General features: G+C 35.8%; 1 long non-coding RNA gene across 2 annotated transcripts; it reads left to right on the top strand.

Moving 5' to 3' along the window:
• The first annotated feature begins 28154 nt into the window (after nucleotides 1-28154).
• Nucleotides 28155-62872, top strand: LOC138693732 (uncharacterized). Of its 2 annotated transcripts, none has more exons than XR_011330420.1 (2): nucleotides 28155-29264; nucleotides 62562-62872. It is a non-coding gene; the product is annotated as an uncharacterized lncRNA (long non-coding RNA). The 2 variants fall into 2 exon arrangements; XR_011330421.1 differs by lacking the exon at nucleotides 62562-62872 and adding an exon at nucleotides 31843-36237.
• The last annotated feature ends 9217 nt before the right edge of the window (nucleotides 62873-72089 follow it).

Genomic DNA, 72089 nt, shown 5'->3' with positions numbered 1-72089 from the left:
TTGATGCCTGCTATGTTCAGTAGTGTAAAGAACAGAGTTAGAGGCCAGCGGTTACTGGTTCTTGCAACTGAATACCTAGCCTTGTACTCGTCCACCATGTCCACCCCTCCTTTCGCTGAATTATGAAACGTCAACATGTAAGATTTTCTAGATTCTTCAGAGTCTGGATCAATTTCATCGGTATGATGCATGGTGGATAACAGCAACACCACCTTCTTCTTTTTCGGACAGTAGGACAGAAGGGTCTTGTCCTTGGTGAACCCGAAAACACTGCTTTTTTCCATTGAATGACTTTGCAAAAATAAAGGGGGCACCTCCCTCTTATTTTTTCTCAGCGTTCCAACTAATGTTAACTTGTGAGTTAGAACTTAGATAACTTAGAAGTTCATCAGCAAGCGGCACCGAAGTGAACCAGTTGTCAGTGGTGACGTTTCTCCTGGATCCACTGATTGGCTGCACCATCCTGTTCACAACACATTTAGCAGAGTTATCAACTTGGTAGGGCCCTTCAGGCTGCTTACCAGCGTAGACTTCCATATTCAGTGTATAAAAGGTTTTTGCACATGCCAGAGAGAATACCTTTATTCCATATCTTGCCGGTTTTGTTTTTATGAATTGTTTGAAACTGCACCTTCCCCTAAAAGATTCCAACATCTCGTCGATAGTGACGTATTCGCTAACAGTAAAATTCTCGGAGCAATTTTGAACAATTTGCTCAAAGAGAGATCGAATAGTAGCAAGCTTATCAACACTTCTGCGCTCTTGTCGAGTATTTGAATCATCAAATCTTAAAACTGTCACCAGGAACTTGAATTGCATCCGGCTCATACAAGTTCTGAAATAAGGAACACCTGTCCCATCAGCAGACCAAAGGTCGAACAGGTTCAGATGAGAAGCTCTCAAAACTCCAGCCATATAAAGAAGTCCTATAAAAGCTTCCATTTCAGTTCTCGTTGTATTGTGTGCATCTCTTGGGCGGCTGTAATTTGGACGCACTTTTCAATTTTTTCATTTGTATGTCTAACAATTTCATCAATGATAGTGTCAGTAAAAAATAACTACCAACACTGGAATGGAGTCGATGCGCTCCTTGCTACCTGTTTTACACCAGGTATAAACCTTACTATATTACGTTCGCCAACACGTCTGTTACGTGGTGGACAGTGCATTTCCCATGTTGTTACTCCATCTTTCCCTGTATAAATTGGACCTGGAACAAGGTCTACTTCCTCATCTGCTGATTGAGCAGAGTCTGTGTTGTGATCGATTTCTTCAACCATATCTTCTTCAACGTCCGATTCAATGCTATCAATTGGTCTGATAATTTCTTCTTCAGGGAAAAATTGTCTTCTGACTGCACCAGCTTCCCTTCCTGTTTCTTCTTCCCGGGCCATTTCCTTTTCTATACTATCAATAAGGTTCCTTATCCTTTCTCCCTCTTCATCCATATTTCTACACGGCAATGTACGGGGATCAGTAGTGAAAATAAAGTATTACACTGACAAAAACGTACATATATGTGAAAAGTTATAAATACAAGAAAAAACTACATTATACTTATACACCAAGTGAAACAATACGAAGTTGCGTAATGACTTGCACACGGTTGAAACGACCAGGTCTGTATAACAACAGTTTCAAATCAAATTGACCAATAGCAAAGTGCATGACAACAATCACATCTTATTCTGGAAGAGTCGAATGAAAGGTACTGAAGGGGTGAACGGCAGAACTCAAGTGACCTTGAAGCAGAAGCTGAACATTTATCACACCCGGTCGAAAAGACCGTGCGCGAGCTCTCAAGGGTTAATTATTTCTTCCATTACCATAATAAAAAGTAAAGGACTCAGTGAGTCTCCCTGATGAACACCTTTGTTAACACCTATTGCATTTGTTAGGTGATCGTTTACTTTGATCCTTACTGTATTGTCTGAATATATATTTAAAATAAGAACAATCAGCCCATCTGGTACATTGTTTTTAGTTAACATTTTTAAAATGGTATTTAACTGCAAAGAGTCAAATGCTTTTTCTAAATCGATAAAACATAAAAATGCTGGTTTGTTGAACTCCAAGGCCTTTTCGGTAATCTGTCGGACTATAAAAATGGCATCAGTGCATGATCGGCCTACACGAAATCCCTGTTGCTCATCACTTAGTGTGATAAGTTCTGATAGCTTACTGTGTATAATTTTAGTCGTTATTTTTAGAACTGTATTTAGGAGGTTGATTCCTCTATAATTATCAGGTATTTGTTTATTACCTTTTTTAAATATAGGTATCAAAATACTTGTTTTCCATTCTTGAGGTATACTTGAATTTGTAAAAATCTGTTTCTGTAGCTTCACAATTTCTTTATGCAGGGTTTCTCCTCCATATTTTAGCATTTCGTTCGTTATTTCGTCGGGACCAGCAGATTTTCGATTTTTCAGTTTTTTAATTACACTGATCACATCTTCTTCTCTAGGTTCTACAATAGTTGTGCATGTCTCTTCTAATGATGGTTCCTTTTCATCTGATGAAAATAAATCTGTAAAGTATTTTACCCATACCTCGTCCTCTATTTTAGTACAATTAATATATTCAAGTGATTCTTTCCGTTGGTTACGTATCATTCTCCAAATTCTTTTTTGTGCTCTGTAAAAATCTCTTTGCATGTCACTAGTATATGCCTGCCAATACTCTTGCTTATTTCTCTGATTCGACTATTACATTCATTTCTAATTTTCTTATATATATATATCGTAAGCTGATTTTGTATTTTGAGATCTAGCTCTTAAGTAGGCCTCTTTCTTCTTCTGGGCTATGTCTTTAATTTCTTCGCAGAACCATGGAGTATCCCTCTTCTTTGTATTGGATATTCCTACTTTCCTACGTCCTAAAACTTCTTCTGCTACTTTTATAATGTTTTCTTTCAAGATTTTCCAATTGTCGTCTATTGTGTTCTCTTCTGATATTCCATTTTCTTTAATGGAATTTTCTAATCTTCTTTGAAAAAGATCTTGGATACTGGGATCTTCAAGAAGTTCTCTGTTAAGTTTCATTACAAAATTATTACGTTTCATCTTCTGCTTTTGAATGCATAAACGTATTTTGCAGAGAACTAACTTATGATCACTCCCAATATTAGCAGAATTCAAAGTTCTTACATCCAATATTTGTGAGGGGTGTATACTTCTATTGGATCTTGAAAGCAAGAAACTAAATCTAGAACTTTACTACTTCTTCAACATTAATCGTAAATTACTTTACAGGACAGATAAAGGAAAGAGAAGGAAGAAGCAGTGGTACATCTGAAGGCTTCGCAAGCTAAACCAGGCTTCGGTATGAAAGATAAATTTGCTGCTACTGAAGTTCAGATGAACTTCGGATGAAGCATCAGCACAGCTTACGCAAGAGTTGCGGACACTGAAAGAATATTTCAAAGTCATTGAAGAAGACGAAGGTAGGTTGGCTGGAAAATTGGCAGTGTTAGAGTCACATGTAAATGACTTGAAGAAAGAAAATCAAGTTCTTACAAAACAAAAAAAGCAATTAAAACAGGATTTGTGTGGCAGTAAACAGGAAGAAGCTGCACTGAAGAACAATATCATTGATTTGGAAGGAAATCTTTACATACTGGGAGACATCAGGGATCAGAGAGACAAACTACTGCGTGAAAATATTGGTCTTAAACAGAGTCTCAGTGGGACATATGACGAAATAAAAAGGGAGTTGAAAACTACTAGAGAATTGTAAAGGAATTAGAAGAGAAAGAACAGTTACTGTGCAAAATTTAAGGTTGGAAGTTGAAGACCTAAGAAAAAAATTGCAATTGTACAGTGGCATAGAAGATAATTTGATTGCATTGACACAAAAGGCTGATGCGGCCGACAGATTAAGAAAAGAACTGGACAATTTTCATGGTCGTGGTGCTATGCCATTAAATTTCTGTTCCCTTTCTCCTAACTAATAGGCCATCTCTCTCTCTAACACATTCGGTCATATAAATTCTCGACTTATTTCAAAAGTCCATATTCATTTCCCATCTAATAGCAAAATTAAAATCTAATCCTTACACAACTTAGCCTACATATATTCCTCTTACCATTGTCATCAACAATAACAACTCCGCATTATGTCAAACTAGCTATATTGGGAATTACGTCTCTGCACGATGTCTGCTAAACTGCCTACATCCACAATTACATCTTCACACTATGTCTGCCAAGCTGCCCACATCGGCAATTACATCTCCATACGTTTCTGCCAAACTGCCTACATCGGCAATTACATCTCCATACGTTTCTGCCAAACTGCCCACATCGGCAATTACATCTCCATACGTTTCTGCCAAACTGCCTACATCGGCAATTACATCTCAGCACTTTTCTGCCAAACTGCCTACATCCAAAATTACATCTCCACACTTTTCTGCCAAACTGCCTACATCGAGAATTACCTCTCTGCACTTTTTTGCCAAACTGCCTACATCCAAAATTACATCTCCACACTTTTTTGCCAAACAGCCTACATGGGGAATTACATCTCCGCACTTTTTTGCCAAACTGCCTACATCCAAAATTACATCTCCGCACTTTTCTGCCAAACTGCTTACATCGAGAATTACCTCTCCGCACTTTTTTGCCAAACTGCCTACATCCAAAATTACATCTCCACACTTTTTTGCCAAACAGCCTACATGGGGAATTACATCTCCACACTTTTTTGCCAAACTGCCTTCATCGGGAATTACATCTCAGCACTTTTCTGCCAAACTGCCCACATCGGGAATTACAGCTCTGTATTATGTCGTGGAATGCTGCCTCCATCCACTGTTGTGACTGCATGCTGTCTTCTGATGATGTCTTGCTGCATGACAATGGCAGCCTGCAATCTGCTACATCAACTAAAAACTTCTTCAGTGATTTTAATAGGAAGTGTTTGATCCCTTCAGAAGTGGTTGGGGGAATAGCATTTTCACTCCAATGAGGAGTTTTGGGACACCATGCAGACTTGGCTCCACGGATAGATGAGAACTTTTTTTGCAGAAGGTGTTGAAAAGCTGGTGCATCGGTATGACAAATGTTTCAATCTTCATGGTAATTATGTTGAAAAGTAGGTTAAAGGTGTACTCAACTTTTGTCAATAAAATTATTTTGCTAGTCACTCTGGTTTTCATTTCATGCCGTATCAAAGGTTTAAAAAAAATAGCCCTCGTATATTGCTTACCTTTTAGATATATGTCGCACACCATGGAAAAATGTGTAAACTCCACTATAGTTACACGCTTAATATTGCAATGTTTTGGTTTAGGAGGATACCGATGGCCTAGGTCTAATACCATATGATTTTTTTCAAAATTTTCAGGAGAGACTTAAAACTATTTATTATTTATACATTCTATCTACCGTATTGGCCCGAAAATAAGTCGTCCACAGATATAAGCTGCACTATTAATATTCGAAGAGGAAAAAGAAAAAAAAAAGTTTATTCACGAATATAAGCTGCACTTGGATTAAGGGAAGAAACATTTATTTTCTTGTACTTACATGTAAACATTTTTCCTAACAAATGGTACAGCACACTCGCACCTAACACATTACCTTTATTGTCGTATTCACTGTCAGTATTCACTTCATCACTCTCATTCTCACTATTTTCTTCAGTTGGATTATTTCTCGTGTGATAGACATTCCATCTTTCCTCTTATTTTGCACATAGGAAAGAATTCTAGCTTCAAGTTCCGGATATTTGCCACATTTTGATCTCCTGAACGATTTTCTCGTTGAAACTGCTTTTTTCCATTTTTCTTCTGAAGCAACCCAACGTCGCACATTAGATTCGTCCAATCCATACTTTCTTCCGGTCTTTCTGTTAGTTGTGGTTTTGGCATAACGCACAACTGCAAGTTTGAACTTGCATCGTAGCTATGCCGAATTCCTTGGTATGATGATGCTTTTCGCTCCAAATGATCATTCATATCAGCTTTCTTACCAGTACCCAACTTTTTACTGAAACTGAGCTGAAATATACAAGCTTATGAAACAATAATTAAACACAATTTTAACGCTAGGTAGAATTTCGCATTGTTGCGTCATACCATAATTTTTAAACAGCACATGGTATGTAAAAGTGTATGTAGCGAAAGTGTATGATTTTTTGCAGTTGAAAATTGGCTAAATAGTGAGGCTTATGTTCAGGTCAATACGGTATATGAAACTTGAAAAAGCACAACAATCAGTAAGAATGTAATATTCTTACTGATTATTGTGTTATTCAGAGGTTCAAATAGATAAAATGTATAAATAATAAACTGTTTTAAGTCTCTCCTAAAAATTTTGGAAAAATCATATACATGGTACCATATTAGATCTAGCCCATCGATATACCATTTGTCGACCCATGTTCAAAACTAAAATTCACACTGGGATAGAGTGAAAATAAACTTTAATTGAAACTGCTGCGGAATTAGTTGAGTCTCCCCTATAACAACACGGTTTTTCATATTTGCCCAGGGTTGCCAGATGTCCTGATTTGGCGGGACATGTCTCGATTTTCATATAAAATCCCGAGTCCCGCTTCGATTCCAGGTGGGACGCAAAAAGTCCCGCCATTAGAAAATTAACGTCAGTTGTATAATTTTATCGTTACCTAGTAACTATTTTCTACTCAGTCTAAATAATAATTACATTAAATTTAAATTAATTTTTTTAACAATATAGGTTTGCACATTAGAAAAAAAAATCTATTTTGGCAACTGTAAGGTTTGTGACAACAAATTCAGTTGTGAATATAATATTCCTGAAAATTTAAAAAGAGATATTCATCAGAAATGCATGGCACAGATAATGGAAAAATAATTTGTTGAAAATGCTAAAGTACAGTGATAAATATGTATATAAGCTCTGAAAAAGTATACCGGTACTGTATGTTAAATGATGGGTTTAGAGCGGTATATGTTAAGTCACAAAATAATTATGAATCTAGCTATCAATAAATTTTATGTCATTGTAATCAATGAAAAACATTGAAATTTAAATATTTTGTCATCTCATATGTGATGCTATCTTATGGAATATGTGCTAATAATAAACAGCTGGGGAAATCTATGAGACAGAACTACAATTAAGCCATTGAATTAATAATAATTTGACATGACATATTATTGTCACAAGCCCTTCAGAAAGATGCCAGTTGTGTAACTTACAGCCAGATAAATATTGTTTTGTGCTTGGAAACCTGTACCTACAATATTTATTTTATTAAAATTGCAATTTTGATATTCATATTATTAGTTTCTTTAACTGCATACAAAGAGATTATTTTTAATAATTTTTTGCAGTCACGAAAATGTCAACTCTGCCCACATTCATTTCACTCTTCCTTTAAGACAAAACATAAGTACTGTATGTGATGGAAGAAGGATGTCCCTCCTTGATAGATCTAAAATCTGGCAACCCTGTATTTGCCACTTGATTTGTGGTCTATATACCAAGTGTCAAATTCTTCTTTGGTTCATATCTGTTCATATTAGGAACAGAAACTACAACAGGGTACCATATTTTGAAAGAATTTTAAAATCAAATTATTAATCCAGTCAAGATATCTAAAACTACAAGTACCTATAAAATACAGTGATGAATGTCTTCGCATCATACAAGTGCCATTGTAAGTGCAGTGGAGTGTCTACAATGTCATTTTACTCATCAGCAAAGCTCGGAACTTGGGGACTTGCGTGTCGTGCGCTTGAGTAAGGTTACAGGTACAACATTCACAAAGCTCACGCTGCAAGAGCTCAGGGACAGTCGTGTGTACTAAGAAAGTGGTCACATCGAATGGCAAGAAGACGAACGAAGAAACTGTGTCATGTCGAAGCCAATGACATTAAGACAATTACAGGTAAATGGTCTCTTTGAGAAATTAAAAAAATGTATTTTCAAACTTCTATAATACCTATTCGAATAACAGGTATTTTCTAATTTTAGGTACAGTATTTAGTGGAGGAATTCGAAGGAGATGCATTATTTTCTTCGAATGGAGAGTTTATAATTTGTAAGTTGTGTCACACACAAACTAGAGGTTGAAAACGGGAATTCATTGAAAGACATTGGAGTCCTTTAAATTGATGGAAAATTTGACCATAGCCATGGATCAAATCATAGAGGACCTGCCTTAGTAGTGATACACAAATTGAAAACTATTTTCGAGAAAAATTTAGGATATACTTATCTTTCTCAGATACCAGATCAGCTAGCAACTCTTGAAAATCGAATGGAAAACAGTGATAGTCAAATCATTCAGTATTTTAAGTTTGCTCCCGTCACTTCATGTGATGTGGAAATAAGTGTTTCTCGTTTCAAATCATGTTTAACTAACAGGCGAAGAAGTTATGGGTTCGAAAATCTTCGAATGTCGAGTGGACATATACTGTAATAAAATGTACAGAGTAGAACAGTAAATTTTATATATTGCTCATGTTTACTTACTTACTGGCTTTTAAGGAGCCTGGAGGTTCATTGCCGCCCTCACATAAGCCCGCCATTGGTCCCTATCCTGAGCAAGATTAATCCAGTCTGTACCATCATATCCCACCTCCCTCAAATCCATTTTAATATTATCTTCCCATCTACATGTCGGCCTCCCCAAAGGTCTTTTTCCCTCCGGCCTCCCAACTAACATTCTATATGCATTTCTGGATTCGCCCATACGTGCTACATGCCCTGCCCATCTCAAATGTCCGGATTTAATGTTCCTAATTATGTCAGGTGAAGAATACCTATATATGCTATAAAATTATGTACCTACCATAATACTTTCAATATGTTGTTCCAGCCAGAAATCACTTTTCTAGCAGACCTGGCAGTACCTCCGTGCTGGAAGAGGGAGTTTGTTGACATTGAAGTCCAGTCGTTTAGCCACGTGCAGACACAAGTCCCCAAGTTCCGAGCTTTGCTCATCAGAGACCTCTGGTACAAGATTTTGAATAATAAACAGTAATCCAACATGCAAAATTAATCAGATTATCAAATACATACCATTGGAGAAAGTACAATGCTTTACCACCTAAATTATTTACATAGGAAGGGTTCATTCAAAAAGTGCATAAAGTTAAAAATCACCTCAACTTTCCCAATCATATAGAAAAGTTTAAAATAAAAAGGAATCCATTAGAATTTGTTAATATCAACTCTGAAATCAGCCTTATGAAGAATTTAAGAAAGGAGATATTAATTTCAGTAGAAGCAAAACAACTAGCACTAGAAACAATTCATAATAATTTATTCTTCTGAAACCTGGCTTCATATTAAACGTACACTGATGGCTATTTTCAGGAGCGGGAGGCATATGTATCGGTAACTTTTTTCATTTTATGAAGCAGTTGGGAAGGGTACTACAAATAATTGATTAATTGGCGATTTTACTTGTGTTAATTATGTAAGCATGTGCGGCTTACAGCTGTTTCGGTGCTTTCGACACCATCCTCAGAGTCTACTAGATCTCGGCGCTATCTCAACTTTGCTGCCTGTTGTGTGGGTGCGTTGATGTGATGAAGAGTTGTATCAAATAGTGTGTGTGTTCTGAAATTGATCTGTGTGTTGAGAATTTGATTAGGGTGTGTTTTAGTGTGTCTGTATATTTCGTATTGTTCTAGTGTGTTGAGTTTTTGGTTTTTCGGTTGTATGTGTAGGATTTCCATGTCTGTATTTATGTTATTGTATGTGTGGTTAGCATTAGTTATGTGTTCGGCATATGTAGATGTATTGTGTCCTCTGGTTATTGCTTTAATGTGTTCTTTGTATCGAGTTTGGAATGATCTGCCTGTCTGTCCACTGTAGAAACTGTCGCAACTATTGCATGTGAGTTTGTATACGCCTGTGTGGTTGTATTTATTTGTTTGTGTTGTTTGTGTGTTGAGATGTCTTTGTAGTGTGTTTTCTGTTCTGAATGCTATGTTGTATTTCTGTTTTCTGAATGAGGATGCGATCTTGTGTGTGTTTTTGTTTTCGTATGTTAGTGTGATGTGTTCTTGTGTTTATGTTGTGTTTCGTGTGTTTTTGTGTTTGTTCAGTTTTTGTTTTGTCTTCCTTATGTTTGGGTTGTAACCATTTTCTTGTGCTATGTATTTGATTGTGTTCACTTCTTCATTGTAGTGTTGTTGGCTCATGGGTATGTTGAGTAAGCTGTGTACCATTGTCCTGAATGCAGCATATTTGTGTTGTGTGGGGTGATTAGATGTGTTGTGTATGTGTGTGGTGGTGGTGGTGGTTGGTTTTCTGTATATTTTGAAACAGCTGTAAGCCGCACATGCTTACATAATTAACACGAGTAAGATCGTCATTTAATCAATTATTTATATTCAAATGTTAAAAGTAGTGTACGAAAGATTCAACTTTGATGGGGATGTGGGAGTCATAGACACTGTTCTTAAAAACATAGTTCGAACAATCAAAACATTCTCCAGTGCTGTTATTTTTACTGAGTCCAAAGCCGCTATCCAGGCAATAGTCAATAATGATTCACTTCAAATATTCAAAGCATACCGGTATTAATGTAGTTACATGATGAAACAGCTCCAAAATCATAATAAGAAAATAGTTTTACAATGGATTCCAGCTCACTGTGGAATTGAAGGCAATGAATCAGCAGACCAGCTTGCTAAGAAAGTTATTCCCAACTACAACATCATATTACAACCCAACCTTACATTTACAGTGAAGGAATTATCTAAAGATCGTGCATGGTAGCAATTTCTCCTCAATCCCAATCTCATACCAGATAATCCTAAGTTAAGGAATTCTGATGTAGGAGCCTTTTCGTCTCCTGAGTGTACATGATTGCCTGGTGAAACACCTGTATAAGATTGGCACTATTCAATCACGAAATTGTGTTTTTTGTGGAAGGGATGAAGCCATGGACAGAAACCATCTAGTTAACTGCAAGTTTCTCCTGAACATTCATAAGATTACGCAAATACTGGACTGCAAGACAGCTGATGGCTTCATTGCTAAGGAGCATTGGATAACAACAACAGCAACAGCAATGCCAATACCAACACACTATCATCGTTTTTTTAAATCTGCTTAAGAATATGCCTGTCAAACTGCAGCATGAGTTTCACTTAGCACTTCATTACTGAAATCGAATCTTTTTTTCTGATAAAGTATTTTACTTACCTAGGCTATATGGCTGCTATAAGCAGTAGAAGACAAGCTTGATATGCCTGTAGCAACAGAAAATGTTTCCTTGTTTGCATGTCCTTGATCCATATTTAAAATGTGTTCACAATAAACTTCAAATATGACCTTGCTACTTTCACCGGTGCACATACAAGTACTGGGTGCAATTTCTTTCATATTACATTTATCAGCACCTTTCTTCTGGAGAAAAAGGTGGAGGAACTCTCTGTAGAATATTTTATAGGAGGTGGGGAGATGATTACTGTTCAGTTCATGGGAATTTTGTCGTTTTTAACCTTCCTTTTCCTCCATCTAAAACAGTGGTCCCCAACTCAGAGCACTGTGTTGTCATCAAGCCTTGCCCGCTCGCTCGCTGGGCAAGGGAAAGTCGTAGCAGGGCAGGTAAGACGTTCAGCGGCGGGACCACAATATGAATTTACTGCATAGGTTTATGATTGTTTTCTGATGAAAAAAGATACGGGCTGAATGGAAATATCTAAATAAACTATCTTAAGCAATTTGAAAAAAAAAAAACATTGTAGCCTATTTTCAACAAAGTTAGAAGTTAATAAGTTTATAATTACTTTCAGAAATATAATACACATTTCGTGTTAATTATTCGGGCAATGCATGGCAATTACTGTAAATGTATAAACTGCTTCTGTTAAAGAAAATGTTGAACAAAACACATAAAAACCCTAGGAATAGTAATGCAGAAATTTAACTCCATTCAGGCCACTCAACATGGCATTAGCACTGATTTTTCGGGATTTGTTTAAGTCTCTTTCCCCTCAGCAATTTCTCAACGTTTGGAACTATTGTTTGTATAGTGCAAAATGTGACAGCACATTTTAAGTTGTGATCTGATACTTGGCTTCCATGACATGGCTTGTTTATCTTCATCATAGGAAAAAATTACTGTTCCCACAGATATGTGAATCCGAAAATGTATGTCTGTACAATCGGGGAAATCTAACACATGGAAAGTTCATATAAAAGTCAAACAACTTCTTTTGTTTTGATATTTGTCCTTCAATTCACTATCGTAAAGTAAATCAATAAGTTCCAATTATGAATAATAATCGAAAATCAAATCGAAAATTTTCCTAGTCTTTAAATCTCGAATCAAATTCCTGGCGCAGATTGCATGATGTGTGAATGTATTCTTCGAAATCCAAAGTCTAAAGAAACTAGTATGCCTATATCGTTGTTAATTTTGAAAAATGTGATGTAACTTATCCTTTCAGTTAAGCTAAGGTTCCATAATTAGAGATGGGTTCATATTAAACGCCTTCACTGTCATAGAACTTTGTAATAATCTTGTTCTTACCTTGTAGAAAACACTTTAAAGCATTCAGGTAATTCCATTAAGAAGGCAAATTCACAAATCCATTTTTTCATTTTTCACTTATGATACAGACTTTTCTTCTTTCTCCATGAACGATGATGTTTCCTTCCTCAGTTCAAAGAACCTATCCAATAATTTGCCACGACTTAGTCACCGCACTTTACTATATTATGACAGATCGCTAAGAAATAATTTCATGGGATAAATTAACGCTTTTCACTTTGTCCCTTAGACTCCTTATTACACCCGTTTTACTTCCAACCGTGGAATGAGCACCATTGCTTGCCAAGGATATAAGTTTAGTCCAAGGGAGTCCAAAATAATTTCTACAGCCTCTACATGAAAATATCGGAACCAGTAGTAGTATCTTTTATGAGAACAATATATAAGAACTCTCCTTAACCTAAAGGTTTTCAATAGCGCCTCTTACAAAAATCACCAGTTGGGGATTATCGCTCACATAAGTATTTTCATCTACTGCCAAAGAATAACAAATGAAAGACTGACAAACAATTATTAATTGCACCTGAACATCCTTGGCTAGACCTCGGATGGGATGCATCATAGTGGAAGGACACAAACTGATAGATTCGAACTCCTACACTTGTTGTGAGAAAAATTCTTCAGTTATAATTAAACATTCTTCAAATTTTCAATCTTTAAAATGTTTCTAATATTTTACTATTACAAGTGAAATTTTATATCTGAGTCACATAGCCGATTCACTAACACTGTGATCTTAAACAACTTCTAGCTCAGTTTCCTTGAATTGTTGAATTAATGCTGCACGCTTTTCTCTTCGTATCTGCCATATTCGTTCCTGTTAGTTGTATAATGCATCTGTAAGTTGTATTTCTTCAATGTGGCCTACGTTTTGAAGTGTTTTCTGCTCCTTACATCTCTTGTTTGAATGGATGGCAAGAACCGCCTCTGTTCACTACAACACAACGTCACAAACCAGTCCTCTGTCTGGTACAGTAAGCACGCATCAGCCAAGCACTGCCCACGCCCGCTCATACGCGAGTTGATGATCACTGATCTAAAACTTTCAAGGTCTAAGCAGAATTTAAAAAAAATGTTAAAAAGCAATTATTCACACATTTTTCGGTTCTTTGGTGAAAAATGCAACAGTGAGGTGCCAGAACTCTGACAGATTACTAATATTTTAAAGGCAAAGCCTGATATTATAGTTATTTTTGTCTTTAGAGTTCCCTTACCACAATGAAAACACAACATTACTTTGCACAGTCAAGATCTGTTTGAATTATGCCTGAATCTATAATAATCTCGAAAGCTCTATAATTTGGATTTTTATGACTAGCACTTGTTGTAGATGGAACAGATTCTACCACAGGTGAAGTTCTTTGTTATAATATTTCCATATTTTCAGTTTAAACCCATTCTTCACTGTTTTTTAGGTTAGGTTTTCACCATTTCTTTATCAAAACCCTAGATTTATTACTCTGTTTAAAGGGTCTTTTGCCCTTGTTACGGAAAATTTTCAATCTTTTCATCTAATTTTACAATTATTTACCCTACTAACATAATATATTCTATTTTCACTGAACCAACATGTATTATAGGCCTAACAGTAGGCTGTATTCACTTATTTTCTTATATATAACTTGCAGAGCGTTCTTATACAGAACAGTCCCAGGTAGTAATGTTTCAACGGCTTAATGACAGTAGTGCAGAGCACCTGTCCTGAGGGAGCTAAGCGGTAAGGAGTGGAGTGGGACTTGTCAGTGTAGAGAAGTATGCACAGACTTGTCAGTATACCTGACCACTTGCCATCCTACAACAGATTTGTTGGAGGTTGGAGTGGGACTGGTCTGCATGGGAACTCTCTGTAGGCCTATACATTCCTTTATACTACTTACAAACGGTCAAATACACTAAAATAATATTATTCTATCTACAACACGTACTAACAGACGAAAGTTTTGTAAACATACCAGTGACAGATCACACACCATCGAACTAAAACCCCAATATGTTTTCCTCCATTGCTGAACAGCACAGGATTATCTTGTTATGTAGGATTGCCATATATTTTTGATTGAAACCCAGAATACATTCATTATCGACTTGTTATGCTGCTGAATTCTGTTCCAGGCTATATATTTTTTAATGCTCATACTGATTCTCCTAATATTACAAAAGTAACCTAAAATTATTTTAGGGGGAACTTCCAGCTTAACTGATACAAAAAACAGATATATTTTATTTTGTCCAAAATCTGGAGTACAGAATTTTCTCTTTTTGTCTGAAAGAATTTGATAAATTCCTAAATTAGTTTCCGAGCTATGGCCCAAAATATGCACCAAGAGAGTTCTAGTCAACACCACCTGTCTGTAAGTTTGTCGCTTGTTCTCTGAAAGTTAAATTTTTTTAAAATTTTCAAACCATTTCCCTCATAATGAAGAAACTATTAAAGATAATTGCATGAAATTTTACGTGGATAATATATATATCATGATCCAAAATGTGAATTAATATCTTATTACTAATAGAAGAAATAAAAAAAAATATTTGAATGAAAATTTTCAGGAAAATTAAAAAAATTTAAAAATTACTACTACAGTAACACTACAAATAATTGGATGATATTAATTCACACTGCTGCCACAACCTATTGGAACAGGATGGACACAAGAGTTTAAAAATACTTTTAAAATTGTGGGAGCTAAGGGGGAAATGATGTTTGGTTGTACAAAAAAGATTCCAAAATTTCGAAATTTTAAGATATGGCAGAAAAAATGTTTATTTCAAGTAGTGGTTCTTGTGAATGAAGATGTGAATAAAAACCTTGTAAATTTTCAGCTTATTTCATTAAGGGATACATCAATCAATCTTCTTAATGTATCCAGCTGTTTGCTGACAACAGTCTATTCAGTTGTTTTTCACGAGAAATGAGGGCTATTTTGATCGGTGTTCATTATAGATGCCTGTTGCTAGTAGCCAGAGGTGGGGTGTAGTCAATATATACTGCAGGGCTGTGTCTTCTGCAACTGATACTGATGAGTTTAATTTACTTCTTTTGTGGTTCATGGATGGACAGTATAGAAGAATGTGTTCCAGATCTTCATCATGATTATTACACCACAGACAAGTAGGATTATCAGAAATGTGAAATAGGTGTAGGTATAATTGAGTGACAATGTGACCTGTTCTGGCTCTTGTTAAAAATGTTTGAACATGTCTGGGCAAGTTTTTGTACATTTCCAGGTCATTTGGTTTCTTTTGTACAGACTGTAAAATTTTTCCTTTGTCAGAAGAGAGCCAATTGTTGATCCATAGGTTTGTAAAATGAGACTTTACTGAAGCAAAGAACCATATAATGAGACAAAGAGGCAAATATAATACCAATAGGATTGAAGTGTGGGTCAGTCCAATGCAGAAGCAAAATCCATTCTCTGTAATATAAAAAATGAGGCTAAAAAGAATAAATTCAATAAGGGATACATGAGAAAATTAAAACAAAAAACAAAAAGTTTACTGGTAGGCTACAACTCTCGCAAAAGATTTGACAACCTCGCAACTGTTGAGATTTAAAACGCAGGTACTGGTTCCTGGTCAGGCATAAAGTCCACTTGCAAAACATTTCTCTCTGTCAGTCGTTCGCTCGCCAATAGGTGCTTGTAGTGAATCTCTTTGTGTTCCTCTAGGGAAGTTTTATGTATAGATATTCAGTGATAGCATTTATAAGTGTGTGCATGTATTATTATGAATATTATTGATTATAATAATTTGAATTACTAATGTAATCATAATTAATTTTTACCTGAAGGGAATATTGATAATGTGACATAATTAGGAATATTAAATCCAGACGTTTGAGATGAGCAGGGTATGTAGCACGTATGAGCGAACCCAGAAATGCATATAGAGTGTTATTTTGGAGGCTGGAGAGAGAAAGATCTTTGGGGAGACCGAGACGTAGATGAGAGGATAATATAAAAAATGGATTTGAGGGAGGTGGGATATGATGGTAGAGACTGGATTAATCTTGTTCAGGATAGGGACCTATGGCGGGCTTATGTGAGGGCGGCAATGAACCTCCGGGTTCCTTAAAAGCCATTTGTAAGTAAGTTGTTGTTTTCTCATGCCAGGTGTTTGACAATAAAGTCATTTAACTTCTTGCACTCCAATATTTTTCAAAGATATTGTCATGGTCAGCCACTGAAGCACAGATTTTGAGGTGTTCAGAATCCATTTCTTGATTTGAATTGCACAATGAGCAGTTAGGGGATTGATATAGTGCAATTCTATGCAGGTGCTTGGCCAAACAGTCATGGCCTGTTGCCAATCTAAATGCAATTACAGACGATTTGCGCGGTAAATTGGGAATTAACTGGATTATGATGCAGAGAGTTCCATTTTTTCCCTTGAGATTGTGTTATCAAATTTTGTTTGTTGAAGTCTAATTTTTGTGAAACTAAAAAGTAAGTGATGACAGAAATCTGACAACTCAAGAAATTTTTTTGAAATATGAACAACTGCAGTCTGTTCTTTTTTGTTCATGGCTTTTTTAACACTCTGACTGAAATAAACAACTTGTTCGTTAGGTGAGTGCAGTGGTGATATTCGGCCAGCTCGCACCAGTATTGACGAACCGGTTGTTAAAATATTTCTAGGTAATATTTGGAATTACCATGGGCATATACTGTATATGTTTAACATACATGAGAGAACTGATTGTTAAACTTTTTGAATATCACCACTGGGTGAGTGGTATTGTATAAACCCAGATTGCTGTTTTGAAAACAAGTTGTTGGATTCAAGGAACCAATTGAGACGTGCAGCAATCATTCTTTCCATATTTTCCATATCTGGCTTGTCAGAGAAATAGGTCTGTAGTTATTAATATTAGATGAAGTTTTACCTTTCTTCAAAATGGGTATAATACTGTAATGATTTTCTTTTTCAGTTAGCAGGTACCGGTACTGTAAAACGTTCAGTATGGTTTTTTAGACTTGTCTCCAAGGTTCTTGATAAATTCTGAATGAATTAAATCTGGACCAGAGACTTCATTGCATTTAAGAGTCCCAATAGCTGCATCTAGTTCATGGATTGTGAAACTAGCAACAAACACTTCTCTTGTGTTCATGCAAACACACTTCTTTTGTTCACCTTCATATTTTTTTCATGCTTTTTTCTAACTTTTTGTGAGTTGTTGTGATTCTATGTATTATTGCATATGTACTTAAAAAGGCGTTTGCAATAACCTGGGGGTCTGTTAGTTGTGTATTTTTGTAAATTATAAGTGAGTTACTTGGTGGATTACTCTTTGTGATATTAGATATAAATTCGGGTAAGCTTTTATACCATCTTTTCTATAGACCATTTTAGAGATGAAATTGTTAAAACTTTGCCTTTTGGCTGAGAGTACTTCTTTCTTAAATTTGGCCACTTTACAAGCTTCCAGTCTATAAAATTGTCTCTATTACTGTTCTCTTCTGCTTGTTTTCTGGCTGAATCACGAGCTACCGGTACTTTTAATGTCATTGATTCTGGTTCATGTTAACACTTTGTTTAAAAAATTTAAAATTGTTTAAACACACGTTAAAAGTGTTAAAATTTTTTAAAAAGGTTATGTACCTTAGACAGACGGCCCGTTTTGATGCCGGTTCTGCATCATCTTCAGTATCCTACGAACTACTAATGTTCCTGTTGATCTTGCATACTGCCATTTGCATTCGTCAGTTGTAGGGGTGGGGGTGAGTTGCTCCTATGGTGGGGGTGTTTGTTTGTGTGCTATGTATCATGATGTCGAATAATGTGTGGGTATTGAACTGTAATTGTGTATTAAGTATATGTTGTGGATGTGTTATTGTATGTTTGTATATTTCGTATTGTTCTAAGATGTTTAACTGTGGACTTTTTGGTGTGATGTGTAGAATTTCCATATCTGTTTCTATATTATTGTAGTCATGATTATTGTTGATAATATGTTCTGCGTAATTTTATGTGATGTATGGTTTGGTTATATCTTTAATGTGTTCTTTATATCTTGTTTGAAAGGTTCTTCCTGTCTGTCCTATGTAAAAATGTGGGCAACTATTGCATTTTAGTTTCTAAACCCCAGTTGAATTATATTTATTTGAACGTTTGATATGATTATTTAGATATTTCTGTGTTGTGTTATTTGTTTTGTATGCTATCTAGTATTTTAGTTTTCTGAATGAAATTGCAATTTTGTAAGTATTGGTTGTGATATGTTAATGTTATTTATTTATTCTCACGTGGTGTTTGTGTTGGTTTGTTCTGTTTTTGTTTTGACTTTTTTATTAGTGTGTCTATCATGTTAGAGTTATATCCATTGTCTTGTGCTATATATTTTATTGTGTTTAGTTCTTCAGTATAGTTGTCATTGTTCATAGGTATGTTAAATATTAATCTGTATGTCATTGTATGGAAAGCTGCATGTTTATGTTGTATAGGATAGTTCGATGAATTCTGTATGTGTGTTGCAGTTGTGGTGGGCTTCCTGTATATTTTGAATTCATGTCTATTATTTGTTTTGGTTATGGTAATGTCTAAGAAATTTATAGCTTGGTTACGTTCTGTTTCTATTGTATACATTAATTTGGGATGTATTTTGTTGAGTTGTTGATGTAGGTTTTCTATTTGTCTTTTGTTTCCATTATATAGGGCTATTATGTTACCTACATATCGATGCCAGTACATTATTCTCTCTGCGTGTTTGTTGTTGTCAGTGTTTAGTATGTGTGTTTGTTCTATATTATGAATAAAGATTTCAGATAATATACTTGATATAGGTGAACCCATTGGTAATCCTTCAGTTTGTGTATAATATTTATTGTTATGTGTGAAATAATTTTGTTTTGTATTAACCTTTTTTTTTAATGTTTCTTCCCTTTATATCCCAAAGCAAGCAAAGAGCTAGTGGCATACTAGTTGGCATCAAAAGAGGAATACGATAACTTTAACCTTCAACATTATTAAACAAATGACTGAGGAAGACAAATCTGAAGTAACGAATATATTATGCAAATCTGGCTTTCAGGTAGAAGCTCCCTGTTGTAGAAGTGTCATTTGCAGAATTTGATAACAAATGAGTTCCATCAATTCATACCCTTCCAATTATTGCATTTATACTGGTAACGATAGAGTTATAAATTCCTAACAGTGAGTAGTTTCAATACTAATGTAGTAAAGTCACAAGAAGTATTTCCTTGATGTGCAATATTTCACGAGAATAAAATAAAATTCTCATAGTAACAGCTAAAATGCCTTGTCCATACTAGTTAAGTATTTAAAGTGGAGCACGATTATGTACAGAAAAAGCACTGTTTAATAATGTAATTGAAAAAAAAATTAAAGAAACATTTGATATTATCAAAACTTCTGCATTTGTGTCTGACTTTATATTTCCTTATAATATGATTGCATAATTACTCTAGTCCAGTAAATCAGTCAGCTCTGTTACACCATTCTGTTCCTATGGGTACACAGTTGAAAAAGAAATCCACCAATGTCAGCACAAGCCAAGATGATGCACAAAAAACCATCTTGATTGTACTGCTATGTTCACCCATTTTGATTTGTTTGTGTGTCATACTCTTGCTTTATGTTTTAGTCTAAGCATTAATTTTTACTCTGTCAGATCTGTTAGTGTTGTGTTTTCCACAAATAACAAGATATAAAGTCAAGATCAAGAGGACATAATAGTACACGAGTGCAGTAGCTAAGTTGCTATTTTGGAGATTTTTAAGCCAAAAAAAAAAAAAAAAAACTTTAGGTTCGCACATGCTTGTTTGCTTTGTCATGTCTGTTACCTGTCAGATCTGTTACTCCATGTCATGTCTGTTACATCATTCAAAACAGAGCCTCAATTTTTTTCTAATTATCTATCATTAAAGAAATTAAAGCTCAAATATCTTCGCCTTAAGGGCAATCTACTAAGATAATTGTTACTGAAAGAATGGTTTGGAGACTTGAAAGCATATAAATGTCCTACTAATCGGTTGCTAGCCGAGGAGTAGTAAGTTCAGTGGTGGGGTTGCCACCTTATAGCCTTTGGACTGGCTTTGGGACTCCGTTCCAGACTCCCAAGACAAATTCTCCACTATATACCACATGGAAGACGATCTTTGGGACGCCCCCTGAAAAGATGGACAGAGACCATAACAGGCCACTAGGCCTAATACCTGCAATGACGATGATGATGATGATGATGATGATGATGATGATGATGATGATGATGGTTTCTGTTAGTTACTGAACAAGTTATTATTTTATATTAGGTAAAAGATTTGATATTAAGATATTTAATATACTAATTGTTCATTTTTGATCTGAAGTTAGTTCTGTTACTATTCTAAGAACTATGCACTGTTTGAAGAATATCTGATATAAAAACAAAGGAATTCTATTTCTATAAAGATCCACTGTCTTGTCCCATAACACTCCTGACATTTCGTCGTGCCATCAAAGATTCATCGATGCTTGTAGAGAATGCTGTAAAGAAAGGTCAGTGTACAGTGGCTGATTACTATGGCAGAGACATTGCACTATATTAATACATGCAGAATATGCACTAAATAATACTTTAATTTTGACGTTCTCAATCGTCCATTTGTCATACAAATTTCGCAAATGACCCAGAAATGTATTGTAGTTCTTGAAAACAAAGAACTGTAATTGTTCAGCTGCAACATTGGCTTCCATTATTGCAAACATATCAATGTCTTTATCTATTAGAATTTTATGTATTTTAGTTTTCTTGGCTTGATTAAGGCCCCCAGCATTCCACTGTAAGACCTTCAGCTGAGGTAGAATTATATTGTGTTTTGTCTTCTTATGTGATGCTAAAATATTCCCCGTCCGGAGATCCAAATGAGGGGACTTTTTTACCTCCGAAATAATTTACTTCGGATTGTATTTGTCATTGGAGCATGTTGGATGGTCGTTTTTTTTCTATGTTCATTAAACATAGTTCAGGGGGTACCACGAGAAGGCGACCATCATCACCCCCAGAACACCAATATAGCGCGACATATTATTTTGGCAGAAGGCTAGCCTTGTTTCATACTGAGATGTAGTGAATTGATATCTCCTCTCTTGTCCCCTTCAAGCTTCCGAGTCAAGGTCGTAGCCATGCCTTTTTAGAGGTTTAGAGACTTCTGCCACAAATCTCGCACCAAACTCTGCATCCTGGAATGACTGTCAACAGTGAAGGATGTGAGTGAAAACCAAGTGTTACGATACATCATTATTGCAAACGTATAGACCTATTGTTACTAGGTATAATAACTTAATTTTTTTGGGTCTGCTAAGAATCAAAATCTATTAATTTGAGAAAAAAAATTCCGGCACCTGGAATCGAACCCGGAACCTCTCAGCTGTGCGCGCTGAATGCTCTTTCCATCTGACCCACACCGGGACATGATCCATGGTGACGGCCGAACTTCTCTCATTGTATTATCAATAGCCTACTACCTGCAATTAAGACATTCAAGCCATGTATGCAGGAGCGCATATTTAAATGGCTTCATGGTCATTTTCAACAAAGTTCATGAGTTACTGTTAACATTGATATATACATATATATTTTTATATGAGGTCTCGCCATCCTCATTGAATAATCAATGGCTATAAGTAGCCATCAGAGGTCTGCATCAGACGTTTTCGCTCGAGCGCTAAGTAGTTCATAGCATAATCGATAGGTAGCGCACATGCATGATGGGTAAAATTGTCACGAGCGATAAATCCTCGAACGGTATAAGCCGAGCGTTAGACATTCGTTCTTGTTACAGTGATGAACTGTGTAGTAACATCAAAGATGTTTATCATTTCAAAACTTTGCAGTGTTTAACTAACCTCTCCATAGTACAATTACAAAACTTGCATTAAAATGTAATATAAATATTGTAGGTAAATGTTCTTTTTTTTTTTTTTTTCCACGGAGGAATGATTCTGTTTTTGCCATATCTGATAGATGTTATTGGATGTAAATGTAATTATTATAAACGGAGAACACAATCACGATAATGCAAGAACTGTATCAAGTTTTCTAGTAATAATAATAATAATAATAATAATAATAATAATAATAATAATCTCTAATAATTAGTGTATCAATCTTTGCGTCTGTAACAGTTGTGCAGCTTGATTATTCGTTTTATTATATTTTCTGTGACGTTATCTCTGTACTAATATTGTTATTAATCTACTGCTATATCAATAATATTTTGTAAAACGTTTCTACATTGTCGCAGTATATAGGCAGAACACTACGTATGGATCTATCAAATTATATATGTGGTAAATCAAATATTGAATAATTATGAATTAGCAATAATAACTGTATATCGAAGTTTTTCATACTATTCTATTTATAACTTCATGTTCCTGTTTTGGTACGTTCCACTGACTGTTCCATTAAACGTTTGTCATAAACGCAGAAAATAAAGCCTTATTTTTACCGTGTGAGCAAAACATATGTGTATCTTATTTGTCGCCTTCCATACAAGATAAGACATGTTGGTGAGGTGACCTTGTACTGTGCTTCTATTTATTACGAGCGTATCACGACCGATCTTACCTCACTCGAGGGTACAACACTCGACCGAGTTCAAGCGAGCGATTTAACTCCAATGCAGCATTCTGATAGCTATACTGTAAATATCTATTAATTTGAGAAAAATTCGTTCCAGCACCTGGAATCGATTCATTGATTATTCAATGAGGATGGCGAGACCTCATATAAGAATATATATGTACCGGTAGGCTATATGAGCCTCACAAGCCTCTTAAGAGCTTAGTCACTGACAGATATTCCCCTCAGAATTTGTCATTTGAGCTCAGCAGGCGCTACATGCCCAGCAGAGTAGGCGAACTGTCTGGTCTTGCCTAAGCTATCTGCCCTGATCATGGAACCTGTATGTAGTTTCGAAACGTTAGAAATGTTAGCTCCAGGACATAGTGCAGTATCCAAATCACATTCACCGTGAAAACCTAAAAAACACATATGATTTAGGGTTATATAGAAGGTCTAACTCCAAACTTGTTAGCAGAATTTTTGTAATGTGACATTGTTTATGCATTGCCAAGTAGAGACAAATGATACTTTGGAGAAATTGCATTAATGCAATCTAAAGCATAAATGAATTCAGAACTGTGTTTTGTACATGTCGAAATGGAAATTAAATAAAACTTGGTTTAATGTAACATAGTAGCAGCAGCAGTATCTATTGCCCAGACACTTGGAAGTTCTCCATTCACCTTCTAACTTTGCAGTATAATTTAGAGTCCGAATCCAAAAAATCTGATGCCAAAGCTGGACATTTTCGTAAATGTTCTTGATTCATCAAAGAGTCTTCTAGATTACACAGGATGCATTTTGGTGAACAAAAAATTTCAATTTTAAACAGGGTGCTGCAAACAGTCATGACCAGTTAGCATCCGAAATTTTGCTACTGAATCATGTCGAAAAGAATCAGATACCTTATATATTCTTTTTCAGTAAGTAATACTGACCAAGATTTATTATTGCTGTTTTCTTAAAATTTCTTCAGAATTTTCATTTGAAATTTAATTTTAATGTAACATAACATGACTTAAAATACAGATTAGCCCAAAAAAAGTATACACTGTTTGTTTATAAATAACTTTAGAACAAATTCAGATAAAATTCTCATTTTCAGGGAAATTGTAGCTTAATGGATAGGTCGAAGAGGTGCTGTCGAGTACCCAGCACAGTCCTCAAACCTAACACCAATTTCTACATATGGGGGACCCTAAAGGATGTTGTTTATTGGGAAACTCCAGCTACACTGGATGTGCTACGAGAACAAATCAAAATTTAACGTCATGAGCAGCTATGACACTGGACACATTACGGAACTTAGTTCGTGGAGCAGTTCGGCGGCATCAATAGTGTTTGGATGCTGTTGGTGGTCACTTTGAACAATTTCATGAAAAACGAGAATTTTTTCTCAATTTGTTTCACTGTTTTAGGACCCCATCTTCTTTCATTCAGAGCAGAACTAAGTACAGATCTAATACTTTTCTTCTTAGGCATAATTAACAACTTATCCAACTAAATATAACAACTATAAATAAACTGAACACTACAACTATACTTATTTCACTATTTTTAGGTCTATGTAAATGTTTCTGTTTAAATGGAACACTCAGCAAACGAATATAAACCCTCAACACAAAACTAAACACTCAACTAACGATTATAAATGCACAAAACAAACCAAACAAGGCTGCAGGCCGAGTTTGATAACCAGTCTACTATTGTAATATGAAGTTACGACATGTGTACCGTACAAAGTTTCATCCGCTTTGATAAAAAAAAAATAATGTAAAATTGAATATTGTCTAAATGTAAAATTGTTATTGCCAGCTATATACATTTGCTTTGTAGGTGATCGATTCATATAGAGGGCCTTGTACGAGAAACATTTGAAGCTATATACATTTGCTTTGTAGATGATCGATTCATATAGAGGGCCATGTACAAGAAACATTTGAAGAATGTTATTATTGTCGGTATTGTCACCATGACTATTTATAAATATAAGTGTCAATGGTATTGCATTAACAGCTGTACTGATTTATTAATTCCAACAAAATCGCGACAGAGGTATGAAGGGGAATATAAGAAGTTTTAAGAGTGTGTAAAAAAAAAGTAGAGAATATTTCTGAAAAGTTTATGCTTGAATATTGTTAAATGAAAAGTGAAAAGAAGAAATCAAGTTCTCTGTGGATTCATTATTCTATGCTGCGGTGTACGGTATCACTGAAGAAAAACGTGGACATCAGTCAGTAAGTAGACACAATAATTGTTAGCTTTTTAAAGCAAAAAAGTGAATTGTGAAAATGTTACCATTAATGTGTATAACAAATAAAAAGCTTACAAGGACAAGGATCCTGCTGATCCAAAGGTGCACTCGGGCATGGGTTCAATTCCAGCTTGTGCTCATTACTGGTAGTTTTTTCCGAGGTTTTCTCCAACCATAAGACGAATGCGAATGTCAGGTAATCTATGACGAACCCTCAGCCTCATCTTCCCAAATACCATCACGCTATTATCAATACAATCAATGCCAAATATCCTAGTAGTTAATACAGGGTCGTTAAATAACCAACTAAAAGAATTGCAGAGAGCAATCAGAGTAGTATAATGAAGCATTAATGGTTGAAGTGTTGATCAAAATTTTTAGTGGTTGTGGTAGCAGTATGTGTAAGAAAAGTAAATAGTTGGTGTGCTGTGGTTGATGTTTAAGAAAGTGCGAAGTTAATACAGTGCTAATAGTACCTCCCTCATGCCATTAACTCTGCTACAGAAAAGAATAATAAAGTTATGCCTTAATAAACTCTTGATAACCCTTCAGAACTGTTGTATTCAGGATTTAAAGTATTTGACTTCCATCAAATTTATAACAATGTATTATTGAATTTCGTACATAAAAACCGAAATATATTTAATTTATATTCACATAAATCAGTGATGTCAATTGATGCCCATAGGAGCAAGCGCGTGCTTTAGAGCTCAGGAGAGCCTGTTCAGAGATGGTCAGCACTGATTCAATAGATAAAGGGAAGAGAACTTATTAAAACTGTATCCATGTTAAATTTTAGATTTGTCTGGAAGTATAATTGCATTATAAGAATGTAAGTTTTAATTTTAATGTTCATTTTTCACAAGTTTGATTTTTTTGTTCAAAAGAAATATTTTCTCAACTTTCTTTATAGACAAGTGAAATTTTCAGATACAGGCCTATTTATTTAGTAGCCTTACAGAATGTTTTCGTTAATTTAATATACCGTAAATGCATATTACTGAAGATAGTGTATTGAAAGTTTTGAAAATATTCGCATGGAAATGAATGACTAACAAAGCAACTACTGTTACATCATAAGCAAAAGATACATCCCCATGTGTTGTAAAAATGTCAGCTCTATAGCTTCAGAACATTTCGAGAAAATAATTTAATATTCTGATGATAGGAAGTTGCTCACCAATATCACCTTAAAAGCATAATGCGATAAGAGTTTTGTTATGGAATATTAGTTACACTTAAAACATATACAGCACCTAGGTAACTTTGCTTTGTACTGTAATATTTTCTTGATTAGTTGATTGATTATTTTTATAGGGCTAAAGGTATCATCAATATCAATTACAACTTGTCATGTCATACTCAATCTCTTTTTTTGGGATATTTAGTACAGTATAGTTGTACTACTATGGAATTTATGTGAATATTCCTTCTTAACTCTTAATTATGTTATTAACATTTAAAAACAACTGCAATATTAAGAAATTGGTATTAGTACTTTTGTTTTACAGACAATATAGATAATATCAAACAGAAAGAAGCCATATAAAAATAACGACATAAAATGTCACGTTCCGTTTGAAGTTTGTGCACCACTGTTTTCTTAATCCTACAGGCTGCTTACTCATATACACAACCCTTCCTCTTTCCATACTTAGCGCTTGATGCCCGCGCACGACGTCAAGGTCAGAAAAATGCGCTTGCTTTGACATCACTGACATAAATATAAAACCAAAAGATCAGAAAACATATATTATGCTTAACAGAACCTAAATGTATCATAGCTGTAGCATATAATCACAGTAGCAATTTCGGTCCAAGGCTTTATAACATGGTAACTTAATAGCTAAATTCCCAAATATACACTATCTACAAAAAAGTAATTGGGCACTATTTTTGCCCCTTTAGAACCTCGTGGTACCACCTCTTGTTGCTATAACAGCAGCCACCCTTTCAGGCATGTTTTCCACTAGTTTGTTTAGTATATCCACTGGAATGCGTCGCCATTCCTCTTGCAATATGGCACTCAGTTGGACAATGGAAGTTGGCCGAATTTCCCGAAACCTCAATCGCCGGTCCAATTCGTCTTAAAGGTGCTCAGTGTGATTGAGATCAGGACTCTGTGCAGGCCAGTTCAACTGGTCACCTTATTGTCTGCATACCACTGCACAGTAGAAACATGACTTCTAGCAATTACTTTTTGGTAGATAGTGTACAATTTACTAATGCTCCTTATTTTAAAAAATCAATTAAAAATTCCTGTCTAGAGAGAAAATTTAAAGTTCAATTATTCTGATATGTTTTTCTTCTTCTTTTTTCTTTTTCTTTTTTTACTTTTTACTCTGTTGTTTAATAAAATATCTTAACATTATGTGGAATGCCCTCTGAGCACGAGTACGTAACTTACTCTTTCTGGGGATGCTAGAATGTTTTTATATAAAAAAGCAATATGTATCTTTGTTCTACGAGGGCTATTCATAAAGTAGCCGTTTATTTTTTACAAACCTGTGAATGACGTTACAGAATTGGGTTAGAATACGTTTGAAATTGTACACTCTAATTTATTTTTCCACACATTTTCCAGTCACATTGAGACACTTGTCATAGCATTTGACGAGCTTTGAAATTCCACAATCGTAGAATTCGGCCAACCTACGACGCTGATTCTCAACTCTTCGTCATTGTCAAAGCACTTCGAGCCAAGCCACGTCTTCATGTGCATGAAGAGATGGTAATCGCTAGGTACCAAATGTGGGCTATAGGGAGGGCGATCCAATACTTCCGAGTTGAACTTTCGGAGTTTGGTCACAGTACAACGTGCTGTATACGGCTGGGTGTTGTCATACAGGAAAATCACCCCAGAGCTCAACATTTGTTTTAAATGGCGCTTTTCAAGTTTGTTAATGTGTTACAGTAACGCTCAGCGTTAATTGTGGCATTCCTCTCCAAGAACTCCACTAGCAAAATTCCTTTTCTGTCCCAGAAGACAGTTGCCACAAGTTTCCTCGTGGAAAGTGTTTGACGACACTTTGTGGAATTTTTCAGGGAGTGAGTATGGCCCCACTGCATTGATTGAAGCTTTGTTTCTGCATTCACATACCGCACCCAAGTCTCATCTCCTTTCATAATCTGATCGAGAAAAGCATCACCTTCTCTTTCGTAATGCTCAAGAAAGGACAGTGCTGCTCCCATCGGCTGAGCCTTTTGTTCCTCAGAAAGGAGTTTAGGAACCCATCTGGCAGAAAGTTTCCAGTAGCCCAAATCTTCGGTAATCACTTTGTACACAAGAGTACGACTAATCTGTGGAAAATCCTCACTAAGCTCTGACATGGTAAACCTGCGGTTTACTCTAACCTTTTTGTCAACCAAAGAAATCAGATCTGCATTCACGATACTCGGTCGAGGTTCTCTCTTCATCATGGACATTGGTTCGCCCATTTTTGAACATACGGCACCATCCAATTTTTAACAGTCTCCCGACTTCCGCATTTCTCTTCTCTTCAAACTTTTTCCTACCTTATTTTTGCATAATGTAAAAATTAATTGAAACATTTAATTTTTACGTGGTTGAAGGTGATTTATATGATGGATTCTCTTGTTCCAGAGATGCCCTGGAATGTGCAGCTAAGCTTATACAAAGAGTGTTTTCTGTTATGAACATTAAGTAATCAGATATATACATACATTCGTATATATGGTCTCGCATCCACATTGAATAATCAAGACTACTATTTTTTGTTAGTAGTCAACATGTAGATACCTATTAATTTTGAGAAAAATTCGTTCCAGCACCGGGAATCGAACCCAGGACGTCTCAACTCTGCGTGCTGAGCGCTCTTTCCAACTGAGCTATGCTGGGACACGATGCACGGTGCCAGCCGAACTCTCCTCATTATATCATCAATGGCCTACTACCTGCAATTTAGACATATACCGGTAAGTCATATATGCAGGAGCACATATTTAAATGACTTTATGGCCAATTTTAACAAGCTTGTTAACATTGATATATACCTATACTCACATATGAAGTCTCGCAATCCTCAGATGTTCGAAAAAGGAGCGCGACACTTTAATCAAATCAGAACTGCAAATCACAGTCAACTTCAGTTACTCATGTAGGAAATTTTTACAATTTGTTTGAAACTATTACACTAGATAAAATATCTCAAAATACTTTAATTTAAGCTTAACTGCCAAAATGTACAATAAAATTGTTTTTAGTGCCGCTAACTGAATTTAATAATTTTTCAATTTTTTATGTGAAATATTGTTGACCACTTAGTCTCCCATATTTTCTTCAAAAATAGTTGGCAACCCTAGCACCAACACTATTTCTACCCAAGTCTGAAATCAGAGTGAAAAGTCCATGTGCTTGTGTAATACTCATACATGTTTTCCATCTATTAGGAATATTCACAGTTTGCTGTATCTTCAAATGATTCTTTGGACATTCTGTAATATTCTGTGAATTTGTCTGGATGCTGTTCTAACTCCACCAATAAAACACTACAAGCACCATGATTTTCAACGTTTTGAACCAATGAATCCGAAACCTATGCCTTTATCTTCGCATTCTTATTATTGACAATAGCAGAAGATCTCCATCTGATGACTCCACACTGAATGACTCATTAGATCAAATAACATGGCGTTATGTGTCACGCTCCATGTGCCATGCATCATGTTTCTTGCATCATCCGGTGTGTTAACATGCAGGGTCGAATCTAGCTACTTGACGCCTCTAGGCAGAGAAAAATATTTCTGCCCCTTATTTCGCCCTATATGCGTCATTTGGATCAAATGAAATAATTGATTCTGCGTCATTATTACTGTTTCTAATATCAGAAACGCCTGACTAAAATGAACCACACGCTGCACTATTTTCGGTAACTGCTCTTCACCACATTATTACACTCTGATGTACCTGGACTCGAACTGGAACAAGCTGGCTATGTTTGTTTTTTAAATAACACATATTTTTGCACTTTTTCTCACCATTTCCTCTCTTTTTATTGCCTTGTCTTTCTCGAGTTTCCGGTATTGTTGTTTAGTCAACTGTCCGAAGACAGGTCTGGAACCCACAAGTGACACCATCAAGGCATCACTCATAAGGCAACTAGGCCAGGAGATAATGGGGTAGGGTGACCAGTTCCTTTCCTCCTCCATTGCATACAACGCTAACTAGCTACATATTACACTAATGAGATTTTAGATGCAGTTCATCCTCTGACACATATCGTCAAATGAGATGTACTGTCTGGTAATAGATTTACATATCAGCCAGAACCTCAATAAGAGGTGTTTCTAGTATTGAGAACCACTGAGATTTTTCCGACTTTCACTCATTATAATGAATATTAAAATATAAATCACCTAGGTACAAAACAACTGCACCCTTTACCGTTTGAAATTAAACTGAACTCCCAAGCGTCCGGCTGATACAATGACTGGCGGTATTTTCTTTGAATTTAAGTCTGAATGGGGATTGCTGAGTGTTGATACTGGCTACTCTTATGACAGAGTTAGCGGCGTTCTCATCAGTTCATCACAAAGCTTGTGATTGCGAGCAACGAGATTTGCCTTCCTAACATATCATAATATAATACCATAAGTTCTTTAATGTTATTATGTGACACTCTCACAGTGAGAGGGCATAACACTTTTTCTGTGCGTTTTCTGACCATTAGTTAATGGAGAAAATGGTGTTAAAAGATAGAGAGAAAGACTCTGCGCTACACTACTACATTTCCAGAAAACTTTAATTTTTCTCTCTGAGTAAAGAACACGTCTGCTTGTCATGTGGTTCTGAAAATGGGTAGATTTCCTGCTTTTGTTGTGTTTATTTAATTTGTGGGATAACGTAATAGTGTATTTGTGTATTACGCTGTGCTAAGTAGGCCTCCTTGAACTTATATTTTTGTAGTGAGTTATAGCGAGGCAATTACCACTTTGGCATCTTCCGAGTGCACAGGTAATGTGTCAGAAGTCTACAGGTAGGTGTTCTTATTTTCTACCAATATATAAAAGGTTAAGTAACACCATAAAACACTATTTTTAAAAATGAAGAGAGCCTGAAAATTCATATCCACATCTTGCCAATTGGACGTACTTGATGCTAGAAAAATTTGAGCTTTAATTGAGTGTAATCAGTGCAGTGCTTGACAAGGTCAGGAGAATTGAAGGAATTCTCTTAATATGGTAACAGGCATTGTGATGGATGAACATTACAGTACAATGTTGAGAACAATGTATACGGTAAACTGTAGAAAGAACTGTTTATAATAGCATTTGGACTTTGCTCTGTGTTATGGATGAACATTGCTACGTCTTTTAGCTAAAAATTTCCCGAAGATCTGGCATTCATCCTCTTCATGTTGCCTTGCTGCAGATGCCATCAGAATTTCAAATATGCCATATTGAGCCTCTATTCCTCGATTCTTCGCTTTTTAGACATGAAGGGCGGATATAAGGCGTATTGTCTTTATTATTGTTCTTTCTGTTTCTTTTTTAGAAGCAATGGAAACCAGGAAAGTTCGAGGGGTCCACTCTGTATTATTCTATCTGTGGCATTTGAAGAGTCAACTTTAAAAAAAAAACTTTTATTCATTTGGAACAACTGGATAATGCATACCATACAGCAGTGCCAAATATGCTCGCCATTGGGGCTCATGACAGGAAGAACTTGGCTCTGAGATCAAACTGCGCATGCACAGACTTCTCTTGTAGTGTCACCGTGATCCTTATCTGGATTTATTTTCGCGTGTACATTCCTAATCAAATGAAGTTCCCTTTGTACTCCAGTTACACATCTTGTATATACGAAGATTAGGTTTGGTTAGTTTAGGTTTTTATTAACCCATTAACGCCCAAATTATTTTTATTAAAAAAAAACGAAAATAATATATCTATTTCATAAATTTCATCCATAAGATGCCAAGAATATGTTTTGTTTATTCTGCCGTGCACCAAGTAGCTGAAAATCACCCGGTCTATAAATAGACCGCTGGGCACTTATGATATCTGCGTATTCATTTGCAATAAAGTAAATATATTTTTTTGTGTATTTAATGTAGTATAACCAGAAACATTTACACCAATATAAATAAATTTATTTATGACATTTTAGTATTTAATGCAACAATACAATGCTGCAGCAATAATGAAACATTTATTTTCGGAATGTCTGTCTTTACCGAGTGTGGTAAGGCTCAAAGCATTTTTGACAGAGGGTTTAATCACACTTCTTGCGGAATGTTACTGGTCTGCATTTACACCATTCCATCTGGCAGTGTTTCTGAGAGGGTCGTTTTGCCATGAAATGACCTCTACTATCTATCCTCATACCAAATTTCACTCATCGAGGTGATGGAATAGGGCACTCCATTCTCTTGCAGTTCGAAAACATCTAGAGATATTGAATTCAAGTAGGTCCAGGGAGTCTCGTCCATGTATTTCTCTGTAGACAATCCAACCATTTACTATAGCCATATCCAGCATTCTGACAAAGAGATCTCAGTACCACTTTTTTCCATGAATTGAAGTGGCATATTTCCCTGCTAACCAATCATGCTGGTCCACTCCACCCATGTACTTACCGTATTTCTTGAGATTTTTCCGGAGTTTTCTCTCAACCCAATATAAGCAAATGCTGGGTAACTTTCGGTGCTGGACCCCGGACTCATTTCACTGGCATTATTATCTTCATCTCAAACAGACGCTAAATAACCTAAGATGTTGATAAAGTGTCATAAAATAACCTACTAAAAAAATATGACCTGTTGTTGCTGCACACTTATATTCTGTCTTATATTTCTGTCCCACCTGCTTGCAGAAGCCCCTACATCAAAGTTTGATCCTACAGGTACACATCTGTTGTCATCCCACTTCACGAACAGAATTTCACTATTAGTGTCAAATGTATAATCGCAGGACTCTCGTACTGCATTCTGTAGTAATTTCGTATCCTGAAGAGTAAAGGCATCCATTCTGTTTTCTCTCACAGTTTCTGTAATCCGGAAACCAAGATCCTGAAGGTGGAGCAAAAGGTCTCTACTTATAAAAAAAATTATCAAATTATGTGTCGTGAGCATGAGGATGTACAATGCAATCGAGCACATTCAGCACAACTCTGCTGCCTAAGACAAAGTCGTGCCTATTATTGACGTCATTTCAGCTGTGTCCTTACCAGAGATTTTTTACACAGGGAATAGAAAACCTCAATGTGATGTTGGCCACAGAAGAAATTAGTCAAAAGTGATACCATCTGACATAATATTACGAAAGAAAACGAAGCAATATGTCGTAAAAAAGTAAATCCTTGGTGCTACAGCCCATGAAGGGCTAAGACCGACCAGCCGGCTACTGACCTCACGTCCACGTGCCGAAGCAGAGGTGGACGATCATCCAATCAGAATAGAAGTATCGTGTGGTTAGCACGATGATCCTCCCAGCCGTTGTAGCTAGTTTGTCAAACCGGATTTTTGCTACCTATCGTAGCTCCCTAAGTGCATCACGATGCTGGGTGGGCACTGGTCCCATACACTGGCCGAAATTTCATGACAAAATTTCTTCCCCCATGAGGACTCGAACCACGTTCATTCCGTAACGCGAGTCCTAGACAGGATGCCTTAGACCATGATGCCACAGCACAGGACAGCAATATATCGTACCATCACAATATTGAATTTTTCTGTTTACTGTTATAATATGTTGGTGAAAATAGGATGCATGGTTTTCTTTATTGGTCGAGAAATATTGTTGCATATTTTATAGACCTCTGTACTTCGAAGAAAGAAGGAATATATCCATTGTTCAAAAATGTATACACTGCAGACGTACACCGTATCACATTTATTTCCAATTTAGGGCATACAATAACATGTTCTGGGGATCGAATAGGTGCTAATCATCTTTCAGATGCTAATCTACTTGCAATAGCACAGTCCTACTGCCGACAGTCACTTGCTGATATCAACCGTTGTGGTACAGAATGCAATGACACACCTTTCTCCACTATTATTTTCACGTGATATAATAAGTGCCCAGCGGTCTATTTATAGACCGCAGCCGTTTCAGTTCATATTGCTCCAATCATTTTACATAAATTTGTGTTTTTCTTTTGTGATGCAATAGTAATAACCTTGACACTACTAAATCACAAATCAATAACAATATCGACACATTATAATACGGAAAATTAATTATATTCCTTACACAGAGCGACATTATTTTATACCTAAATAATTCGAACTAAGATACCTTAATGAATTCTTATTTTTGAAGGAGGATAAAATGTTGGCAAGTTTAGTTAACATCTTACATGATATATTTATGATGATCATTAATATTGAATCAGTGGGGCGCCAATAAAAAAATCTAATGTAGTCGAGTGTGCAAGGGTCAATAAATAGACCATTGGGCGTTAATGGATTAATCAAGTCCGCGCATGCATAGTTTGATCTCAAAGTAAGCTCTTTCTGTCGTGAGCTGCATGTGTCATTAGTGACCAGGCCATACTAAACCATGTGAAACAAAAGAGAATCGAAATGTTGCTAGTAAAATTGGTGATGATATTCTTTAACACTAAATCCCTGCACTTTTAAGTGCAAGATCTATGGAGTATAATGACGACTTTTTTAATACACTAAAAGAAGATATCATAACACTTTAACACGGCGAAATTAATGAGAAATATGATGTGGTCCAGGGAATATCGTTCAAATCAACAGTGTGTGTAACTGACATTAATACATTATCTCCTCGTCAAACCCCAGCCAACCTTATCACTGGCAAAGTGTGTAATTAACACTAATGTACTTATCTCCTTATCTAAACTTGTTGCTACAGTCAATTTTATATCATGGAGTGCAGTTTGGTGGTTCCTTTGAACACCCCCTTACAGATTTATGACTTTCTACACAAACACCTCTGACCAGTCCATCGCCCCAACATGGCAAAGTTGCCACAATCTTGGCGACCTTCGAAATGAGAGGATTAGTGGCCGTCATCCTCATCTGGACACCACGTGTTTTGAAAAAAAAAGCAACGTAATATCACGAGCTAACCGCTCAATGAATACTACAGAATACACTCTCAATTATAATTTCATGTTAACTGATGGGATTCTTGGAATTCAGAAAATCTTTGGCAACTCTGCCTCCACGTGGATTTGACAGGATCCTGTCAATTCTTCTGAACGAGGGTTGTGATTGGTTACTAACAGGCAAAGACAAGATTTTCATCACAGTAAGAACACATTTATTTATGACAACGAATTAGTAGGGGGCAGAAGAAGGTCTGTCGGCAAAGTCCTTTCTACGAAACTGCACTCCATGGACTATAATAGTGAAGCTCTCTCTGAGTAATGTTGAGAATGAGGGAATGAATGAGAAAAAAATAAATTTCTCCTCGTAATGACGTCATGCCCTTATGTTGGCAACATTGTATACTTGATTATCATTGCAATGCCACGTTGAAAGCTGCGGTACCTAATTCTCCAGTTTAGTGATTTATTTTTTTCTGTGGTGCTTTAAAATTATTCAATCCGTTATTTGAGAAACTACACATGTTCCTTTCTGCTAGTTTTGAGAAAAGTGAATAAAACTGTCAGCTATATATGATTTGCAGTATTCTTGACATTCTTAAGAAGCTTACCTTGTAATATGAAGGCGCAATGGGGCCCGAAATGTCCAGTGCATGTGTGATTTCTCAAATGAAATATTAGTAGCAAAAAAATCTGTATATTTTGCTTTAAGTACAATACAGTGTTGTTAAATTACATTTATATGTCATAATTGAATTATATATTTAAAATTTTCCTTTACAATGCAAAAATGAAAGGCAAAATTGTATACTTTTTGTAGCTACAAACATTCATATATTAAAGCTCTTCAGGTGCTGTAAAATATTTTGATTTCATCCTCATTGGGAAAATACTTTGTAACTTTTTTACATAATTTCCAACACAACATATTTTACATTAGCATATGAATAATTTTGCAACCAGCATACATGTGCTTAATTTTGTCATTATCCCAGTGAATGTACGCATGTTACTTTAATTTACGGTATATTATGTTATCTCAAAACCCGAAATCCATCAAAACCAGTTTCAAATAGGCCTGTAAAGACTAGTTTAAGCAAACAAAGGCATAAACAAAAAGCGTATATGCAAAGCGAGTTTTCGTAAGGTCTACCCCAGCTCTGGGCACAACAGGGAATTGAAACGGAACTCTGAAACCCCCACCCATGTCTTTTTCGCTTACACTGCCTTATAAACAAACACACAAAAGGCTCTATGCATCGTGATGGATTGCAGGTAACCAGCGAGAGCTGAAAGTTTGTAAAAACTGTGATGCCTGCCTTATACAATCTGTCACTCAGTAATGCTTACCTTCCTGTCTAATCGTCTCAGCCAGGGAAGGTGGAGTGGGGAGTTAAGGGGAAATCGGCAGTGACTCGAATGAGTTACTAGTGCCCAGGCCTGGTCTAGCCTAAACAAACCAAACCGAACCTGTCACTGATTCTAGATCTTACGAAAACTCGCTTTTTATCTATGTACATTTGTTTAAGCAGGTCTGCCAAGTTAGCTCTGTGGCAGCACGTCTGCCTCCAGACTAGCCGGTGGGTTCGATTCCCAGTGGGATCAGAGATTTTCATGTAAAATTTGTGGTGGTGCAGAACTTCTAACCACTAAATTGTGCACCAATATGCCTGGGTTAAATCCCAAATCTCTCTGCAGTGCATATGAAGAGACGGCATATGTCACTGTTGATAGTGATTAGACCATTGGATGAGGACGTTAAGCCTGGTGGCCCCCTTGTTGCTATTCGACAGGAGTAGGCTATGTGCCGGCACCATATTTCCCCTTCTCTCTTCCTCTTCATTATCATCCTCACCCATTCCCTACACTACACTTACACGAACACTTACACATACACTCACCCTAGTACACGACATAACTCTTCACATGATACACATCATGTACAGCGTGGTCTGCCGAAGTGGTGTACAATTCAAAATGGATCATAGTCCTGCCATCTATCCGATATATGCGGAATCTGAATCACGCAAGTGCACAGTGGGCCAGACTGAATAAAAAATGGGACAAAATTGAAAAAATGAACTTTTTTTACAATACTTTTGACAGTGTATATTCATAGTAGGGATCCTGGTGAGCACTAAACTCATTCGTCTGGCTGTATGATCTAACAGACTCTGTAACTTCACTTCTGCACTTATTTCTGTCAGAGTAATATCACATGGATAGCAATGCAGCTTTGCTTCTCGAACTTCATTGTACGCTGGATATAAATCTACATTTCTACATTTTCTTGTAGTCTCAATAAAGTGTACTGGTACTTAGATAATTTCGTACCCATTATCAGGGCTAAAACGTCATCACCACTATATTTTGCAACATTTTTTGCAGGAACCACTATGCTCGTTATATGCAGTTGGAATTTTTGCCACACGGGTTGGTGTACTTACAGCATTTTCCATTAGTTTAGCTGCTTCTCTTTACCAGAAGCCTTCATACTTATCCGAGTAGCAAGAACAAGCGCAGCAGGATCAGCAGCTTCTCTGAGATGTTCAGTTTTCCTCCTCTTGGTCTTCTTAGATGATTCAGAGAACAATTTTCTTGGATGAGCAGAATGACTATACAACTATGAACATCCAGCCACATGTTCAACATGAAATTTATTACAGGGGGCAGGTTAAATTCTTGATCCAGTGAACTGCCAATTTTTCTTCCTATTTATTTTTCATTCTGTAGCAATACTGCTATCTTTTATTCTAATTACTGCAGAATGAACTATTTTTTTTCTTTAGTTCTGAAGAAAAATCTTGTTGACAATTTTCACGTTATCCTAATTATGAAATAACAAACTCATGAACAGCTGTCTTATCATTATTATTTGCAGCAAGGCTTCCATGATTTTACAGTGTAAAAAACAGCAGTGGAATAGTAATTAATACGAGAGGGATCCAGGAAATAACGACCGTTTTGTTGTAATAATTAAAAAAATATATATTTATTTGAAAAAACAAAGTCTGTTACATAACTGAAGCTTCCTTTACTTCTCTACATAATCACCACCTACATTTAAACATTTGTCGTATCTGTTCACTAGCTTTAGAATTCCTGTGTTATACTCCTATGCCACCAGTTCATTAAGCCAGGTGTTCACTGTCTTCTTCAACTCTTCATCACTTCCAAAACGCGTACCACCCAGAAAGTCTTTCAGCTTAGTGAAAAGGTGAAAATCGCTAGGAGCAAGGTCTGGACTATAGGGCAGATGATCAAAGATTTCCCAACCGAATTGATCCAGCAATTCTCGAGTTGAAGCAGCAGTGTGCGGGCGGGCGTTGTCGTGAAGAAGCACAACTCCTCTCGAAAGCATTCCTCGCCTCTTGTTTTGGATGGCTCGCAGTAGTTTTCGTAAAGTCTCACAATAACGATTTGCATTCATCGTAGTGCCTTTTGGCATGAAATCCAGCAAAAGAACACCTTTGCGATCCCAAAAGACAGTAGCCATGACTTTTTGTGTTTAGAGAGTCTGTTTGAATTTTTTCGGTTTCTTGGGTGATGAGGGATGATGCCATTGACGTGATTGGCGCTTGGTCTCTGGGGTGTTGTCAGACACCCAGGTCTCATCACCAGTCACAATTTGATCAAGAAAGGCGTCTCCATCTGTGTGATATCGCATCAAGAATGTCAATGCTGAGGCCATTCTCTGAGTTTTGTGTTGGTCACTCAGTTGCTGTGGAACCCATCGTGCACAGATTTTGTGGTAGCCAAGATGTTGTGACACAATTTCACCAAGCAAAGAACGAGAAATGTCAGGAAAGGCAATATGCAATTCGTCGAGTGATGTGCGCCTGTCTTGCAAGATTCTGTCGTTCACTTTAGTCTTCAGATCTTCTGTGATGAGTGATGGGCGTCCGGGTCGAGTTTCATCGTGGACATTTGTTCGCCCATTGTTGAACATTTCGCACCATTTTCTCACATTTCTTTCACTCATTACAGTATCACCATACACTTCTTTCAATTGCCGGTAAATTTCTGCAGGTTTCAAATGTCGGGCATGCAAAAATCGAATCACACTCCTCACCTCACAATCGGCGGGATTATCAATCGCGTCGTTCATTTTGAAGTAACACAAAATGCACAATGGCGACTTGTTGCAACCAGTACTCACAACATTATGAGAACACATGTTAAGGAAGCCAGTTGACCTTCAAACAAGGAAGGGGAGTCAGCTGCGCGGCGGGTATGCGCGAACGGTCGTTATTTCCTGGATCCCCCTCGTAATACTGTACGTAGGTATCTGAATTTTCGCATATTAATCAGAAAAGTGCAAGTAGCTGCAGCTGAATACGACTTTTCTGCAATCTATAGGATCTGTTTAAACCATCGACACAAAAGTTTTCGTAACATCGAGTGACACGCACTTTATAACCCTCTTTAAATATTGAAAACTAAAATATATTAGCTTAAATTGCATTCCTCCAAGTTATCACAAATATTTACACTCTATATAAACCAATTCAAAATTACATGTATTCCTAATAAAACCTACCCTTTGTTCTAACATTCTCAGCCATTGTTATTTCCTTATTCACGAATATGATCACGTAACACACACCACTGTCTGAAGCGCACGGCCTAGGACTGACTGGTGCGCTATCGCCTTGGTTGCAATGGGAGATATTAATAATTTTGAGTTGTTATTTATCACTCGACAATTCCGAGTTCTAACTCGCATGTGTATTAATAAACATACTTATCTCTCAATCAGTCTGGCACTGACCTTTGATCCTTGAGTTACAACTCTCGATGACGCAACAGACGAGAGACAAGTCACTATTCCATATTAATGAACGTTACTACTCACTCATATAATTGACTTTATACTATCAACTTTCTGAGTTAACTGAATAGGTGACTCAAAGCGGTTGAGTAAAGTTAAAAAATCGTAATGACGAGGTATATTATTGTTGTATAACGCAGAAGAAAAGGTATAAACATCGTAGACAAGCTTGTAAACATAGTTACAAACATCTGTACAAATTTAAGAAGGAGAACGTACAGTGACTAGCGCGGAATTTCTTGCAAGATTCAAATGGCAGAAGAGGAAGAGCTCTCGATAATGAAATGAAAATGAGCATTTTCTTACTATTTGTGGGCGATCCAGGTTTTCAAATGGGCGTTCAAGAGGATATGGATATTCCCCATGGTACCATGTCACTTTTCATTTCATTGTATTCCATAGATCTTGTGTTAGCATTAAAGCTTCAAGATACGAAACAAGAGTTAAACAATTTTTTTGTGAGATGAAGTGAGGCCGAGGATTCGCTATAGTTTATTTGGCATTTGCCTTACGTTTGGGGAAACCTCGGAAAAAAAAAAACTCAACCAGGTAATCAGTCCAAGGAAAAATCTAACCCAAGCCCGAGTGCAGTTCCTGATCAGCAGCTAGCGAGTTTGCCGACTAACGTAAGTTACCCTGGAGTAGGTTATTTTACGACGCTGTATCAACATCTCAGGTTATTTAGCGTCTGAATGAGATGAGATGTGATAATGCCAGTGAAATGAGTCCGGGGTCCAGCATCGAATGTTACCCAGCTTTTGCTCAAATTTGGGTTGAGGGAAAACCTCGGAAAAAACCTCAACTAGGTAACTTACCCTGACCAAGATTCGAACCCGGGCCACCTGGTTTCGCGGCCAGACGCACTAGCCATTACTCCACAGGTGTGAACTCAGTGAAAGAGTGTAGACCTACTCACAATGTACAAATTTTGGAATATCTTTTTACATGATGTCCTTCTATGTACCCTAGTCATTATCCTTATAGCTTTCTTTTATAAAACAAATTCTAACTGCTGGGAAGTTGCAGATTCTTTGAAATTAAAAGCATTTATTTGCTTTCAATTTCCAACAACTGTCCAAGAGTTACAGAATGCAAAAAGGAAGTATTCATTTCCTGACGTCATTGAAGCTGTGAATTATACCAATATTTTTATTTAAAAAAATCAACATGCCGATGAGTATTTTAGCAAAACAAAAAGGTATTGCGAGCTTTAATGTACGAGCTACCTGCAATGTCAAGGAAGAATTCACAAGCGTGGATAATTATTTCTATATTAGGCCTATATGGAGAAATTCGGATGTTTCTAGAGTAATGATTGGCAATAATGCCAATGCACTTCTTCTAGGTGATATGGGCTATGGAATTATGTGGTTCCAAGGCAGAACATGATATTTAAATTTTTGTTGAAAATGAGATTTTGTGATAATGTGTGCATCCTGCTGGTATCTTTATTGTGGCAAAAGATAACATGTATATCTCTATTATTTTTTTGTCTAATCCATTGTTATGAAACACAATTCCTACGATTTTATAAGGTTATTCAAATTATATCTGTACATGCTCGCTCTTGAAAAGTGAAAGAAATGACATAGAGGCCTAACACATTTTGCCTTGGAGCCACAGAATTGCTCCTTGGCTTATTACTTTACCATCACTCCACAGCAAAGAGCCTACAATAAATATATACCGGTAACGAAAGAACGTGCGATTATAGAGGTGTTTCGGCCAAGTGAAGCAACAATTTCCAATTTTCCGTAGCAAAATAAGAGTTACAATGGAAATTGTCTTTGATCATATTGTGCTGCCTTATATTGCACGATGTAACTAAACACCTATTTGAAGATTATGAAGTTTCATTACTGTAGGACGAAGTGAAGGAAGATAGAGTAGAATTACCGAACAGGTTGTATCACTCAGACGAGTCATTAGACATGAAATACTAAAAATATACAGCGTATACATATAGGTAAGTTTATCATCACATTATATTGTTACACATTCATAAGATTTTTTTTTTTTTTTTTTTTTTTTTTTTTTTGTGAAGAGGAAAAGACTTCCTATTTCTCATTTCCGGTAACTGATTTAGTGAATAATATGTGGTGTTGTTTCAAAATATTAACAAATGAAGTTTGAAACTGCACACTTTCCTCCTCTATGATAGAAACAAAAGTATATTTACAAATCGAATGTGAGGAAGACTTCCCTCTGCAAGGAGCTCTAGTCTAAACATTGATAACTTGCACAGCTATGTCTAGGCGATAAAATGCGAGTAACAACTCAGAGTCACGAGTGAGATATGTCCAGGAGGGGAAAATATTTATTAATATGAAATTCAGACTAATCACTCACTCGACCCTTTACCACTCACTGAGTTGTCCGATACATCTCACTCACTCTCAAGCAGTTTTATTAATATCTACCATTAGCTCTCTTTCAAGGCTGTAGCCACAGCTGTTAAAACATGTTGAATAGGAGATAGGAAGAAATTCAGAGTCGGTTTCCAAATGAGATGGGACTTCTTGTGGACAAACCTAAACCAGGAGAGAGTGGAACCTCAAACAACGGAATACTCCTAGAAGATTCTTCTCAAATCCCGAATTAACATATTCATCACTGGGATAGATAAAGACTTAATTATACGTTTTGCAGTTGTTCTTCGAGTAATTTCTAACGGAAGAATATTAAAATTGATTCTTTGGATCAATATACGCTAGAAAATGCAAAATTGTTCATTCAGAAGTATCCCTAGTTTAACCTCCCAGCTAGCATACACAAAATTCTCATCCATGAGTCTCAGATTATTAACTCAGCTCTGCTTCCAATTTCACAGTTATCTGAGGAGGTTCAGGAGGCTCATAATAAAGATATCAAAATATATCGAGAGCCCCACACAAGGAAAAGTACTCGTAAAAATACAATGACAGATTTAGTCAACAACCTTCTCATATCTTCCGATCTTCTCATTTCAAATATCAAGAAAGTCACATAAAAAATACAAAACTTCCTTGTGGAAGGAAGGATTACAACTATTGAAAGACTCTAGTGAGGAAGAAGAAGAAAGTGCCATTCATGAAGAAAATGTCAGTAATGAAAATGTAATGATGAGGAATCAGATATTGAATAAAAAACTATTATGTTGTGAAAGTGCTTTTAACTTAAAGAAAAAGTGAAAACTATTGAATAACTATTGATTTTATGCATCCAAGAAAACAATAGAGACATAAAATAATTTTGTCCGATTTTGGGTCGATTCTGGCCCACTGTGAAGTGAAGTGAGTAGGCATTAGATACACGCACACATTTAAGCTAGTTTTTACTAGATGAAACTGGTTTTGACGGATTTCGGGTTTTAACGGTATTACTGGTAACATATAAATTTTCAAATTAACATACACATACAGCCTACACAGCATAGATTTACCTCTAATAAATATGGTTTCTTTGCAGGTAGATGAATGAAAGTTATTTAGAATCATATATTGATTTCCTGCTGCCTCTAACTTTTTGCTTTCATTGCCAGACTCTTTCAACCTTCCCTTCTTAATGACTGGTTCAGGAATTTGAAACAATATATTATACGCAAGTACCTAGTTATACTCGCTAAGCTATAACACCAAATACAGCAGACCAGCTGTTACAATATGTTGAAGGAGGGCAATGCACATGAAAATCATTGCTACTTGACACATTTGTAAGGAAACTGGCGTGGTTAACTGGGTTGTGACGTCATTGAAGCCATTTGATGCTCATACATCACTTCTACTTGAGATACGCTACTAGTTAGACGTGTGCAAGTGGTTCTATATTTTTGTGTAATAGTTTGTAGTCGAGAAGTGTCTAGATTCAGTGACAGTGTTTCAGTGTTTTTATTAAGCCTTTTTTTTCACGCTTTCATATTATTTATTCTTTGTTCGATAATCTAGAGCCCCTTCGGGGGTCTCTTACTACTCATACATGGAAAACATTCCGGAAATCATGGAGGAAGCTCTGCCCATTACATCATTTCCGATTGAGCAACAATCACTGACCAGTACCAAGCCCCTTTCATCACTTAGATCTAACGAAAACCAGGATAGGTCTGATATAATGAAACCTCAGTTATCTTATCAATATATATTTTCAGATTCTGGACCCTTCTTTGTCACTATTAGAAGCAAGACTGCGAACATCAATAAGATGCATCCGATGAAGTTCGGTAAATGGCTATGCACTAATAATTATGACGTTTTGCAAATTTTCAAGTCAGGATTTAATCAACTTGAAATACACTTTACTTCAGCCGACCAGGCTAACAAATTCCTTGATTCTGATTTCGACGAGCTGTTTCAGACGAAGTCATTCATACCCAATTACAATATCATGGTGCATGGGATCATTGGTGGAGTTGACCCAGACATTTCAATCACGGATATTATAACCAATATTTCGGTATCTGAAGGATTTACGGTCACAAACGCTTACCGCCTGAATTATAAATCCACGGACGAGAATGGAAAAACGATTTACAAACCTTCCTCTAAAGTTAAACTTATATTTCGATCACAGAAACTCCCTCAATACGTGGTCTTATATTATCAGAGACGTGTAGTGCATGTATATAAGGAGCAAATTATACAATGCAATAATTGTGGATTATTAAATCACAAGTCCAAGTTTTGTCGCAACGCTATTCGTTGCATGAAATGCGGAGGCCCTCATACCACAGCTGAATGTCAATCAGAGAAACCTTGTTGTGTAAATTGCAAACAGGCCCATTATAGTACGGAGTTGGATAAATGCCCGAATTATAACCTAGAAAAAAATATTGCCGATACCATACAAAGTCTCCCAGTATCCAAATATCAGGCGAAACAAATATTTAAAGGGCACACTACTTATGCCACTATCCTTAGAACGAACAATAACACTCAGGGTAGCCCAGCAGCTAACTTTCCGCCCCTTCAGACATCAGCACCAATCTCGCTAAATAGTAAACCATCATCTCACAACCCGTACAATGCTAACAGTACCCCGAACCCCCATACATCTGACAAGAGAGGGTAACGAAAACTGCCTTACAATACTACAGGCTACAATGTTGCTGAATATAAACGGGCACTCAAAGACAACTTTGATCATCCAAGATCTAAAAATCTAACATAGGCGTCAGGAGGGGTAAATATGAGACAAAATCAAAACTTTAATGTTTTTAAACAGAAAGCAAATAGTTAAAATTTTGGTAAATTATTAAAATGATGGTAAACTGCATGTTGAATTCAATTTTATAAGTAATATTGCTTCAATTTATATATTTTTTCATCAATAAAATAAAAAGTGTCTTTTTTTTTTACCCACCAAATGGGGTAAAAAGAAGACAGTTGGGGGTAAATAAAAGACAGCATTCAATCTCCATACCTAAGAGAGCTACAGGAATGGGAGTGCAAAAATAAGACACAGCAGTTTTTTTTAAGTATAGTATGCTGAACAAACTTTTAATTTTCATTAAAAAAATACATTTTTATAAGAAATAAACAAACCCATGAGGCCTTTTAGACGCTGATTTATGTTTATCTTAGTTTAGTTCAGATAGTATTAAACAAAAATGATTGAAAAACATTCCAGACAACCTGCACATATTAGGCCTACTTTTCACACACATCAACTGGCTGAGCGAAGCAATATTGCATATGTTGTCCAGTGCAAGACATAAATGGTACTGGAAGTATGCCTATAATATCATTTTTGTGAATTAGTGACACATCTGCTTCATTCAACTTGAAAAGAGTCTTATTTCCAGATATCATATTCATACACATTACATCATACTCATCAGTTACAGGATATGTTTTCTGTACAACACAAACATATTTATAAATAACTGTTTTTCTTTTACCGCCTTTAAACTGAACTAACACATAATCTCCAATCTTCACTTCATTTGGCTCAATCACCTCACATATTTCTGCAGGTTCATCTTCTAAGAGATCAATGTCCTGTAAACTATCACCGCTTTCCAGCCATTCTTCATCCTCAGAAGTTTCAGGATCTTTTGGTATGTTTCTCTTCTGCTTTCCTAACTTAGTTTTTCTGTTTCCTACAGGTTTAGGTCTACCATTTTTCAGTTTGCCACACTTATTCTTTATCAAAGTCATATACTCTTCTGACGTAACAACTTCACTATGTTGTTTTGTTTCAGGAATGGGAGTAGTCTTTTTAACTTGTAACAGCAAATCTGCAAAAGTGACACTGCTCTTTCCACAGTTTTGCTCAAGAGAACTGATAGGTTCAGGCCCATCTGATGTATTTGAAGGTCCTGGAAGAGGCTGTGACTTGCTAATGAGTGATGCAATTGTGGTAGGAGGCCTATTTGATATATTCGAAGGCCCTGCAAGAGACTCTTTTCCAACAGGAGATACCGTTATGGTAAGAGTTCCAGGCTCTGATGCATTTGAAGGTCCTGCCTTAGGCTCTGACTCTCTAACAGGTAATGGAGTTGTGGTAGGACTAACTACCTCATTTGTATGGCCTGTTTGTGTAGTCATTGCATAATATTTTTCTAATTTACCAGGATCTAAACGATGTTTCGGATATTTCTCTCTGTTACAAGGAAATATCCCTGTTGAATTAAACCCTGCTCGGATAGCTTTTTGTGAAATGCTTTCCTCCCATATTCCACACAACAAATCCACCATTTCATATCGAGATGTTTTCCTCATATTAAGGTGCTGCCACTCTTGTAGTCTTTCATTCCACATACCCTTCAGAGGTTTGAAGCATGCTTTGTCCAGTGGCTGAAGGGTTTCTGTTGTGTGGAGGAAGCTTTAATATGGTAATATGTTGCTCTCTAGCTTTTTCTAGAGTTGTCAGGTCCAAATGTGATAGATATCCATCAAATATTAATAGCAAAGGCCTTTCTTTAACCAGACTACATAATTTTGTAAACCAATCTTGAAAAATGACTGAAGTCATATACCCTTTGTCAAAACTTGCATAAAAAGTTCCTTTTATGTCATGTTTTCCTTTCCAAGTTGTTCACAAGTGCTGACCAGTAAAAATTATTAATGGAGGAAGCACTTTTCCATCTGCTGAACAACAAGCAAGAATGCTAGTGTTGTCTTTGCCGGATCCTTGTACATTCTGATGTGCCTTCTGACCTTTACCAGCAACACATTTCAATCTTACAGGATTACTGCAAATGTAAGTCTCATCCAAATTATAAATATGAGATGGCTTACCCCCAATGCCTAATGAAGCAGTGACTTCTTCTAATCTATCATAAAATTAATATATGATAAATGGATCGGCAGTGGTTGTTCTACTGTTCATCTATAATTTCTCCAAATTTCTAATGCTTAGGTTATGTCTTCGTAAGAAATTAGTCATCCAATCCTTTCCTGGCCTTCCTGTGTTGCTATTAAAGGGTGTACTGATGTTATTTTGGGAAACATAGTCAGCTGCTACATTTTTTATTTCCTTAGTGGTTAAAGCAAATCCCCACTGAGCCATATCTCTTAAATGAGAAGCCAGCTTTCCTTCAGCCTCTAAACTTATTGCTGTCTTTCTTCCACGTTTCTGCAACACCTGTCCAGAAATACGCCTACTTAATAATGATTTTTCTAAATTGTACTTTTTTGCAATGTTTCTCAGTGAATCTTTCTTTTCTTTCCACTCTCCCACAGCACTCTGTGCATCATCTTCATTGATTTTATTCTTTTTCGCATAAGACCTAGGCATTTTATAGGTTAGACCTAGGCAGTACACAATGCTAGTCAACCTGCAACAAATGATGCAGCCAAAATAGCAATGGTTCCAAAAGCACCAATAACAATATCACTGCGAGTAATTGCACATGCTCTTACCTGACTGTCTTCTTTTTCCCCCTCTTCAATATTTTCTTTTGAAACTGAATTTCAAATCTTCAAACAACACCATTTCTCTATCAACTCTGCAGCAAACTAACAGAAAGCACTATGACTGCTATAAAGCCTGGTAACAGTTCACCCAACCGTGTAGATACAAAATAACTAGGAAAGTTTGGAGGGAAAATTTGAATTTGTTCTACGAAAATTAGTATGCATGCATTTCCCCCCACCCCCAAATTCATTAAATATTTTCTTACATTCTTTATCTTGTAAAGGATCTTTCTATACTTACTGAAGAGTGTTGTAAATTAAATATATATTTTTGTCTACTAAAATATACGCATAATAAACTTGTTCTACCCCACTTTCTCTGTGTGTCATATTTACCCCTCCTGACCCCTATGTGACTAATCCAACATCAGCTAAGCCTTCTCAATCTACTTCTAGGACAACTGCATACCACAGCGAAGAGATAGAACACAATTCACAGGAATTGTCAACTACTCAAAAAGAATTTCATGTTGAAGATATACCGATAAGCTGTCACAATTTGACTATAATTATATGTATATTCAAATACTCAAAAAGAGGTTAAATCTCAAAAACGAGTCTCTACTAAGCTAAATAAAACTCCATTCATTGCCTTTATTAATAACATTATACAGGAAGCACCTGACTATATTAGACCCCAGTTGGAAGATTTGAAAACTACTTTTGCATGGATAGACTCCAAATCCTATATTGGAACGCCAGAAGTCTAAACAACAAGATTCATGACATATCATACTTGGTATCCAAAAAATTTTATCATATAATCATTATTACAGAGACTTGGTTTCAAAATTATCGACAACAGAACATTAAATCCTACCATTTAATCTCCGCCAACCAGGAACATACTGGAGGTGGTGTCGAAATGTATATCCACAAGTCTGTTCACCTTACTAAGAAATATGAAACGTTTAATATTAATAATAAAATACAAATCATCTCTATCACAGTCAACAATATAAGTATCATGGGTGTATACTGAAAACCCAGGGAGAATATATCATTACACCAATGGAATCATATTTTAACAAACGTTTCTACTCTTTCAATACTAATATGTGGCGATTTTAATATAGCCAACTTTCATATGCATAGACGATGGCAGCAAATCCATCATCCTCTCATAGAATTTGCTATATTACATGATTGGCAACTTGCATCTGAACATATTTTAACTAGAAAAGGAAGATGGGGTCAGGATGATTCTCAACCAGACTTAATTTGGTCATCCGAAGACTTACTACAGCATATTAATATTAATAAAATTTTGGATACTATGAATAGTGGTCACTATCCGCTTGATATAGATTTATACTTAAACCAAGCCATTTTCCTCAATCAACCTAATCCAGCACAACCCAGACATATTAATAGTAACAGGGTGGATGAGATAATACCTAAATTACAGAGTTTTCAGGATACAATAAAGGATTTTGACGACATACATAACTTGTTAATGGAAGAATGCCGGAAATGTCCTCTCTCTAAACAATCTGCTAGAAATAAAACGCCTCCCAAACCACCTTGGTGGAATGAAACCTGCAACAGAGCAGTCGCCAAACAAGAGGGCTTGAATATGAGAGGAGTTCATAAGCCGGATTAAGTGTAATCTGTCAAGAAGCTTCTCTCAACTACCAGAGGAGCTCCACAAGCAAACAAAAAATTGCGGGAATTTCAAAAGACTTCTCTTCACCTGCCCTCTATAGCCTATTATTATTTACAATTTATTACTTACAAATACTCTGCACCTCTCCGTTATATTAATATTTATATCAATGTTTGAAATATAACAATCCCTATTAATATTTTGATTTTTTGTCGTTTGAATGAAGATCTCGAGCCAACACCATCAGCATTTTCAGATCGTGATATGCCAGGAAGTGAAGGAAGGAAAAGGATTGTGAAATATGAAATGAATTAGACATGACCTACCAAATCTGTCGTGGTTAGAATGCATTAAATTTATTTAGGTAACAATATTTTTTTCATAAACATACAATATTATATTTTGTTACAATTAACTTCTACAGTCTTATTGCAATACAGAAAGATTTCATGATCCTATTAGTGCAATAATAATTACAATTAACAACATCACAGGGAAGTGTTGTATAAAAAAATCATATGTATACTTGTCTATTGGAAATCGGAGATTATTTCATAAAAAATGTAAAGGCAGTTTATTTAATTTTCTTCAATTTCTAGATATATTATTAGAGTTATTGTGTTATCATCCTCAGTAGAAATCGAAGTCTGCAATGCTGTATTCTTAAAGTCTTATACAAATAAATATTGATGTTGCAAATAAGCGGTTACAATGTGTGTGTGTTTTGCCTTGTAATAACATAGAAGGCTAGTGTAACTGTCATTGTGTTTAAATTATATGAAATGTTAAATATGATATATGCAGTACCTTTCACAAGCTTTGTTTAGTGTGTCGAGAAGATAGCTCCTGTGTTTTATATACAACCCTGGCCACAATGTGTATTACACAATAGCGTATTACCAGGATCACTTTCTGCATCCAGTTTCACAAGCACATGTAAAGTCCAAAAGGCACACAGCTCTTCAAATCTTCGTAATGAAATTTTTATTCTGATACACCATCAGTGCTAAGAGGAACACCTAGATGAAGAAGCTTGACATTGCCCCAGAAGTTTCTCCACTTAGAATGCAGACAGAAATAGTTGAACAACATTCACTCCCGTTCTCTTCCGGAAAGACAGTAACACCAAAAAGGAGGAAAATTCGAAGTCTTCGCATCCAACTGTACCGCTAGAGTATGGAAAGGGAAAACAAGGTACGAGAAGAACTGAAGACAGAACAAGCCCTGTACACAATGAGGCAAGTTGTGCCTAAGCAATTACATGAACCAATAAAGAAATTGTACAGCTCTTGTTCACAATTTGCTCAGGGATGTCACTGCTCATCAGAATTGAAATGTAAAACCCTTAATATTTACTTACAAAGTCCAAGTGCAACAGAATTTTCAGAAAGTCATTGAAATTTCCTTCTGAAGCCATACTTCTACATAAGTTTGCTAAATATACAAATGATGCTGATTTTGTGAGAAAATATTATATGAGCTAAAATATGCTTGTGACAAAATGACTGCCAGGTGAGCCGCGCTGTCACATGTGCAATGAAATGCCACTAAATATCAGTTTAACTTGTAGCAATAATAATGAGGATACTGTTGATAGGTTTGGAAAACACTCATTATCAGGTAAAACTGCAAATCAGGTGCTTGTGTGTGTTTACGGCAACTGGTCTTTGTCATAATTACAAGCAGGTACAGAATTAGTTTTTAACAAATTCCGGTACTCCTGATACATAGCTAGTAGATCTTATTTTCAATGCAATTCAGGCATTACAGAACATGGCCTTAAGGTAATAGCAACTGTATATGAGCATAGGCTTAATAATCAAAAAGCTTACATCTTGCTTGGGGTAAAGCCAGATCAACCATTCTATTCAGCAAATGGTCAGATAAGAATTGTTTAATTTTTTTACACAAACCATCTCTTAAAATGTACACGAAATATGTCGAAAAAGTATAATGCAATAGTTCAAGACCGATATAGGAAAATGGAAACACGGACATTAAGCCATGCAGTAGCTGCAGACATTTCCTGCTAGCCAAGACTGGCAGTACATGCAGGAGATGCCACACATAGAGCAGAATTTGTAGGCAACATGGACAAGACATTTGATTCACTGAATGGAAGTACAGTTTTCGAGAATAGGAAGACAGTATGTGTGGCTGTGGAAGAAAAGTCTATGCATGTATTCGCCTGGAATGAAATGTTGAATTTTTAGTAGTGTCAATTTTATAAATAGTGACAAACTGTGCATGTGCCATCCACATCTCGTTGAATTTATGACTTAAATGGAGCAAAATTACTATGGGAAGTTGTTAAAAATTTACACTGATATGCACTCGCTCTAAATTTGGAGTATTAATCAAGATTATTTAGAGATTTACTTTTGCATAATTAGAAATAAGGATGGTAGAACAAGCCAGATAACTCTTCCTGCAATGATATTCAGTACAGTAATCGGGCATTGCTGCTCAAAAGAATGTTATGTAGTAGTAACAAATGAAATTGTGAAAGAGGTTAATAGCTGGTGAGGGAATCTTTTAATTTCTCCGATGTTGATAATGAGATCGTGAATGCAAATGCATTATAATATATTGCTGGTTATATTGGTAAGAAGGCATGTGATGCTAAACAGTGTGTTTATTGTCGTGCAGCTCTTTCAGAAATGAAAAATACTTACAAGAGGGCATAACATTCATGTTCAAAGAATATGAAAAAGTAAATGAAGATCCTCAGTTGCCCTCAACGCATTTATTAGAATGTGTAACACTGATGACCAAAATGTTTCATAACAGCTTAGAAAATCTGCTGTCAAACAATGATATAATAAAGCAATTTAATGAGCTTTATTCATGATAGTGTTAATTTTGATTTTCTTTCACACTGTAACTTCGAATGCAAAAATTATTTTTTTTCTCACTATAATGTTAAATCAATGCAAGACTCAGAAAACTGAATGAAAATATGTCTTCTGATAATATAAAAAAAAAAAAACAAAAAAACAAAATTCATCTTGCACCAATAAATTGCTAACATTAAATAGCATGAATGTAATATAATCTGAAATTATATTACATAAAACTCCATTTTATTGATGCAGGACTTTTTTCATTTTCTTTCCTTCCTTTCTGTAATCATCACTTGACAGATTTTCATTCATTCGCCGTAATCTTGCATGAATCAGCACTCTTGTGAACAACGAAACCAAATATCTTTTACAATCAGAATTACAATTAGGTGCAAGGAAATCAAAACAAACTTCATCCTGAATGAGGCTAGTAAATCTCTGTACTACATCAGACATAGAAATCAGGTTTTTGAAGTTATTATCAAACTTATGTGTCATATCTTCAACACATTTAAGTAAATTCGCTGAAGGATATTGGAGACCATTCGTAACTTTTTCATATTCCTTAAAAATAGGAAATGTTATACCAGCTGGGAGGACTTTTTCAGAGTCAAGAACAGCTGTGCAACAGTAATTACAGCACTGTTTTGCAGAACAGAGCTTTTTGGCAAGATAACCAGCAACATAAAACATAGCATTCCTGTTAACAAGATCATTACTCAGATCAGAGAAATTACAACTGCGTGCAATGAACTGATTCACCTCAGAGTTTGGTGGGTTAACCACCATCTCACAACTAGTACCTGTTGACCCTATAGATGCTAGGACAACATCATAGTCAATTTCACAATTTCCCTTGTCACTACATATTAGCATATTCTGGGCAGCAACTGCTCGGAAAGCATAACAAAAGTCGTTACACGAAGGGTTGTCTCTATTACCACCTTTCCTTCTGATTATACAAAATGTATTTTCCAAACAATTTTGGTTTATCCTCCCCATCAAAAGTGAGTGCATGCCCTCTTTCTTAGCAACCTCCCACAACAATTTTGCAGCATAAAAATTTTGTACCCAACCATATGTGGATGGTGCATGTATTGTCTTTCCCTCAGTATTTATAAATTGGACAGACTGAAAAAAACTCGCCATTTCCTCCCAGACTCCATGGCGGCTGGTACCTTCCTTCACTGCACCACATAATGGCTTCATAATGTCCGTCATCACTCTGCCATTTAATGAATCAAAAACTTTATCCACATAACCTACGAATTTTCCAGTGTGTACTCCTCCTTCAAGCATCCCAAAAGATGACATCATGAGAATGGCTGCAGCAAACAAATGACTTAAAACTCTTGCTGCTGTGTGCACCCTCGTAACTCTGAAACCAGACACATAAACATCTTTATCAGTTAGTTTAGTCGCACGAAACTCATTGTCTTTATCTGAGTTATATAACTGCACAATGTGCTCCCATTTTGCAGTGTAATTATCGTAAAACTTAGCAGAATACTTTTTGAACATGTTTCGTGTACTTTTAATCAAGTGTGGACTGTCAAAAAATGCTACAATTTTCCTGTCATTGACTGTAAAGGAGGGCTGATCTGTAGTAACTTCCAATAAATGATACGCCTTTTGATTGTTAGAGCCCTGATCACAAACAGTAGCTACTACTTTTAAACCAATGCTTCTCAGCTTCTCTATTGCTTTGACAATGAGTTCAACTCATGTATTGCTAGGGGTGCTTGAATGTGCTAAGAAATAGCCCAGAACTTGTTTGTAATTACTTCAAATATCTCTAACCATAAACACAAGACCTTGGTTGGCAATTCTATCTGATGAATAATTGCCAGAATACCTCTCAAAGCCATCTACGATGTCTTCATTACTATTGTAGCACAAGTTTGCTTTTAAAGACATTTCATCCCACATAAGGCAACACAGTTTGTCAGTCTCAGTTATCTTACTACAAGCATTCCTTAGTATGTCAAATAGTTTATCACTAAAACCATCATCAGTGGTAACTAAAATTAATGACGATCTGGACTCAATCTGGACATGGACACGGAAATTCCGACTTAAACTAAATCCAGAAAAATCATAGTCAATCAATGTGGGCCATTCACGTTTGTTAAGCACTATTACCATACCAAATTTGTCCCCGATTAAAATATACAGCACCGAAATTCCGTTCAGTGAATCAGTAAAGAATCTAGGTGTTTATGTGGATAAAAGTTTAAATTGGAACATTCAAGTTTCAGAAACCTGCAAAAAAGTATTCTCATTAATACACTCGTTTAGGCGATTGAAGAATTTTCTACCCTTTTCCATGAAAAAAATATTAATGCAAACACTCGTGATGCCCCACTTCGATTACTGTGATATTCTGTTTACTGACCTAAGCGTTACTTCGGCGCAGAGACTACAACATGTTCATAATATGTGCGTCCGTTTCGTCTGCAATATTCGCCGGGCTGATCACATAACACCATCCCTCGAAATGTTGTCCTGGCTCCGTCTAGAAGATCGTAGGAAAATCCACTGTCTTTCCCTTCTCTTTCACATATTGCATTTCTCCACTCCTGTCTATCTTGTGCCTCGTTTTCAGAATTTATCCACCCATCATAACTTAGACACACAATCACAACACTCCTCAATGTTATCCATTTCCTCCCACCGAACATCCTCATATTCATCTTCTTTCACTGTGGCTGTTCCTCGGCTTTGGAATTCCCTACCGAGTAATGTCAGGGACTGTCAGACATTAAACCAATTTAAGAATACGCTAACAAAATATTTTTCTAACAAATCTTTTAACAATAATAGCTGTTTCAGGTTTCTCAATGTTTAATGGTTATATATATATATATATATATATATATCACAATTAAATATCTAAATTATCTCATTATTATTATTATTATTATTATTATTATTATTATTACTATTATTATTATTATTATTATTATTATTATTATTATTATTATTATTATTATAACTATTTCTTACCAATGTTTATTATTGTCACACTAACATTACTTATCCAACTTTAATTATTTACTTTCATGTTGTTTTATGGTCTAGATATTAATGTAATAACTATGTAAGCAATTGTATTCAATTAGAATTAGAGTCTGGCTGGGCGGAAGAGAAGGCCTACTGGCCTTAGCTCTGCCAGATTAAATAAATAAATTATTATTATTATTATTATTATTATTATTATTATTATTATTATTATTATTACTTTTGCAATACTCTAAGCAATGGAGGCTTTGAAGGGAAATTTAATAACTTCCTAATCATCCTATAGGAACTTGGGCTCTGTAAATAAATGTTAAGAGCCTTTGTTTTCATTTCTAGTGACCACCAATTCCTCTGTACACACTGTGCATCTGAAGAGATACAATTTCTTACTGGTTGATATAATGGCCCAGGAACCTTACTCTTTATACATGCTAGGGCAGTGTGTATCTTCGGTTCTTTCTGCGTAGTCTTGAGAATTCTTCCTCTCGAACGATGCAATTGTACTCAGAGATGCGAATCTTTCTCCTCTTTGGTGTTAGGTCCCGCAGAATCTGTATAAAACGAAACAACAGAAAATATATAATTATAAACTAACAGTAAGAGTAAGCAGGCCTATAACACCACGAATAGAGGGTGCAGTTATGGGGTCTACTAAGCCCAATACAGGCTACTTATCTTTTCCTATAAATAACAATTACATAATCTTCAATTTTGACAGAATATACTGTATGTGTGTAGTTCTGAAGCATTAAAATTGAATATCATCGGCTTATTTTAAAAAATCTTGTAACTGCATTTCAGAAAATTGCACATAAGAACTTTTTATTTTTATACCCAGCTAACAATTGTTATGCATTTGTTGTATACAAAAAGTAGAAGCATTTTCATACTAACGAGGTGTTATCAGGAGACGCATTTTAAAAAATAATAAATTTGGACTTGGTTTTAGAAGTAAGCTGATGATACCTAAGAAGTATATGGTTACCTTGATCGATGGAGATAGCCTGAACTTTGCAAGGTATGGCTTCTCTATTCAAATGTGTGCAGAGGGTACTTGTGAAGTATTTATCTTCAAAATGGTCCACACACATCGAAAGCTGTTATGCAATTTCTTGGGCAGATTCACCTTTAGGTCTTCTCTGCCCATTGCTTCTAGCCATCCCTTGTATCTGAAATAAAAAAGGGAAATAAAAATAATAGGATAAATATAAATAATATAATGTATCTATAATACAATATAATATAATATAATATAAATATAAATGATGAGCACAGGAACACTATTTCGTGGTACCTTGTAAAATCACTGGGATATGCTAGAAAATGAAAAGAAATTGCTCCAGTGACCTTAAAGATAAAATATAAATTATTCCTCCATTTGTAATACTTTTTTGGTTAGCCTTTTTATATGTTGAAAATTTGTAGTAAAACGGTTTAAGTATAAACTACCATGTCTCAGTGCATCTGATCCCTTCGATTTTCTGCTTTATCTGAGTGATTTTATAAAGAGATACGAACAAGCGTTCCTGTGATTATCATTCTGTACTTTGCCTCATCACACATGACGGAATAAAGTTACTTAAATCACTGAAAATAACTTCTAAAATTGTAGCAAACCAGATAAATCAAACATCAGTGTCGTGTGCAGTAGGGTACCGGAGTTTCAGTACAAAGAATAACTGCAATAGATCCTTCTCTTGAAAAATATCCACCATGTGGTATTGTTAATTTAGATGAATACATAATACAGAAATTAAATATAATACATATATGTATTATGGAATGGCCATGGAATGAGATCGGAGAAACAGAACAGTTTGACGTTATTTATGTGAACTTATTAGTGTCATTTAAGGTGTTTCGACTTATTTTATGTAAGATATACATAGTAATTATTCTTTTTTAAACAAAGTGGTATTCGCATAATGATTTATTGAATGACTTTTGGAAAATAGTGACTTTTTCGCCTTGTTTCCTGCAATGTTGTGTGTTGCTATAGACATTTTATCAACAACGTCCAGGTTTTATTGGTTTTGCATATCGTGATATGAAAGTTTTATAGTTCTGTGCTGTGTCTGATATAAGTTTTGGAATATACTGTAGGTGAGACTATTGCGATATATGAGACTTTACAAATACCATATATTATTATTAATTTATAGACCCTTACTTGGTCAAGTATAAGCAAATCTTTTATATTTCTTACTACATGGAGGCTGCAACAGGAGAAGAGTCAACCGACATAAATAATATTTCTTTAGATACTTGTAACCAACGCAGAGTTCTAATCAAATTCAGTGTGATTATTGTGAAAAATGTTCCTTAAATTCAACATACATATTAGTAAATCCCACCCAGATATTCATCGAGAACGTCTCATTCGTAAACAACCCCAATGTTCAACTACCGTGTGGAAGAACAATTCCAATAATTTAACTAATAATTCTGAAAACCACTCTACTGCTAATACAAGTCCTTTATCTTTCTACAAACAAAATCTTTCTACTTGGAAGGATAAATTTAGCGCACAGTTATCCGACAATGTGTTTGATGATGTGACACAGCAATTCCTGATTTTCTTATCCGAAGCAATTGATTATCTACCTGGACCCAAACATCCAACCAGGAAATATTACGAAACAAGAAAACTAAAGAAAAATTTAAATAACCAGAGGACTTACAGCAGATCCACTAACCCAGAAAGAGCCACAAAACGAGACCGACAGAAAAGAAAAAACAGATTTCTTTATGAGAAAACACAATTTGATTACTTCAATCAATGGCGGAAAGCAATAAGAACAGTACTGAGTCAAAATAAACCAACGTGCAAATTAGATGTCAGCGAGATGCAACAACTTTACAGTTCAAATTTTTCTCAACCAAATAACAATATTCGATCAGAATATCCATCCCATTACACCGAAGCAGAAATACTCGAATTAGATGAAACATTCCAGAAATCTATCACCAAGTCAGCGCTTTCAATATCTCGAATCGCGGTGGACACCGCTCCTGGCCCAGACCACGTCCTGATGAGAGTTCTGAAGGATGATACTGCTGCAGAAATCATCTCCTCCATAGCTACAAGAATGCTCCATATTGGGCACGTACCTCCATGCTTCCAGACCGCAAGAAGTGTTCTCCTTTATAACTCTGGTGACGAAAATGACTTTAAAAACTGGAGACCAATTACTATTTGTTTCGTGTTACGTAGGGTAATTGAATGCATCCTCGATAAATATCTTCGGGAATACATAAAATTCAATCCTCATCAGAGGGGATTTACACATTCTCCAGGAACAATAGTTAATACATCCCTTCTCAGGTCCACTTCAATGTCCGCAAAATCTAAAAAATGTGATGCAACTCTCGTTTTCCTTGACGTTAGTAATATCGGGAACTTGCACCTATCAAACACATTAGATAGCTTGCTTATTCCAAGCTTGTTGAAAACGTTAATTTTGAAACTTCAACTAAATAATTCCACTAGAATAGAAAACAATCATAAAAAAACTAATCCCATTGGTTTGCGAAAAGGAGTTATGCAAGGATTGCCCCTTTCACCCGCATTATACAATCTGTGTACTGATCACATCCTTAATGAAATGTCAGAAGACTCGATCGCTGCCAAATAAGGTTTCAATCTTGTTTCAGGTTTAAAACCTATTACTGTACTTGGTTTTGCAGATGATACTGTTATCATAGCTAAAAACAAAAACTCTGCTTTAGAACTCGCAAGGATGCTATTGATCGTTTCAAAGCTATTGGTTTAGATATAACTTACTTACAAATGGCTTTTAAGGAACCCGAAGGTTCATTGCCGCCCTCACATAAGCCCGCCAGCGGTCCCTATCCTGTGCAAGATTAATCCAGTCTCTATCATCATACCCCACCTCCCTCAAATCCAGTTTAATATTATCCTCCCATCTACGTCTCGGCCTCCCTAAAGGTCTTTTCCCCTCTGATCTCCCAACTAACACTCTATATGCATTTCTGGATTCGCCCATACGTGCTACATGCCCTGCCCATCTCAAACGTCTGGATTTAATGTTCCTAATTATGTCAGGTGAAGAATACAATGCGTGCAGTTCTGTGTTGTGTAACTTTCTCCATTCTCCTGTAACTTCATCCCGCTTAGCCCCAAATATTTTCCTAAGCACCTTATTCTCAAACGGTTTAGATATAAATGTAAATAAATCTGTAGCTATTAATATTTCTCGCGGTAAATTGCATCCAAATCAACTAAACATTTCTGATGACACTACTATCACATGCTTAACTGCAAATGAGCATGTACGCTACTTAGGTGTTAATTTTTCTGATGTTTGTATATTCGATTCCCAAACCGTTTTAAACGACCTGAAAACTAGATTAGATTTGCTAATTTCGTCTCCTTTATTACATCCTGATCAAAAGTTTTGTATATTAAATTCCTCAATTTGCCCATCATTAATCTACACATTTCAGACAATACCCTTGAAAACAATACCCAATACTTTTTTAGATAACGCTGATAAAATTATTAAAAGCACTCTGAAAGAAATTTTGCAACTACCAGCTGACACACCCGATTCTATGATATATACACATCGTAAATATAAAGGTCTTGGTCTTTTTAAGGTATGCTGGAAATCCATGCTACAACACATTAATGGCTTAAGGGTATTACACAAAACTAATGATCCTTACATTACTTCCACTAGGGACCTTATTGAGGAGAGTAAAACATGTTTAAAGAGCCTTAAATTAACTCCTGCTAATTCTTTTTTAAATAATCGTGAAAATTTTGTGGACTCTCGAAAAGTTAGAGACGCTTTAAGAGACAAAGAATTTGAAAATTGGTGTACATTGTAACAAAAGGGTAAAGGAGTGATTCTTAACAAAGAGTTCCCCCCAGCAAACAGCTGGATAAGAAATCACAAAGGTCTAACGCTCTCGGAATGGATAAACGCCCTTAAAATGATAGGCTATGTCGCTCCGGTCCGAGCTGTACCGGGTAGAAGTCGGAATGGTACCCGCTGTAGGTGCTGTCTCAGCGAGATTGAAACTCTTCCCCATATCCTTGGCTTCTGCCCCTATAGTGAGGCCCTTCGCAACATCCGTCACCATGCTGTCTGTTCTATGCTGGCCGAGGCACTGAAGGAAGTAGGGTTTACAGTCCATCAAGAGGTGCAGGGACTAGCCACACAAGGAAGTGTTCGGCGAATTGATATCATTGCCATTAAGAACAACTCGGCAAATATTCTTGATCCCACCATCAGATTTGAGACACATGCAGATCAACTGCATGAGGTGGACAGTGAAAAGAAACGGATCTATGAACCAACAATCCCGTTCTATAAAGATAAATATAGCCTGTCCCACATTGATGTGATAGGTCTGATGGTGGGAGCATGAGGTACCATACCCTCCTCCTTTGCCAACAAATGTAAAAACTTGGGCCTAACACACAGCATTGTGAAGGAAATAGCCATTAGTGCCCTCAAAGGATCGGTTCAGATATTGAGAAATCATTTGTATGGGAGTGATAATGGAAATTTCAAGTTATCTTAACCGATGGCTGTTAATTGGTTTAGATATCAATGCCAATCAATCCGTACTATTATTTTTCTCTTGGTATATGGCATTCAAATCATTCTAACCTATCTGATGATATTTCCCCCCCTTTCTTAACTGTAAATGATCACAAACGCTACTTAGGTGTAAATTTTTCTGACATTTTGCATATTCGATTTCCTAACCATTTCAAATGTATATCATTTTACCTTTTAGGTGTGTTTCCAAATTGTATGTAATATGCTTTATCAAATCTGGCAACCTTTCCATAAGGGAAGCTAAATTTATTATTATATATAGATGTGTGTGTGTGTGTATATATATATATATATATATATATATATATATATATACACATATACACACACACGAATAGTATCCGGTATCTTATATAATTTATAATGATGCACGTGACTAGAAAAATCTACAGTACATCACATTTGTTTAAGTGATAAAATTACTATTATTGTAAATGAAAACTCACCATTCACTATCTCGCGATATTTTGAAGAAACACTTATTTGAGTGGCTGTCCTTCTTATTTCTATAATTCAAATATTCACACTTCACATACGATGGCATCTTTCACAGTACACAACAGATACAAGACAAATCAAGATGTCTTCCTTCTCCTTCGGTTCTTTCTTTCACCTTCCTACCTTAACAGGACTGACAACTTAAACCAAAAGCACGCATGTTCATTGTCCATTTCTTGGCATCTGAATTCAGTGCCGGAATGTTGGTAAGAAACGATGGTAGCGTTCGTAGTGTCGTTAAAAGAGTTAGCGGCGATTGAACCCCTCTATTATATTTAAGTCCTCTTGGTCTAGAATCAATACTCCATTTCATATAGAAATATGAGAACAAATGGATGAGCCATTTGCAATGTATGAGATCCCCTAGAATCCCAAAAGCTATGCTTCACTATCAGTCCCATTGGAAGAGATCTCTGGTACGTCCCAAAAAGAGCTGGGGAGAAAATTCCTCTTTATTATGAGATTGTAATGGCCTACAACTTGTAGAGGTGTTTGGGAATGCTTCTTGTAACAAAAGCATAGTGTGGTGGTTTTGGTTTTTCCACACCCACACTGCATATGCAAGGAATTTACCGCCATTGGGTACAATTTAAGAGAAAAATATTATATGCTGACAAACATTTCAGAATATTATTGTTTTACAAAATATCTTAATTTGGGGCTTTATACCACTAAGTCCTGAAAATGTGCTACATTGCATGCTCAGCAGTCTCTTATGTACAGGAACACCTGAAATATGCAAAAATATGTAGAATTGATTTTGAACATTCTGCATTACAGCTGTTTAAAATGATTTTACATCACTTGCAAATGGACAGTAAAATATGCAGTTGCATATGACTCCTCACCCTATTAATATGCCATTCAATGAAAGCCTGTGAATGCAGTTAATTTTGCTTGCAGGCTACCCAGGACCATTCGAGGCCTTGTGTGTTATCCCTCAGCTCCCACATCAGCAGAAGATGAGGAGGAGGAGGAAACAACGAAGAGTTGCTGCTGTTCATGTTTGAGATATATATTTTATGGGCTTTGTAGTCGTTTTATGCGTAAGTAGTTATAAATTGTATGTCTAAAGCCATTTTTCAGATAGATCGCCCTCAGCCTGTTCTTATATTTCCCTCCCCACTTGTTCAAAGTTGAGCTGTTACAGTAGTAGTGAATTATGTGCACTCCTTAATGTTACCAACCATTAAATCTTTCATTTTGTTTGGCGATCTCTTTCTTTATGTGCTAAAAATGTCTGAATCTCATGCTCCGTCCCTAGGTTCCACTCAATGCGGCGATAATTAAGCACATGTGGTCGAATTTTCCATTTAATTCCTTCGTTTTCCGATAGGCACAACATGCTTAGAAATGTTTGGAGCTGTAGGCATATTATAAATTAATCATATTTTTATGGCCATGCAACAGGAAAGGGGTGTACGTTTTTCTTGGTTCTTCTTGTTTTAACACTTCGTCCCAAGAAATTTCTTTTCTTTTGCTGCCACTAAAGTGCACTGAAATTAATCTGTGAATGGCAACAGACTTACTGCAAGCTAAACTCATGCATTTCCTTTGTTTTCTTGAATATAGTTAGTAATTACGAATGTTCTAGAATTTTTAAAGATTATGTGGTATTTTGTTGGAAAGTATATTTAAAGACCATGTTGGGTCTGATAAGCTGTGAGAAATTCCAAAAGTTTTATTAATATTACAATAACATAAATGTTTTATTTTAACATTTTGATGAATGTTTTCGGTTCAAGGAACCATCATTAGATCCCCAATTAACCTACAAAATCTTATGAACAAAGTATTATAAACAATCGGTGAAACCATGGGTTTTATAAAATAGATTCGGATGCATAATGAATTATGATATCACATATTGAGTCACAAGTAAATGAGTAAAATTCATAATAGTACCATAAAACAGTAAAAACTGTATGTACAAGAATAGAATTGTTAAAAAGTAAATGATCAGTCCACTTTTATGAGTATAAGATTAAGCTATATAAATAGCATAAGCACCATTCAATGTGACTGCATAACAAGATTAACATGAAGGCTGCATTTACAAATGTCAGATCGATATGCTGATGCGAATTGGCAGAGTAGTGAAGAGAGGTGAATATGCAGCTTCATGTGTGGTAAGACTGGAGTAACACTTGAGACATGCGTGGTCTTGTAATCTGAAAGTATGTACAAATTCTTATTTACTATATTGAAAGGATTAATAATGAAAATTATTTATGATTTGTAACCAAATGATGTTAATTCACGAAACACGAAAAGAAGGGGGGCAACCAATTAAATAAAGAAATTACTTACCTAGACGGAGCAAAAGAAAATATATCCGTTGTTGTATAAAGTTCAGCCACAAATGTTGACGAACGTTACGCTTACAAAAGGACTAAGTAACATCAAATTGAAGGGTGGGGGGGGGGGAAGAAGCATATTGGAGTATCGGAAGTCACGTGTGTAAGGAGAATTTAAATTATAAAGCAGACTATGTATGTTTGGGAATTGCTCATTCAGAAGGGATAAACCATTATTTAATGCTTGTGAAATATAAAATTCTTCAGCAATATGTATATGTGGATTGTCACCCATAGGATGAATGCCCTGTAGTGTATTATTTATATTGGTTAATTCATGACCTTGTTCTATCAGATGGGTTGCAAACTTTGATATTCGTTTACTGTATTTGAAATCGGAAACATTTTCATTAAACTGGGTTGGTAATTTCTGTGAGTTTGACCAATGTATTTGCTAGGCCAATTTTTCCATTGTAGCATATATATGCCACTATTTTGAAGTCGATCTCTATTATGAAATTTTTTATTAGGTATGACGTTATTTAATTTATTATTAGTGCAGAAGGCAATATTCATATTGTGTTTTTTGAAGAAGTTGTTCAATTGGTTAGAAATCGGTCCAAAGTAGGTCATGCTTGTCCATGTTTTTAGGGGTTACTGGTTCAAGAAAAGTGTGTTGAGTTTTTTGTAATTTGTTCTTACGTTTTTGGAGGAGGCTGTCTACTGTATGTTTTTGGAAACCATTATCTTGGGCTAAAGAGATAATATAATTATATTCTTTATTATAATTAGATTTACTTAGTGAAATAGTTAATAATCTATCAATGAGGAAACGAAATTTACTAATTTTATGAGTTTCTGGATGGTTAGAAAGGCTGTGTATAGAATGATTAGTGAAGGTTGGTTTCCAGTATGTGTCAAAATTAAAACGGAAATGTTTTATAAAAGTTTTGAGGTCTAGGAAGTTTATTGATTGGTTAACAGCTGACTCGGAGGTGAACGTTATGATAGGGTGTAAATCATGAAAGGAATTGGTAATATTTATTTATTTCTCTAATGGCATGGAACATTAACAAATAGTCATCAATTGTCCATCTGATTCATTATCTTAATCCAGGCTTCCCAATAGTTTCTGTTCTGCGAAGGGCCAGGCATCACATTAAGTGGGCCCTGTCCATATCTTCATCCAGATTACAGAGCATGCAGGTGGGCGTTTGAAGTAACCCAAACTGATAGAGCTTCTTGTCTTGGCCATGTAAAAAAGTCTTCCAGTTTGATTCTAAACTCATGAGGTATTGTTCCTTCATTTGTAGAGTTTAGAGCAATGGTATGATACTGATTTGAAGCAACTAGTGAGCATGGCAGCTTTTTTCCTAATGTATCTGCCTGTTCATTGCCAGAAATGTGACAGTGTCCAGGGATCCACAGGGAGCTAATTTGAGTTTCCTCAGTGTCTCACAGCAGTCATGAATCTCCACTGATGCAGCAGGCTCAATTGCACCAATTGATTCTATGGCAGATCTTGAATCACTCAGGATGACAGTCTTAGAGAATTTTTCAAGATGCAGTAGAAGTTGGTTTAATGCTGTTTGAATGGCTTGATTTCTCCATCAAACGCTGTTTTGAATGATCCGATGGATTTATAAATAGTTGTTGTTGTTTTCTAATGCCAGGCATTTGACAATAAAGTCATTTGACCTCTTGCACTCCAATATTTTTCAAAGATATTATCATGGCCAGCCACTGAAGCACAGATTTTGAGGTGTTACGAATCCATTTCCTGGTTTGAGTTGCACAAAGGGCAGTTAGGGGACTGATATATTCCAATTCTATGCAGGTGTTTGGCCAAACAGTCATGGCCTGTTGCCAATCTAAATGCAGCTACAGACGATTTTCGTGGTAAATCGGGAATTAACTGTGGATTATGATGCAGAGAGTTCCATTTTTTCCCTTGAGATTATGTTATCAAATTTTGTTTGTTGAAGTCTAAGTATGTAGATTTAATAAATCTTTTCAGAGTAATACATAGATTTAGTAACAGGTCTGTAAGTAGCAGTGCTGCCCTTCTTTGCTAAAGCATCCGCATTCTCGTTTCCCAGGATTCCACAATGGGATGGTATCCACTGGAATACAATTCGTTTATTGAGTGATATTAATTGAGAGAGCATTTTAGTTATTGCTGCTGTTTGAGATGAAAGTGTGTGTTTAGAGACAATTGATAGAATAGCTGCTTTGGAGTCTGACAATATAACTGCATTTTTAAATTTATTGATGTGGCATAGAAGATTCCTGAGACTTTCACTTATTGCAATGATTTCTCCATCAAAACTTGTTGTTCCATACCCAAGAGATCTATAAAGTGAGAAGAGACAGCACATAACACCAGCACCGGCACCTTGTTCTCTGGAGATCAAGGATCCATCGGTGTATAAATGAAGTCAGTTTTGTGGAGGGTACCGTACCTAATATTAATTGTCTCTAAAGACAATTGTTTCAGTATTTCAGTATTTACTTCTGATTTCAGTATTTCTTCTGTTAAATTTAAATTTATAAAAAGTGAAGATGTAGCTGTATATTTTGAGCCATTCGGGTTCTGGGTATTTACTGTTGATAGTCTCCAAGGCCAAAAGCTTTAGACTCATTGTGTCCGTTCCTTTTTTAAAAACACTTTGGTTTAGGTCTGTGAAGCAGTCATGGGATTCTATTTCAGTTGGATTCTGTATTATGGGTTGGGGTTCATTTGATATAATTGAATATTGTTCTTTTAGCTGATGTACTTTCTTCACAAATCCATGTTGTGTTTTGGGGTTTCTTTCTTATTTTCGTATTTGTACCAGTATTGACCATCCGATAGTCTGATTAGCTCTTCATACAACAGCATGGATCTCTCTGAGGGTCAACATGGCATCCACAGCAGTTATTTTTACAGTCTTAGAGTCGACCAATTGTGTGTTTTACATTCCAGGAAGAACATACTTTTGATATGTAGTGCTTAAAGTTGAGCGAGCACATCCCCATTTGCATCCTGGAAGGCGTTTTAGGATCCTCAGTTGGTTTGAAGTTTGGGAGCTAATTTTCTCCACTTGTTGTTTCCAGGATAACTTGTTATCAAAGGTTACGTCCCAATCACCTCCCAGTCAGCTGTTAACTGATCAATAAACTTTCTAGACCTCAAAACTTTTATAAAACATTTCCATTTTAATTTTGACATATAATGGAAACCAACCTCCAATAATCATTCTATACACATCTTTCTAACCACCCAGAAACTCATAAAATTAGTAAATTTTGTTTCCTCATTGATAGATTATTAACTATTCCACTAAGTAAATCTAATTATAATAAAGAATATAATTATATTATCTGTTTAGCCCAAGATAATTGTTTCCAAAAACATACAGTAAACAGCCTCCTCCAAAAACGTAAGAACTCAACACACTTTCCTTGAACCGATAACCCCTAAAAACATGAACAAGCATGACGTACTTTGGACCAGTTTCTAACCAATTGAACAACTTCCTCAAAAAACACAATATGAATATTGCCTTCTACACTAATAATAAATTAAATAACGTCATACCTAATAAACTTCATAATAATAATAATAATAATAATAATAATAATAATAATAATAATAATAATAATAATAATAATAATAATGGCTTTATTTAACCTGGCAGAGTTAAGGCCTTCTCTTACACTCAAGGATTAAAACTTGCTTACATAGTTGAACATACATACCATCATATCCCACCTCCCTCAAATCCATCTTTATATTATCCTCCCACCTATGTCTCGGTCTCTCCAAAAGTCTTTCTCCCTTCGGCCTCCCAACTAACACTCTATATGCATTTCTGGATTTGCCCATATGTGCTACATGCCCTGTCCATCTCAAACGTCTGGATTTAATGTTCCTAATTATGTCAGGTGAAGAATACAATGTGTGCAGTTCTGCATTGTGTAATTTTCTGCATTCTCCTACAACTTCATCCTTCTTAGCCCCAAATATTTTCCTAAGCACATTATTCTCAAACAACCTTAACCTCTGTTCCTCTCTCACAGTGAAAGTCCAAGTTTCACAATCATGTAGCATACGTTTTTAGAAAAGTTTTTATGACCCTTAATTTTGCAGGTGTCTATGATCACAATAATTACAAGCTACAAATCTCTTTCAGTATATTTAGTCATGGATCTAAACCAGGGACAATCGTGTTCACATTGATTTCATGCAGGCATTGCCCCTGTAATTTAAAAAACCCTTCGTGCTCTTCTGTTTGATGGGTTTTCTATAATGACTTTTAAAACAGCTCATAATGAATTATTATTATTGACGTAACATGATATGGACATAGATTTTATAATAAATGTTTAATGATGAATTTCTGTGAAGTTACATAGTAAAAAGGCAATATGAATACTGTATAATTTATGAATCTGATATACAGTTGGTTACCTTTTTTATGATCATTAACACTTTTGTTAAATGTAAATAACATGCAAAACAGACATTTCAAATAATATTATTGATGTAACATTCACTTGTTACTGATATAATCACTGGAAATTACATTTATCTCTTTTTAACTTATGGAAGAAATTTATCGTATTTAAATTACGATCAGAACAGTAAAAATAAGTATTAGAATATAAATGGACGATTCTCCTGGACTTAGTAGATATTGTAGAGTTTTCCAAGACGATATTGTACACTTTTTTGACAAACAGAATGTGGAAATATTCTGTTCTTCGCTGTGCATGGCATCTTCCAATATGGTTCTGTTGAATGTTAATGCTGCACCTTTTACATGTTACACATCATCAGTGACCAATGCATATGATTTTGTACTGTTTAAAGTATTCAAAACAGCTGAAAATGTGATAATACCCTTGTTGACTCAATGTGTGGACATTTCATCCTTGTGTTTTATTCCAACATTTTCTGCAAAATCTTTTTGTAATAGCCTACAGCATGTTAGGTTGTAAGATTTCCTTTCAGATATTTTATTTCTTGCAGTTGTGTTTTTGCATAGAAACATAGTTTGCATAAACCCTTAAGATGTCTGATCAATATATTTCTTGCAGTTTCAGGAGGACAGGTGACTGCCTCCATTTTATGTGTCTGTCCACCTGTACTATCTGGGAATAGATTTGTTATAAACTGTTCAGTATTACTACATTTGGCTTTCCAAGTAGCATGCGATATTCTAGTCACATGTGGACATTTCTAATAATTTATTAGTAGAAAGCATATTCCAGTGCACTTGCATAATCCGTCAGTAAGAAGGTCCACATTTGACAACAGCAAACATTTTTATCTTTTTCAGAAACTGGAAGTATATACTGTATTTTGGTCGTAAACTAGCAAACTTAGATTTTTTAATTGAACATTGCGTATTCACTTTTAATAACTATATGCTTCCATTGCTGTCATCATGAACACTCTCTTCTGTTTTCTTTCTTTTTCTGGATCTTTAATGATGAAAGTGACAAAATCTTTGTGCTCTGGAAGTACAGTAGACTCTAGACCACTTTCGTAAAATTGTGAAACAGCTGAATAATCATGAGAGTTTTCACCTTCCTTCTGCTTAATTTCGCAAGTTTCTATGACTCCAAACTTCTCAGCAAGTTTCTTCACAACAGCACGTTTCTTTCTTGGAGATGTTGGTAATGACCTTTGTGCTTGATGTACTGTCTTCCCCAATGACTGAGACTTGTATGTGAATCATATCCAACATCTCTTAACATTGCTTCAGCCTTTAATTTCTCTCTGTACTTTCTCATTCGTAATTTACTATCATTTTCAGTTTATTTTTTCTTCTGCACTCTAGACCATTTCTTTCTTAAAGTGGTTTCTGCTGTGCATTCTTTTCTTGATTTCTTAATTTTTTCGTCACTTAGCTTCTCCCTGTATTTTCTACCTTTTCAGCAGAAGATTTTGGAGGATGTTGTCCTAAACCTTGATATTTGAAGTTGATAATTAAAGAGTGTTACGTCAGTAACATCAATAGCTTCAAAATTAGTTTCGAAAAAAAACCACAGATTGCATGAGCTGAATGGTAATTAAGTTTGTTAGAACCTGTGTAGTCTTCCCTGATAACAGTCACTCTGTCCCCGCAGTGTTCAGGCTTAGGGTGAAGCATGCGTCTTGCAAAATATACATTACTTAAACTGATTTATTATTAATTAAAGCATTAAAATACTCTTGAACCATAAATGTAATAAAAACATTATGCAAAATTATTTGTTGCAACTGAAAATAATAATGTGGACATGTTTACAAAATGGGTGTTTGTAAATGTGTTTAAAAGATAAAGGGATAAAAATAATCACAATTATAATTGCTATTTATGCAACAAGTTGCGAAATAATAGCATTTTAAGCATGACAAGTGAAGATTGTCCAACACGGCAAGTTCTTAAAACACTGGTTCCGCATGTATTTCGTGCAAAATATTTTGAACAGTCACTCGAGACTCCTAAATGTATTTATATTTTAAAGAGAATGAAATTGTTGATTCGTTATCTCGCAATGGCGAACTTATGATGTTGAAGACGAAAGAGTATTATATTCATGTAAAAAGAGATAGATTTCATGGCCTTTGGATATGTAGTGATTGTTTTGCTGGTTGTTATGAAGTTGTTTTCTGCTTGTTATGTAATTTGGAATATACAATTATTACAACGAAAGTGATAAATGTAATTAGAAAAGTGAGTGATTTGGAAGTGAATAATTTATATATCAAATCTCCAAATGTAATTTCAATTTTAAATAATTGTGTTGAGAATATTTATAATAAATAAATAATTGGAATTTATGTTTTCAGTATTTCTAATTAGTGTGCTTAAAAGTACTTCAGGCATGGAAATTTACTTTTTAAGCACGCTAATATATGGATGCAGAATTCAATGAATTTTTGATGCTAAAATGAGAATCGAAAAGTCGTCACCATGAAACGAATGTCTAAAAAATAATTATTTCTGAGAAATGTTAATCTTTCGAAATGATAATTGTTTCTCTTGAAGTCGTCAGCATCAGCCTCCCTGTATTTACTCAGCTGCATACCGACACCTCTTGTAAGGCACTGCTCTGTATTACATCATCTAAATTATGAAACAATCTGTTTATCTGTATCCAATTAGAACTTCACAGAACATTTACCTTCAATAAATAGCAATACTCTCTAGTTACTGCTAGCCTCTTCATATAAACAGCATAAAACACATTCTTATTATTTTTCCAGCTATCTGTGTTTGAAGTTGTAGATATGTTTAAACACAGGTGTAACGTGGCTTTCCCGCAGTGAACAGTTTCTCAAACTTCAACCCATGGAAGTTATCCTTCTGTTCTGCAGGACTGCTTCTATTCCAACAAATGTAAATCAAATATTCAAAGTTCGTGATTTCGCACCCAGCTAAACTTCACATTAATTTGGAAAGTAATCAGTAATGACGAGGATTCCTCTGCTAAATTTCATATGCATGTGTCCTAAGTGAAAAGCTCTGAGAGGATTGCCTACAGGTTGTCGTTTGAGAATCACTTGTGCAAAGGTTCACACCCGTGGCACTGGACAGAACCAGAAATCTGATGTCTGGTGGAAACCATGCACCTTGATGAGGTCTGGAAGCTTCTGGTTTGGTGCCGGCTTGAAGGTGAAGTTCTGCAGCAGGACACTAAGGATCAACCACATGTTCTGCAGCCAAATGTCTGACCCACACACACACACACACACACACACACACACACACACACACACACACACACACACACACACACACACACACACACACACACACACACACACGCTTCCCTGCAACACATTTCGAAATTATCAGATGGTACAGGAAAAACATTGACGAGAAAGTGTACTAGTGAGCACTTGAGTAGGTGAATAAGATACTGGGTAGTGAACCAACAAATAAATTAGTATGACTTGAGGCTTTCCCGGCGTTTGATATAGAATAACTCTTCTTGGGTTCTCAGCCAGGTGAGTTGGAGATTAGATTCCAATCTTTCGACGGCTAGCTCTGCCATCTTCTTCAGGGAAGAAGTGCATGTATGAGGGATTACGTGGTTGGAGTTGTAGGAAAATGGACGACGTAGGTATATAGGCCTAATGACGCAATAGAGGAATGGG

The sequence above is a fragment of the Periplaneta americana genome, unplaced genomic scaffold (assembly GCF_040183065.1).
Source record: "Periplaneta americana isolate PAMFEO1 unplaced genomic scaffold, P.americana_PAMFEO1_priV1 scaffold_20, whole genome shotgun sequence".
Lineage (NCBI taxonomy): Eukaryota > Metazoa > Arthropoda > Insecta > Blattodea > Blattidae > Periplaneta > Periplaneta americana.
The sequence above is the reverse complement of the archived record's forward strand: the minus strand, read 5'-3'. Positions and strand labels throughout refer to the sequence as shown.